Genomic DNA, 70,943 nt, shown 5'->3' with positions numbered 1-70,943 from the left:
ATAAATTATTCTATTATATTTTTATAAATAATTTACTTCGTAACTGGTAACACTACTTGAATTAAGACCTTGTTTTAATTTCTATTATAGTTTATTTTTTTTAGATATCTGTCCAGAGTACATGCCGGTTACTGTTATTTTAATTTATCATTAACATAGAGTAATTATGTTTATGTTTATTGGTAATCCGGAGGCTATAACATCTACCTATAACGATGCTTAAACCATACTTGGGAAATAGCCAAGTAAACTCTGATTAAACGAATTTGTGCTTGTCTAATTAGTTAGGAATAATTATTTATAGGAACTTAAGGGTAAAGGTTTTCATTAGATAAAATTTTACGCCGGCAATAATACAGAAACGAAACGAAACAAACCAATCGATTTACATTCAGATATTCCCAACAATATACTACTACGACAATATACTTCCAGAAAACCTAAGTAATTCTTATACAAAAAGTATTTTTAAATTTAGACAAAGCCTATGTGAACAACACTACTTTTTGAAGTAAATTTAGCCCAGGTACATTGTAATTTGGCAAATATCACGTTCAGCAATAGGCTCACCCACCTAAGCCGGAAATGCACAACATAATATGTTGTTCTTAAGAATTACTTTCAAAAATGGTATGCGTTGCTTCTAAATAGTACGAACGTCCGGTAGTATATTGAGTCATTCAATATCCTAACTCAACCACGAGAGAAAATTCCAGGCGTTTCCGCAGGGCAAAGGGTGAATCACGGGTAGAGAGAGGATCAAGACAAATTATGTACAATCATGCATGTTACAAGCAAAAGTCGTCATGCCTTCAATTATACAAACTGTACCTGCAAAACAAAATACTGTACATTATTTAATAACTCTGAAACGCAGAGAGGATGTTTACCTGTCTCACATAATATAATATGATTTTAATCATAATAAAATAATGAAAATTTAGTTCCGTACTATTTAGTGATAAATATTTAATTTGTATTAATCTACACTTAGAAAAATATGCAGTTTGTCTGTATTTAAAATGGGCTGATTAACGTCGGACAAAAACAAATTGTTTTTAAGATAACTTTTTCGAATACTTAATACAGTATCTTGCATTGTATCTGTTAAAAGTTAAAATATTTATAGTTTCAAAACCACTCCTTTCATTTTCACTTTTATGTGGTGTATTCAGTGAGGAGTAATTTACTCGTAGGGTCGACCTAGCCATTGTCTCTTTTAATCCGTAGGGGATTAGTTCCTTGCACGGGTAGGACCGAGGAGCGCAAGGTACCTCTGCGCTCCTCGGTCCTACCCCTACGGTTTTTATTTATGACCTCCCATTAGAGGAGGTATTGTGCGCTCCTTGGTCCGCGAATCCATTTGGGTAGCTCTAGCTCTTGGAGGCCCATCTAGGGTGCTTGAGGCAGTGGAGTGGACAGAATATAGACAAGGTGTTAATGCTATTTTAGATAAAAGTATTAGAACAATACTCATACAGGGTGTCTTGTCATCAGTGTTACAAAAGTTTTTTTTTTTTTTTGTGTAAGTACAAACTAATTGAAGTGTGATGATGCAAGAGGTTCCAAGTAAAAAAATTGGCTTCCCAAAGAATTATTTTTAAGTTTTTCAAAAATAACCATGTTTTTAAACAAAACACAGCGATTTTTCAACCACCTGTAAATGGATTTGAGTAGATGATGTCATTTTCGTATTCTACATTAATTTTTTTATAAGAATAATAGAAAATGATGGAGGATCAATAGTAAAAACTCAATTGTAAATAGTTCCAAAGATAACAATTAATGTCTACGATAAAAATTAAAAAAAAAAAAACATAAAAAACACCTTGTATAGCAAAAGGTAGGAAAATGTGTTAAACACTGCGCTATTTTATAAGCTTTCCAACCATATGCTACACTATTGAGGTTTAGATCTGCTTATGTTAGTACTTATGTTTGTATTTACTTTGTACTTACACCAAAAAAATTCGTAGCACTGATGACCAGACACCCTGTATACAGTTTGTTTGTTTTAACGCTCAACCCAAATTTAAAGTACAGTGTAACACATTAATGACAAAACAACCTTATATTTTGGCATCCCTGTTTTCTTTACTTAGTTGTATATCTGCTGATATGCGTTGTTGCATAGTTGTCTATGGCGTTCAGTGTTATTGGGAATTTATTGTAAATAATACACAACACAGCGTTTCCCCAATCTCGAAAAGTTAGAATAATACGTTTAAAGTAAATCATTGGTTTTATGCCAAGAAAGGATTGAAATTAGGTTTCCAGGTGTTTACCCAGTATCTTATAAATTAACTTTTATTGACATATACAAATTTAAGGAGACCAAATCTGAATTTAAGGAAAACTTAAATCTCTAGTTTTAAGTGAAAATCAGATCAAGCAAATGGAAATTTACTTAATCTGCATGTTTGCTGCAACGGGTTATAATATTTTGTCTACTACGGATTCGGCTTCCTTACATTTGTAATATTATTGACATGTACAAATTTAATCAATCCGAATTTCAAACATTTCTTGGCATTAAACCAATGATTTACTTTAAACGTATTATTTTAACTTTTCGAGAAAGGCAAACGCCATGTTGTGTCTTAATTGCAATAAATTCCCAATAACACTAAACCTCTTAGATAACTATGCAACAACCCAGATCAGCTGATCGACAATGAAGTAAAGAAAACAGGGTTGACAAAATATAAGGTTGTTTTGTTATTTAAATGTGTCTTACAGTACTTTTAATTTGGGTTGCGCTTTAAAAACACCCTTACAGCTTACAAATAAGTAACTTTAACGTTAGAGGTGCTATAAGACGTTTAGTTCCAAATACCTTTTTATAATAATAGTTTGTTTTATAGTTAAATTGTACAGGATTTATAAAAAAATTCCGATGGCATGTGCATATCATTGTTGTCAGGAACTTGTATAGTAAGCAGCGACTATAGTATCCTCCACAACTTCTCCAAGAACACATGGCACAGTTTACAGCAACTAAACTTCTTAAAATATCGCGGTGTATATTAGCATTTAATTTGTCTTATTCATTCAAATTTAAAGTAGTTCTAGTACTGCTGCGCGCCACTACGTCAGAAAGTAGACTTTCAAAACCGGTTTCTGCAATCGTCGAGCGCCTCTTCAACCCTTGGCAACAATACAATATATTGTTTAGGTTTAGACAGTCTGTTCTCAAACTCCGCCGGGTTAGCATCGTCCTTTATTTAATAATCAGGTGACGGTGACGTAAGTGTGTTGTTTTTTAAATGTTAATTGTTACGTGTTTTAAATTTGACGATATTCGTGCGAACATATGAATCCAGTGGCGTATGAACTGAAACTTTTTGCTTCTGCAATCGTATGGATTCCAAAATAGCAGGTATTTAAACATTCTTAACATTATTCGTAAATCCGCAGGGGTTATTGTAACAATAAAGTTACTGTATTTACCCTTCTTGGTTTCGACAAAAAACGCCAAGATCCTGGTCAGTTTTCGGGTTTGCAAAAATATAGCAAGATAAACACGATGTATTGAGACACTTTGTTTGTTACTAAGAATTGGATACAGATGATTTCAACAACAGCTGTTTCAAAACTTCTGGTGCGCAACTAAACGTATTTTATATTAATCTTGATTGACACAACTAAATGGCTAACAAAGCAAGAACATGTGTTTTGTTGATGGAAGATTTCTGTAACTTGTGTGTGGCTTCTTTAGGGAGATTGTAGAGCTCTATATTTACCCCATAAAATCCCACCCTCATATAATGCTGGTTCACAAAATCGTTTCAATATACGTAGATTTATACGTAAGTACCAAATTTCATAGAATCGGAAATGTTTACTACAGTTGTGCTAACGAACACATAATATATTATGTGAATTTGAATCAATTATTGTGTTTTGCGTGGTTTTGTCCTCTGGGAACCTCAAAACAGAAACGTAAATCGGTACTGGGTCTTGGTCTTATGTCCATATAGGAAATTCCTAATGACAGAAAAATGTTGACACGATTGTCTCGAAATCTAAACTTTTCAAAATTTTCGAATTAGAGTTTCGCTTTTCTCACATCACTACAAGTTACCCATCATTTTTGATAAGCCTTAAGTTATCTTCGTTAATTTCAACCAATGTTCATTAAGCCTTATTTCTCAGATTAATGATGTTATTTATCTTGAAAATTTGGCGGGACAAGAATACGTCAGCAACTCTTTAGCAAGTGAAGCCCACTTTGATATGATATCACGTATGTGTAGGTTTGCGTCTCCAAGACGACAACAATGTTTGTAAATAATCTGTGTGTAGAATAAGCAATGATAAGCCCAGACTACAAGGCATTTAGTCTGTTCCATTCATCAAATGTCTTGCACATCATCACAGCACGTGCTAAACAGCTGGTGCAGGATGATAACATTTACAATATTTTTTCAATGTACATGCGTGGTTTCCGTTATTACCAGTTGAAGGAGTATATTTTTGTACATAATCGACTGAATTTTGAGGGTTTATTGATATTGTGTTTGAGTTTATGGTGATTTTTCTTTATTGGCTGAGAAGTCAAGTCAAAAATACTTCATTGTCACAATTGATACATGACATAAAACAATCACACAAAGGGAAACAGGTGACATTGTCAATTTTGTACGAATATTTGTTTTTATTTAAACTATTAATTATACGTTTATAAAGCTAAATACAATATAAAATCAAACTCTATTAGATATATCTATGCTTTGTAATAAGCATTGCTTTTCAAAAGATTTTCCAGCTTGGTCTTCAAATTTATTGTTTGAGTGCATTTTAAAACACTTGGTAATTTATTGTACAATATTTGCTTAGGTAAAAATTCAGTTAAATTTAGCGTATGAATATTTAGTTAAATAGAAGTTAAATTTAGTAAAATATCACTGTTTCTAGGGTTAAAACGATTGGAATGTTGTTGGCACAATGAGAACCATTTTTTTAACGTAGGCAATTCAAAATGTAAACTGAAGACAAGGTTAACTTTTTTTTACATGTTGCGACATGCCCTTGGTATAGAAAAGATCATAAATCTAATGCATAGTTTTTTTTTTATTTTAAAAATCATTTCTGCTCTTAAACTGCTATCCAATATTTTAACACCATACTGCATTAAAGATACGAAAAGTCCGTGATAAACAACCAAGTTGGTTTAGAAATCAGTCACAGATTGTAAATTGACATCTGGAAACATGCAGTACTTAATTTCTTTGCACATTTTAGTAAATCTAACCATTTCACATTTGTTTAGTTAGACCTAAAACATAATTTACCCTGTTATTGTAAATGCACTTACATTTATTTATATCAAATCCGTAATTAATTTTGTTTTCTGGTCATTGGATAGTTCAGAAAGTATAGATAGTATACATGGATAGTATAGATAGTTCAGTGAGCGATTTTTTTTTGTAACTGATCTAAAGTTTCAGCTTTCTGCCATCTGCAAAAGTGTCAATTTAAATATAACATGTTTTTGGAAAATCGATTATGTAAATCAAGAATAGCAATGAACTGAAAATGGAACCTTGTGGAACACCACTTATAATCCAATGTGATGAAAATTTAATTTTCTCTTTAACTGTTTTTGTTCTATGATATTTATGTTTAGGAAATTAATAAAACCATTTTCTCCATGAAAAAAAAATCTCTATGAATTGTATGTTATTTCAAAAAAAAAAACTTACAAGGCCGAAATGCTTGAAACTATTTAAAAATGACATTTCCCTTTATTAGTTGAAGAATTCAATCTTTTGTGTTTTGACTGATTCATTGACAAACCATTTGCAGCAAACCAGTTCATAAAACTCAGAAACTGGTCATATAGTGAGACAGTGGTTAGTGAAAAGTAGAATACATAGTCATAAGAAGAATATCATATTTTATTTACGGTATTCAAATTCAAGTAGTTTATTACCAAGTACACTTCAAACAACAGGCAAGTCAAAATTTATTAAATGCAAATTAAAATGTTTAAAAATGTTAAAACTCTAAAAAAATTACAATACACGTTATTACATTTAAGCACTGACAATACAACATAAATAACTCTTCTGAAATGTTTAAGGGAAAATAGGAACTTGAAAATTAACGTAAAAATGTCTTAAAACTAACTTAATTGCTAAGATACGAATTTATTTAAAATTGTTTAAAACATTTAAAATCCTCCTGCTACTGCCAGACAAAATCCTTAATAAGCGAAGTGACAATGAAAGAAAACATAAAAGTTTTGTTCTAACATAGTGTTTGTTAAACAAGTTCAAACGTAGAAGAAATACAGTTTTTCTTAACATCTTTACAATTATTTTGATGACACAAAAACTATTGCATTCTAGTCGGCACATTTGTCAATAGAAAATTTAGAATTTCTAATGTTTAAAACTGCACTAGAACTACACAAAAACAGACAATAATTAAAATTACACAGGGTGACCCACAAGTAAGTACAAAATATTAAGAGTAGGTTTAATATGGTGAAATGAAACAAAAAATGTAAGAACTGTTAAAACTCATGAACATGTACAATATGTGTTATTACATTTGTACCCTGACAATACAACATAAAAGATGTTTCTAAAATGTTTAAGGGAAAATAGGAACGTTGAAAATTAATGTAAAAATGTCTTAAAACTAACTTAATTGCTAAGATATGAATTTATTTAAAATTGTTTACAACATTTAAAATTCTCCTGCTACTGCCAGGCAAAATCCTTAATAAGTGAAGTGACAATGAAAGAAAACACAAAAGTTTTGTTCTAACATAGTGTTTGCTAAACAAATTCAAACGTAGAAGAAATACAGTTTTTCTTAACCTTTTAACAATTATTTTGATGACACAAAAACTATTGCATTCTAGTCCGCACATTTGACAATCGAAAATTTAGAATTTCTAATGTTTTAAACTGGGCCAGAACTACACAAAAAAAGACAATAATTAAAATTATACAGGGTGTCCCACAAGTAAGTAAAAAAATTAAAAATAAGTTTAATAGGGCGATATGAAACAAAAATTAGGAATACAAATATTTTCAAAAACACCTTGTGTTTATATTCAAACAAGATATCCTCAATTTTTTTTGTTTCGTTTTAAATTTATATTTTTAAAACTATTAGATGTATTTATAAATTTGAAAAAGGTGATGACTAAACAATATTTTTTTAGGTTTCATATAGAGATCGTTTGAGGTTGTATAACTCGATTTTTTATAAATGGTTGATTTGATGAAAAAATAACAATAACTTACTTTTATTTAGCAATACAAATTTTGATGATTTTTGAATGATTAACAATTGGGAAATATCAATTTTTAGGTGCAAACTGAAGCCAGCCCTGACTGCTTTGCCTTATTTTACCTGGCAAATAAAAATCTTCATGTACTTACTTACGGGACAGCCTGTATATAATAAGGTTAAATAACAAGGTTAAAACATTATATAAATAGGATACACATTACCACAGTTAAAGCTACAATTCACATATTACAATTATATTATATACAATTATTATATTCTTCACAGGCAAGACGACTAGATTTTGGTTGAGGAAGTCTGGTTCGCTGGTTACAAAAACCCTACAAACAATCATACATTTTCTGTAAAACTTGTCACAGTGTTTAGATACACAACATATCAGAAACAGTAAAATAAAACTATCGTAATTGGTGATTTTAACGTTGACAATCGTTTGTTGTCAAGTTTACTTTAGTGAACCCTTGCTTTGAGCGAAGCGACCAAGTTTAACCAAAGAAGTCTAGGGGTCACGTACCCTAGTTGGTCAAGTTTTCACAACTGTAAGAAGATAATTAAAGAGGATAATCTTTTGCGATATTTTTTGGCGTTTAAGTCTGTCAGACCTCCACGCGCACAACTTCATTAAAACCACACTAAAAGACCTTGCAAACTCGTCAGCCTTAGGATCAAGTAGAAAATTTCCACTCTCGGCAAAACCATACTTTAAAAAATTAATGAGCAAGGAACACTGGGACTTCACGTTCTAACGATGTGAGAAAAATCTGAAAACACAATCAATCACATGGACATATCATATCCAAAGATTGAGAATATTAAAAAGTGAGGGATAAAGGTCTATTCACACACATCGGTTCTGGTTTTGGCCAAAACAGTTCAGTTTAGCTACGTCATGATTAAAAGATTCATTCTTTATATTATATTTATGCTTGGGCGCTATCTACACCCAACCGGTGCACTTCCGACGCACGTCCGACAGTCAATTTTAGATTTCTTCCCTCGGATATTTTTCGATTGTTCGGACACCTGACGGACGTGTTATTTATGTGTTTGACATTAAAACAATAGTATTTTTGTTATTTAAATAACCACGTTCTAAGTAATGTTTGTAACAATCATCAAATCAAGATGGACGATAACACATTTAAAGAATATTGTGTTTTCATTTTTAAACCCCTTGATTGTAACCACTGTCAATAAAATGACGGAAAACTGACTGAAACCAACTGACGGGCAGTTGACTGAGGAATTGCGGATGCAACTGAGACTGAACTGTGACTGGACTGTGTGTGAGTAGACCTAAAGGGATGAAATAACTCTTTCTATCGGTATAAGAGGGCTGGAATTGCTCTCCTCATTTATTCAAAAGACAAAATAATACATAGAAATAAGAGCATAGACATATACATAGATTTCATAGATACAATTATACATAGATCTGTGGCTTGTGGAGCTCCCCAGGGTTTCATCCTCGGGCCTGTGATATTTGTTTTGTTGGGTATGTTATCATCTTCTGTATCTGAGTTGGTAACTTTTTAAGCAATATTATGAAAAATGTGGGTGGGAGCTTCATACTGATTGTGGCAATGGATGCAATGCATCTAGCTTATTGTTATTACTGGATCCTCTTCCAGGTTGTTGGGGTTTTTATCTCCCATTATCACCAAAGTTGGCTTGGTGAAGAGGGTGTCTAATAATGTGTCTGATATATCTCTTGCGTGGTCAAGATTTTAGCTTCGGGCCTATAACTCCCGGAATTTGTTTTGAGTAGTTTTCAATTCGGATTCTTCACTATTTGTACTTTTCTTTCTTTTTGTACTCAGTACAGACATACACAATATATTTAACACTTAGCTGCATAAACCTTACGTCTTGTCCACGGTATTCTTTTTTAATTCACGTCTTCCCACTCTTTCGAGCCAGCCATAAATTAGTTGTCCTATTTCCCGACAGTAACAAAATCAACCACTGCACGCAAACTAACTTGAAAATATTTAAAATTTATTATGCCATATTATAAAACCATAGCAACTAAAAAACAAAGATTTCTACATATATGAACTCTTACTTATAACTATTTAACACGAGTAAGGAATTTAAACTGATAACAACTCGAAAAATAACGCAGAACAAAAATAACGCGAACAATTACAAAAACAACACAACAACATACCAACAACAAACAACACACAACAAACAACAACATACTAACTGTACTATACTACCTATACTAGTTTCATATGTTTTATTTGGATTGTTTCGGCAAATCCTGCAACTCCTTTTTGAAGTTTTTCCTTGCAAAGCCACCTATCACAGAGTAAAAGTAAGTATCCTTTCATGCATGTGTTTTCTACGTTTTGCTGTACGAGTCCATCTTCTGTTATTATAATAAGATAGGCTGGGAGTCACTTAAAAGTTGGCTAGTCCGTTGGTCTTTAATGGTAGCCTCTTTTTTATATTTTTGTGCTCGAGTGTGAGTTTGGATGCTATTCTTGGGGTATAACGTTTTAATCTCTCTTTTGACATCAAAATTCAAGATATTTTTATATCAGACGTTATGTGAAATACATGCATTGGATTAAAAAATTAATATAGTAGTAATAAGTTAATAAATGGGAGACAAATGCAGGCTAAAAACGGGTGAAGTAGGTGAATAGACAATGGTGCAGTGGTTAAATACGTGCATTGTTTCAAAGGCATTAAACAAGTTAAAACAATGGTGCAGTGGTTAAATACGTGCATTGTTTCAAAGGCATTAAACAAGTTAAAACAAGCAACAACTGTAGTAAACATCTAACAGGCGAACTGTGCAATGCAATGGATTAGAGCAAAACATAAATTAATGCAATGATAAATTATTTCAATCCATGCTAAATTGTTGAATACTCAGCAGCATTGCAGATTTTGTTGAAGCTTCCTTCGGCAAATAGAGTATTGCCAGGTACATCTTCGTGGACACCCTATATATACAAATTAACTGATGTAGGTTTTAACCACTAATTTTTACAAATCCCTTACATGGTTCTGAGTAGTTTAGTTAGAAGGGTATTGTACGATTTGATAGTCACACTTTATTCCCCTAAAGGAATTTTCAACCTTAAACATTTTCTGATCGATTCCCACAATTTTGCTTCTATTGTAAAGAGAAAAATATACTTACAAAAAAAGTACTTGAGATCAAGACAATTATAAATTAAATTTGTCTACAAAAGTGAATCAAATCATTGACTTAGATATTGAAGAAGACGTAGAATCTATAAAGACCAGCTGTTTTATCTAATTCTAAATACAAAATAGAAAATTGTTGAATGAACCGCTGTTAGGGTGTTTTACTGTCAAATTTCTATTTTCTACCTTAGTTTTTGATTTAAGAACAATGAATGTGACATAAAATAAGCTTGGGTTACAGTTGATTAAGTTTGACATAAAAAGTTGCAGCATTGGAAAAAAAATAATATTAGCATACTGACCATTATCCAGTACATTACCATACTAGGCAACTGTTGGTGGCTAATGATAACTGTGTAAAGTTTTATCCTAAACTAGTTTCAGCCTTAATATGGGGAAAAGCTACATTAAAATAATGTATGCTCATTTTAAGCTTTATGATTTAAAATACCATTACACCGAATCTCCCCCAAATAAAAAAAAAACTTAAATGGGTCACACTAACAGAAAAAATCCCCTAACCAACCCCCCCCCCCCTCCAAACCCGACAAGTACTTGCAGGAATTTTATACCAAAAATGATTATCATTCATAGAGAGAAACATTTTCACTGTCTCTTCCTGTACGTACTATGTATTTTGTTGTCGTAAACAAATTGGAGTTTGAATTTTGGGTGGAAATAATTATTTTGGATTCCCCCTTAACCCAAAAAAGTGGGTTTTGAAGTGGTGTATGTCCTTGTGTTGTGATTGAAAAAATATGTTACAGCACATATCTAAATACATTAAATATGTATTAAACATTATAGTAGGTATAGTAGTCCTGTTTGGCTCAGCTCCAAATATAGTCTTCAGAAATATATTGGCTGGATATATAAATCTATATATCTATAAATCTATATATTGGCTGGAAATATATAGATCTTGGGAGGGTGGCAAAGTCGTCACATTTAACATATTTGAGAATTCTAGGAAGAGTTTCGGGGGAGGTTCGGTGCTCCCAGGTTGTCAAGTCTACTTTCAGTATCTAATAATACAATATCCAATGATAAAACCTTGCAATACCTTTCAGTTTGAAAGGGGTCATAGAATCAACCAGCTCATTTTTCTCTTTATGCGGCAAGTAGACCTTTACTACCCGCCTTACGTCCAAGTTATCGGGGATTTGTAGCTTGGCTCGTTCAGACGGGCCCATCTCCACCCAAACATCGCAGCAAACCAGCCCTAGAACAATGAAGACGTCATGATTTAATTGTAATAGCTAACGTTTTTTAGATCCCTGTTTCGTAATATTGACAGATATACAGGTTGTCTTGCAACCATATGAACAAAGTTTGTCACGTTATTCACCATGTTAAAAGAAAAAAAAAACTTAACATAACAGGTGTCCTCTATCCTATCTCATTCCGTTTTTCGTCTGTCTGTGTGTGACTTTTACAAAAACATCCATTTTTCCTTAACTTATGAATATATATAATATAGAAGGGCTGCAAACGTAGCGTTTGAAGTAAAAACTACAAGCGTCACGTTTTGCGACGTTGGTTCAAATTTTAGCAAACTAGTTTTATAATTTTTAGAACACAAGCAATGTTTCTAACCTGAAAGTTGACCTTTAACTACAGCTGATATTGAAACCAACTGTAATTACAAGTAACAATTATAATTCAATAAGAGGTTGAAGGTGAATTAGTTTCAATATCATAAATATTGATGGTATAAATAATTTCCAATTTTTATATGAACTTCATCATAGGTATTTTTTTAAATAGTTTTCAGCTAATTATTGATTTATTTTGAAGTATGTATTTTTTTACATCTTAATGTATTACTCAATGAAAAGGACTTAAGTCACTAATTCACTTTCATTTCCCAATTAGTTTAGTAAATAGTTCAAATAATGGAATAAAAAAATATTTTTATAACCTAATATAGCATGTGTATGTTATAGGTTGTCTTGTAGTGTTTGATGACAAATTAATGGAAATTAATACAACTACAATATTTTTCAGAAAAGCGAACAAAAGAGACTATGATATTCATAAGAATGTATCCAAGAAGTAAATTCATTTTCTCTTTTGACAAACTTTGAGTTCAAAAATACCTTAGTGTTGTTTCTTTAGGTTAAAATAATATACTAATTTTTATAAGAATTCGCTACCACTTATAAACATTTAAAGAAGTATCTAGTCATTTTCACAATTTATAATTTTGGTTTATGATAACATGTTTTAAATTTGTATTTACTTACCATCGTTCCTCGAGGCTCCCTGGACATGAAACAGATATAATACTTTTGTTAGATACATAATCAATCATATCACGCTTGGGTAATACAATAAAAATAACTCTCTGTAACCTAGTTGATGTTGATACAACCTGATTTGAACTGGGTGGTGTCGTGCCCCAATGCACAAGAGGTATCCCATTGGTTACACTATTTGCATTTGGAAAACATTTCATCGCAATTCCAATGTAGCAAATTGCAAAATTTCAAGGATTCTTGAATACTAAGTAACAAAATTAAGTATCTGAATAATTTAATTCAACGTTAGTGTGTCACAAGCTAATTTAACAATTATACAAGAAATAACCCCACTCCAGCAAAACTCTAAGCAATTTTAAATTTTTCAATTTGGATTTTTATTGATTTTAAAGTTTTATTTATTCCTTATTTATTATTATTTACCAGGAGACTCAGTGCGTTTTCGCTCGAAAGGTTTATATCGATTGTATACTCAATTCGTGCAAGGATGAGTCCAAGTTAGCAAAATAATCTGTTTAAGGTATGAATACAAATTTTTATAATTATGCTGAAATACACTGCTTTACAGATTATCTTCTGAAACAACGTTGGTTGGATGACCTTGACACTGCCCTTATCAACGTTTGCATTGAATGATATTTACATTATTATACATTCTTTCCACTTTAATTCCAGTTTAATTGGTTATGCCTTTACTTATTTTGCGTTAGCATTACGAAGTCGTCAAGTGTAAGACCTATCCACAGGATATTTCTAAGCACCTTTTAGGAAACTCATCAGGGAACTGCAATTGTTAATAACAATCGTCACTAAAAGCTGAATCTATACATCGATCCCTTTCTTCGCCTAGCATCTAGTGCAGTTCGTTGTCAGCCTCTTTTTCAAGTTCCGTACTGTCGAAACGGTATTTGTTTAGTGGACTCTGAATAATGCCTTTGCCTTTATAACTGTTATTATTGTTTAAGATTTCATTAGAATGTATATAACATCAACTAATGTTACCCATCAACAGGTCTTACTGAAAATGCTAATGCTGATGGGCTTTCTGAATTTTAACTTATAAATGTAAACAAACAAACGTAAACAAATTGTTTTTGCTTTAATTTGACGCTGTATACCTTTGGATCAAAAATCTAAATCTGCACACCCATACGCGTGTTTTGACGTATCATACCCTTATAAACCCCCTGTTTGAGGGAGTAAGTCTTACAAAAAAGCCTATCGGGAACAAACTTTCCATGTAGCTAATTAAATACATGGTTACAGTTACACATAGTGTTGTAACACCAAGATGACTAAGCTTACCTGTGAGCCACCTTGGTTGGTACTAGGCCCTCGTTTTTAAGCGTGAAACAAATTATACAAATATATAATTGTGACATAATCTTTTTATTTCAGTTAAATATAATGTTTAAGCAATATTAACACCACAAAACACCACCATGAACCCTTGTCACAAGCTTATTCAACGATTAAAATTCAAATTACCCCTGCGCAGCAAACCTGTAAACTAGTCACATTTCAGTTTTTCAAAAAGGATTTTAACTTAAGTATTTCCATTTACAAGTCTTGTATGCATATCTTTTTTATTATTATTATGAAGTCACAAACATTTTTGTAACACCAAAATGTTATTAAGCTTACCTGAGAGCAACTTCGGCTAGCTGTTTGGCTGCTACTTGGGCCAGGGTTTTCATACTGAAACAAATGATACTAATATATAATTGGAACATAATCTATATTATTTCAGTTAAATTTAATTTCCATTCAAAAGTCTGATTTATTCCTTATTTATTATAATTTATCTATCCACACATTTTGTAATACCAAGATGTTATTAAGTTTACCTGTGCTTGGCTGGTAGATGTAGATGGTAGAATCTTGGGCATCTTAGGGCCTGTTACAGCAATCGTGGGCATCTTAGGGCCTGTTACAGCAATCTTGGGCATCTTAGGGCCTGTTACAGCAATCGTGGGCATCTTAGGGCCTGTTACAGCAATATTGGGCATCTCAGGGCCTGTTACAGCAATCGTGGGCATCTTAGGGCCTGTTACAGCAATATTGGGCATCTCACGGCCTGTTAGAGCAATCTTGGGCGTATCACGGCCTGTTAGAGCAATCTTGGGCGTCATAGTTAACGGTCGTGGGACCTGAAACAAATTATACGCATTATAATTGTGACGTCTGTTTTATTTGAGTAAATTGGAATTTTATAGTAGTTTTTGCAACGATTGCGTACAGATATTGTTAGACAAAGGCGAGTGCCTTAAAAATGTCTACGAGTGTCGTTAACACTATTAACGTGAGTTGCGTGCACTACTACCTACGGCAGTGTTAATTACTAAAATCACTACTCATAACATCTAGCCAACTAAGAGAGGTTATGTTTTCATTTATAACCTCGCATTGCCGCTGACAGTGATGCAAAGAAACATTGTACCATTTTTAAATTTATTTGACATTAAAAGCTGATTAGTTGAAGTTCGAATCATTACAATTTATTTATTCCCTCTCAATCCTTGAACCTCGTTGGTCCGTTACCCGTGTTGTTAAGAATAAAAAAACGATGTTATACAAGTAAACAATGTTGTTATGAGACAATTTTCAATTCTTAGAACTGAAATGAAACGGCTAAAAAACATGAGTAGGTAAAAGTTTGTCATCACTCCCTACCGAAAGTAGCTATTTTCGATGACAGCTGATATAAAAGAAAGTAGTTATTTCACAAGCTCTAATTTAGAGCGAGGGAAACAATCAGCTGATTTTCCCTAGCTCTCGATTTAGTATCCATTTACCAACAACGCACGCTAGTGTTTTGATAGGTTAATTTTAATTATTTAAATCAGCTATTTTTATTGTTGTACAATCTAAATGTACACAGAAACAGCCATTGCCTTATTACCTCCTCCTTGGCATGATAACAGAATAAGCTGGATAGGCTACGAATATTTACAATACAAATATTATTTACAATATATATAAACTTCCGTTAACTTTTGGACTTAACTTAAAAGTAGGATTCAGTACTTTAAGACTTAAAAAACTTGAAGGTCGTTGGATTATAAACATTTGTGAGGTCGTCCTCAAAGAACTCATTAAGTGTATAATATACCATAGCTTTCGATCCGGCTTGAAATTATCTGAGATTCAAATCCTTCCCTGTATCCGGCAACTTAAGTTTGAGTGCCACGACTAGGAACAGATCTTTTCTCTTGCTGAGTACAATAGGGGACATCAATGTGATTTTTGCGCCTAAAGAAAGTCCACGCATATTGTTGGAAAGATAATTGAAAAGTGTGCAGATTTGAGCATTAGCTTGCTTTGCTGTGTTTTTGGCATGATGGGCAACTTCAAACACACATTTAGTGTGTTTGAAGTTGCCCATCATACCTAGCATTTCTGACAATTGATGAAAAAGCTTCATAGATTACGAAAAGTCTCTTCAAAAGAAAATGCAGGAAGTTTGCTGACTAGTGCGATGTACACAATGATCAACTAAATAAAAGTAAGTGACGAATATTTATTAGTACATATTATTTTTTAGTTATTCTGCATGTATTTTTCGTGATGAAAAGTATCGTTCATAACTCGCAGAAAGTGATCTGCCTTCACTTATTACATCACAATGGAACCTTTAAAATACCTCGTGGAATCATTACAGACATTTTTGTAGCACAAAGAGGTTTATTAAGTTTACCTGGGGTCTGTTTTTGTAACGCCTGAAACAAACATAACAAATTGAAAACCGATCCCGACTGACGTGGAGCTGTGAAAATATGTAACATTGGGGAACATCATTACAGAGGGCTAAAGTGGGACACTAGGGATTACTGCTAGTAATAATTACATTGTTGTAACACAAAGAGGTTTATTAAGTTTACCTGTGCTTTGTTTAGATGCGGTGTCAAAAGAGGTGTCACTCTACTGACCTGCCGTTTTCTCACCTGAAACGAATAAAACAAATTATATTAGAATTTTCATATTAATATTTGACAATTTAAAACACATCCCAAATATTTCTAAATGAAATTCATAATATTTATTACTCTTTTGAATAACACGATGATTTACTATCCCGCCGCAGCAAACCATTTATAGGCTATATATGAATTTAAACGGATGGTGGTTTTGGCCTTTAGGGACCTCAAAACAATAAAGTAAATCCGTCCTGGGTCCAGGTCTTATGAGTACTACACAGGGTGTCCACAAAAATTGGTCATTAATTTCCATGACTTTCCATGACCATTCACCATTGATTTCCATGACTCACGAAATTTACTAGAAAATTATAATATAACATACACACCCGAATAATACTGCCTGGACATGTTATTTTGCAGAAAATACGGAAATATGTAATAACAGATAACAATGGAGTACAATAGGTACAACAATGAACGAAAACAAACTCAAAACTCATAAAATAATACAAGTGTAATAAATAGAATTGTCGAACATTTGTGAAAAATCCTAAAAAAAGTGCTACAACAGTCGGGGTTATGGCTGACTAGAGCATTGAATAGTCCCCTTCAAATCCATCCATAATTGGAAATTTCCATGCCTTCTGGGAACCGGAGTTTTGCCAACGGGTGTCAGGTAGATGGGGGGGATGCCTTCGGCCACCTCTTGGTGCGGAGATTTGCCAACGGTGGTGGTGGGAGAAAGAGTGTGACGGAGGGAAGGAGAGCGATTGTCAGGGTTGTCTATGATTGGCAGTTATGCGCTTGTCGCAGTGGGTTAGGTTAGGTTAGGTTAGGTTAGGTTAGGTTAGGTTAGGTTAGGTTAGGTTAGGTTAGGTTAGGTTAGGTTAGGTTAGGTTAGGTTAAAAATTCAATACATATCCTTTCACAGTCAGAAGTGCATAACTCCATTACTTTGAACACAGTCAGCATCCTGCCTGGTTTGTCCACCCCTAGCGGAAGCCACCCTCACGGTCACGTGTAATCTCTCTCTCTCCTCCTCCCCCTCTCGCGCAACCCACAACCGTTGGCAAAACTCCGCAGTATGTGGAATTCATGGATGGGGACACTTTCTACCTGATACCCGTTGGCAAAACTCCTACACTCATGACTTCTTGCCTCTTTCCATGACTTCTTGCCTATTTCCATTATTTTTAATGACCAAAATTTTTTCCCCATGACTTTCCATGACTATCCCTGACTTTCCAGAATGCGGACACCCTGCTACAGTAATGGCTTATTCCTTATGGGAAATTCGCTAAAACGATCCCTACTGACGGTTTTGCTAAATAAGAATTACATTTTTGTAGCACAAAGAGGTTTATTAAGTTTACCTGCGGTCTGTTTTTATAACGAAGCACCGCCTTCGGTACGGTCGCCGAGTTAAGGGCCTGAAACAAACATAACAAATTGAAAACCGATCCCGACTGACGTGGAGCTGTGAAAATATGTAACATTGGGGAACATCATTGGGGTTTGTTTTTTTTCGATTTCAACACCGAATTCAGTGTGTACTGCTGTTTTCCAGCCTGAAGCAAATAAAACAAATTCAATAGAATTTTCTCATTAATATTTGACAATTTTAAAACACATCCCAAATACTTCTAAATGAAATTTATCATTTTTTTATATAACACGATGATTTATTGGAGGGAGTCTATGACTATGTTAGGGAAAAGGAAAACGTTTATGTCATTTAATAATGTTGTTGTATTACAAACGTTATTGTCTTTTGTTAATTTTTGGGTTATTATTTGTTTAAGGTTAACTGCAAGAAAGGACCACGGTCCTCAGTTTGCCTAGAGAATGTTTTCCATTTTATTTCATAGAAGATTGCATGTTCGGACAGAATGTAAACTCCGCTGGACTTATAATTTGTAAGTTGTGTGTAATAATTTGCAATAACGTGTTCTTATAATGTGTAATAATTTGGCATGAAATATATTTGTACGAATTAGGCCTACTGGCTAAATAAATCCCATTCTCTTACCTTCTTTTCCTCTTTTGGTAGGCCTATAGAGGATCTCATTTGTAGCTTCTGTTCGACCTGTTAAAAAAAGCATCATATTGTAATTCAATAAGAAGAAGGGAGAAAAGTAAGAATAAAATATTTGTCACCTTATGCGAATGAGCCTTAATTATAATGGCGAGTTTTATGTCAGCTGACTATCACTGATAAAACACCTTCTGTAGTCTCTATGAAAGGGTGATTGAGTTGCTCTTCGTTCTCAGAATTCAAGAACAAAACTAACTGGTTGGAGTGTAGGACTTTCGGCCTGGGGTGATTATGAGAAACTTACCCTCCGCAACAAACAATAGGGAACGTGGGTAGCTCTGAGTCTGCTGTCCCCAAAAGATTCCCTATAGGTAAATTGGAAAGATTTTGTGGGTAAGAGGGAAGTAGGGAAGGGGTGATATGGGGTGTTTGACACAGCAAGCTGGCCAAAAACTATGAATACTTGATACTTACTTGATACTTGATACTTGAGCACTGCATCGGTGACCGACAATGTCGGAATAGATTGCGTCAAACTTTTAACTAAAAAAAGAATAATAAAAACTAATGATGGCGGCGGGTTGTTGAATAGGATTAGGTACGGTACTTCCAAGAAGGACCTGAGCCCCAGAGCACTCCAGAGCAAGAGCAGGTATTAGATGGATTTAAATCTAAGTTTGGGCTAGTTTAGTTACAAACACCGTGCTAAAAGTTGTATATTGAAACAGTTTTTAACCAATTTTTACGACGATTTGACGACATATGTCGTCACCTCAGTTCAAGATACAAAAACAGTGGATATGTATAAATTGACCATCATAATATTAGTTATAGATATTATAGTTTTGTATATACATTATAGCTTTTATAGATAGGCTACTGCAGAAGGTGGGGCCACCATCCGCCTATTGTCACTATAGCTTTCATAAATCACAAACGTTGACGAATTAGTCTCACTTAATATGATTTCAAGGCTTGTTTACATAAGAATCCATCCACTCAATAGTACAAAAATATTATCCATACAACAGTATATTATATTATTACAGTGATACAATCAAATTTTATGTAAACGGTTAAGGCCATTTACCAAATAAAAAAATAGGCATATGGCATATCAAAATGAAGCTTAGAGTGTGTAGATTTTGCCGAAAAGTATTGATATGGACGAACTCCCTAAGGGCTCTGCCCCACAGGCTGATTTTCAAAAGGCTACGCCTTGCATGTTTTGGAAGTTATTATTTGATTAATTTAGTGAACAACAGCTCGCCAATGCAATCGACAATATAGTTTGTTTGTTTACATTTTTGTTTACTTATTTTATTATTTACTTTTACGTTCTTAAAAGAGTCGCGGTGAATGGACAGTGAAGCTATTTATAGCTATTTAGCTGTTTGTTACAAGTGAGTAACTAAAGGTGTTCGAACCATGATGACTATGAGATTAACAAACCATGTATGTTGTTCGTTCCAAGAGGTTGTCACCGATCTTTAACAGATCGCAATTTCATTGAAAAGTATTAAAGATGTCGTGAAAGAGAGCTGCGTGTTCAGGTACAACCTCGGCCAACCTTAGGACGTAAGGTATGAAGGTTCTACTGCCTTTAACATCCTTTCACATGAAAATTTCTCGAACTTGGGCCCTTTAAATGAAATATAAAGTCAAAGTTGATTAAATTAATTTAATGGTGGTTTCTGTTCACCCGTGAATTCACTGGTAGAACCTCTTGTTTCAGTTTAAAGTGTGAATTGTAGTTTAACAGCTGAATGTACATTCGTAGTACATTCATTCAGATAATTTAAACAAGAGACGTAGTATAAAAATAATGATAGGCCTACTTTAATTAAATTACAGTCTGGTGTAAGGTAAACAAAAAACTGCAGTGTTTAAAATAATGTTTACCTAAAAAAACTTCTGGTAGTGTCCTATTTACAAGCAAATACAAAGTGAAAGTAAATAACAATTTGTTATGTAAAAACCAGATAAACACTAAGTATAAAATACGAAATTAAAAACTAAACCAATGTAACAAGAGACAAGTATGTTATAAAAATGCGTTTAAAATATAATCCTATATATTAATTAACAGTCTGGTGTATTGGTACAACAAAATATTAAAATTAAACTTGTAACTGCAGTGTTTAAATGATCAATTACTACAAAAAGGCTTCTAGTGATGTAGATATTTACAATCAATAAAAGAAATTTACAGTTTGTTATATACAAAATCAGAAAATTCAGTTGGATGGAATTAAATGCCCCTATGCATTTCATTCAACAATTAATTAATGTAATTTGCAATTTAATAATTGGAACACACAATTCAACATTGTGCATTTCCAACAAAAATTATGTTGGATGGAATTAAATGTACTGTTGTTATTAGGTGAAATAACACAGAACAAGTAAGTATCAAAATTAAACTTTTACGGCCAAAATTTAGCGTACGCAGCCAACGAAATAAAGAATTCAAGTTAAAATTACTACAAGTATTTTGCATTTAAAGGTTTCGTAATACAGTTAAGTTAAATAGACACCTTCTAGTGATGAAATGCACTATTTTCTATTGTTTTACTACCTTACACAAACATCTGTTACTTTTATATTTAGTGTTCGCGGCCAACGAAATAAAGAATTCAAGTTCAAATTACTACAAGTATTTTACATATAAATGTTTCGTAATACAGTACTGTTAAATAGGTACCCTCTAGCGATAAAATGCACTATTTTTTATTGTTTAACTACTGTACACGAACATCTGTTACATATTTAGCGTTCGCGGCCTAAGAAATAATGAATTCAAGTTCAAATGACTGCAAGTATTTTACATTTAAATTTGTCATAATACAGTACTAAAAACCACTATCATATACAGTATTAAAAGAAGCATAAAAGATTTATTATATGTAGTAAGAATTTGCGTATTTTTGAATCTAAAATTTTGAAACAAAAATAGGTTTATTTGGGGCGGATATCCACCACCCGTAGACACCATCACTTCCTGAGTCGTTAATGCCAAAGATTACAGCAGTATTCTAATACAATAGTAATGTATTTCCTAGAAGGTTGGCTCCAATGCTATTTGCCCTGTTTCCTGTGTCGACGACCCTGTCCACCACCCCACAGGTATTTCCGGGAGATTCCTGGGATTTAGTGGGTAAAGCGCAAGCTCAGGTCAGGTACCTACTCCCGAGAAACCTACCCTTTACACCACATAATAGGGGCAGCCCAGCCCGAGTCAGGGGCAGCGCAGGCCGAAAGTCCGTTTCCCAACTGGTTGAGTAGCACATCTGATTTCTTCAAGGGTAGTGTTGAATTGTGCAGTTTACAAATCGTATCGTTCCGGGAATGTAGAGATCAATGTTGGCTAAGATTTTTACAACAAATTAATTTTTGTTATTTGAAAAATCAGTAAGTTCAAAATAGCTTTTACCCCACACTACACTGTTTTGACGAACTTCCCACGCAAGGATATAGAGTAGTCAAGAAAACAGCTGTTTGCCGTCAGCTTAATGAAATGGGGTTTCATTGCGTACTACTGTACTGTAAAAAATTTTACGCCTCACTACATTATATTGACAAATTTCCCACGCAAGGATTTAGTCCAGAAAACAGCTGTTTGCCGCCAGCTTATTCAAATGGGGTTTCTTTGCGTACTACTGTACTGTAATGAGTTTTACCGGACACCAATCAGCTGATTATACTGTATTTAGGTGGCAATGAGTGGTTGGTTATAAACAAAAACACAACCTTTACTTAGTTGGTCGATTTTTAGTCCTTTAGTTGGTGGAAATATATAAGGATTTGAACAGATTTAGTAGTATGGCGTAAACTATCGTACGTAACTCGTCCAAAATGTGTGTACCGGACTCGTATGGTAATCCCTTACTCGACTTCGTCTCGCACGGGAACAACCACACTCATCCGGTAAACACTTATTTTCAGGACTAGTAACGTAATATACTATTACCGGACACCGACCAGCTGGTTGTATACTGTATTTGGCTTTGGCAATGAGTGATATTTGTTAGTAGGCGGTGGTAATGTATAAGGATTTGTACGGATTTAGTAGTATGACGTAAAATATCGTACGTCACTCGTCCGGCAAACACCTATTTTCAGGACTAGTAACGTAATATATTATTACGTGCTGTACTTGCAATGTGCTAGTCTAGATGTCTTGTCTCGTGGCAACTTTTTGTGCTAACCTTACACCTAATCATAAACTAGAATGTGCAATTCATAACTTACTACTTCAATCCCTAGCTCCTTCATGATTTCTCCCATTTCTTTGTCTGCCATGGTGACGTGACGTTATCTAAAACACATAATTTCCAAATAAAATAAAATCTAGTGACAAGTAATAAAGAAGCATTACAATGTAAATAGAAAACTTATCACATGGGCTTCAACCTGTGCGTGATAAACGTATTCAACTGGCTGTATGATCATGTTTGTACTATCAAACACATTGTTCACACTCCAGTCTGCTGTATGTGAATTCAACTTTTAAGCAGGGTAGGGAGGCTATGGATTTGGTTGGTTATCTAGTAGACCCAGTTATATTTACTATAAAATCTAAAAACGTTATTTTTCAGGAGTAGAGGTCCCGCCAATTTTGTAAGTAACTCTCTAAAACCCTTCCCTTGCCCCGTCAGGGTTGGGGATGTTTTATGAGGGTAAAATGCGGTGTTTGAACGAAACCAACGCAGCAAGGACGCATACAGTGGCCGTCAGTACTTTTATATAAAATTAACTCATTTATACAGTCCGCTAATATCGTAATTGGTACGAGTTTCTTAATTCAATTTAATACATTGTGTATTCAGAACTATTAACATAATTTCTGTATTTTTACTGTGGTTGTAATATCAAATTCAGTATAGCCAGTAAACTCAGTGAATTTATTTTCAATTATCCACCGCTTTAAACTCATTAAATTAATTCCATAACTAACATGCCATCAGTGCACTAACATGGAGTATAACACAGTTTTAAAAAATCCAATTAATGTACGCGTAGGTACAGGTTAGTTGATTGATGAGAACTTATAAATATTCATTAAAAAATTATCGAATTAAAAGATACACGTTATCTGTGTGATATATTCCCAAAGTGAGACAATTAATTATGGAATATAATTTATGGAAATAGATTAATTTACACGTTCAAATTACTCCATTTCATAATAATTAACCAAACACAACTTTAGGTACGTGTGTTGATTAAAAAAAAATATGTAAAAATTAAAACAGTAACAATAAGAAGAGTAAATATCATCTGTTTTTAGGTCATGCAAAAAAATAACGTATGATAAAACATTTTTTGTTACATCAGCTGTTTGCAACAAACAATTAAGCCTAGTCTATTCAGCACCAAATCTGAACACCGCTATAAAGTGAATCATGTTATACTAATTCCATAACTTGACCCGACAACGGGCAGTTAAAAGGTAGGCGAGCTGAACCCCCCCCCCCCCCCCACCAACAACAACACCCATCATTCTCTTTTTTCCCTCCCAAGCCGAACCCTAGGCGTCTCATCCCCTAGTGCTAAGTGGATGCTATTCAAAACATTGAGGAATAAAAAAATTAATATCACAGCAAACCTATTTATAAAATAAATTTTAGATAATTATTCTCGTAATAAAAGCTGCCACAACTTTTATTTTTGTCCATCCCATCTTCTAGTGAAGCTCGTTGCCTAATTTCTTAATGTTGTTCAAATATAAATTTATTGCATCATTCATATGCAAATGTATATGTATTGTTTATTTAAGTATATTTTGTTAATTTAGACTTAAGAGGGTATTTTAGAATTATGTTGTATGTTTTTATGTATTTATTTGTGCTGAAGTGTTTTTTTTTTTTTTTTATAAGAATGTTAATTTTATATTTTAGTAGGAAAATATTAAGATGCCATTGTCATTTAGTAGGTATAGTGTGTGTGTGCGAATGTTGTATGATTGTGTGTGCTGCTTCCCGGCTGCTATTGTTGTGTACCGCCTGTAGCCTGCTCAACAATGCTTATCAGTCCAGTAACTGATAACGCTGCCCCAACCCTGCGCGGTCCTTCACTCTCTCCCTCTCCCCCCCTCTCTCTCTCTCTCTCTCTCTCTCCCCCTCTCTCTCTCCCTCTCAAATGTATTTTCAAAACTAAATACAAACAAATGTAAAACAATGATTTTAGGTACTAGTAGGCTATTGAACACAATAGATTTGGAAGTGGTCCCTAAAGTAATGATAGATAACAATGATTTAGAGTATCAAACAACTTTTAAAAATTTAGGTTTAAGGATGATGAACAACTTATCATGGTCCGAACAAGCTAGTCACATAAACAGAAAGGTATATCAGTGTTTATACCAGTTAAAGCGCATGTGCTTTCCCTCTGAAAAGTTAAGAAAAATTTTTAACATTGGTTTTTCCTATTTTTGATTATGCTACTGTGGCTTTTTGTGATATCAGTAATGCTCTGTTAACTAAACTTCAGAGAGCACAAAACGCTTGTATTAGATTTATTTTTAGATTACAATTACATGAAAGTGACGGAATATTATAAAAGATTAAATGTCCTGAAGGTTAAAGAGCGATTAGAATATAATACTCTCGTTTTGGCTCATAAAACAATTATAAGACACGAACCAATGTATTTATTTGAGAATTATAGATTTATGAGGAATGTTCATCTTTGACAGACACGTTTTGGTGATAATACTTAACTATTTCCTAGACACAAGACAGTCATATATACTAATTCTTTCCATGTTCAATCAATACGTTTGTTAAATTCCCTCAATGATGAAGTTAAAGATAGTATTAGTGACAAGATTTTCGCAAAAAGACTCAAAGCTAAACTCTTAGAAAGATATAATTTTTAAGATGTTCGATATAAATATGTTTATAATAAGAATTGTGACAATTTGTTTTCCTTTTCTTTTGTATATAGTATACTAAACATTGTTGGTTTTCTTTTTCTTTCACTGTCCAATTGTATAACATTTTGTTTGTGTAGTATAGCTACAATATTTCACTAAACAACTTGTGAATTGATATAAAATTCGGCATTGTATTAAATATGTTATTGAATGTAACCACAACAATGTATTGTAATGTGTTTTTTGTGCCTGTTGTGATGGAAGATTGGACTATCGAGGTCTAAATCACAGCAGGTGAAATAAAGAAATGTCAAATCTCTCTCTCTCACCACCGTTATCTCAACTTCTTTGCCAAACTCTATCTCCAATTACCCAACTTCAGGCAGCTCATGTAAATGCACACAGGGGCGTCACTTAGGGGGGAGCCAACCCCCAATCACCTTTGAAAAGTGTAAATGTTGGGAATTTTTGGGTATTTGAAGGTATGAGTTGGGAATTTGAGAAGTTTGAAACTGTCGTTAAACTGTCAACTTAAAATTGTATTATCAAACTAAGCAGACGTATCCCTACCCTTGTATAAACTAATAATTAAAGTAAAAAGTGTTGGCAATTTCATACGATAAGTATGGTACCGGTACGTAAGGTATCTGTAGTACGCAGTATATAATTGAAGGCTTTAGGGGAAATTTCTTTCTGAGCTGCAAGTGGCCAGAGCCGTATCCACTGAGTGTTTATTAAAGATTGATTGTAAGAGGCTGAAACTTGTATTTTAAAAATGTATTTTTAATCAGTGACCTACAGTGTGAACATTTGTTGAGATACTTCAGAAACAATAAAAAATAATGAAGATTGACAGTCAAACCTATAATGTGTGAGAAATCTTAATTTTTTGTTTTTTGTGTGTGTGTCAGCTATAAAGAGGATTTAAAGGTAAAATATCATTCTTACTGTTAAGACTTAATATTAATTCGTTTTGAAATCTGAGTAATATACAATTTTTGTTGTTTACATTATTTAATTTACAATCTGTTCAAAAGTTGAACAATAAGCAAATGCAATAACAATACAACATTGAAAGTTAACTTGAATAACATGAGCTAGTATTGACCACTGCCAACACTAGCTAATAAAGAAAATTTTGAACACTTAGCCAATATCGCATGTCGCTTCAGTCTGTAAATGGTGTTGTGATTGTCCAATAAATTAAGTGCAAGATGATTTGAATGATTTACCAATTTGATAATGTATTTTTCCCTAGATTTTGTAATTTCTTCTTTGACTGTCCGAATTTTAAGATCATTATGAAGTGTTCTGTTGGTAACAAACCAAGGAGCGTTGACAATTTTACGTAGCAATTTTGATTGGTAACGTTGAATAATTTCAATGTTTGAGGTACTTGCTGATCCCCAAAGCAGAATCCCATAAGTCCAAATTGGTTTTAGAACTGTTTTGTACAGTAACAATTTATTTTGTGTACTAAGTTTTGATTTAGATCCAAAAAGCCAATTAAGCTTTGAATCTAAGTGCATGCCCTAGTATTTTATTTCTGTTACTCGAGAGAGATGAATATTTTTCATGGATACTGGAGGACATGTAATTAACTTAGTCTGCAGGTTTGCTGCGGTTTGGGTATTTATCTTATCATTGACTATTTCCTAAGATTTATCTTTTGTATGTTTGACATTTGTTTATATTTTTTATACAATCAAGCTTATATGTGATTTATATAACTTTTATTGACCTCAAGACTGTTTGGAATAAAGACTTATATTTTGTGGTACGTTTTATATTCAAGCACTTTATATTCAATTTAGGTATACTATGTTTGTATTGGCTGTACCTGATGATGGTTTGTACATTTATGTAATGTTTTCTGTAATAAAAATGTTTGATTTCTTATGTTCGTGCTTGCTTAAACTTAGTACACTGTCATTTATTCTATTTTACTTGCTTAGTAAATTAGTCTGATCATTTATACCTTTACTTAACACTTTTGTACCGGACACTGTTATTACTGTTCTGTTTCATGAATTGATTCTTGAATAAAGGCTAGTCTCTATTTAGTTATCTGGAGCTTTCAACCTGGACTTGAATGGATGTTTTGTGTTGTATTTTATTGCATGTTTCATTAGATCTATTGCAAGATCTATTGCACTATAGTTTGATGATCAATAAAGAATCTGAGTCCAACCAGTAGGCCCAAGTTAACCAAGTTAATAGTTTTATCATCAAATGTAGGTAATTCATTTGCTTAAAATCTGTTGTTGCTCAAACATTTTTAATGTCAGCAGTCTCCAAATCTGCTTACTCTGTCAAACTTGTAGGCTTACTTACTATAGGCATTGCTATATTTAGTCCTACTGCATAAATTTATCATGTAAAGCAACGGTAAAATACTACCATAAACGTTGAAACTCTCTTAAACAATCAAATTAAACTGATTATAAAAAGCTATATTGTTTAAATTTTACAGTTATAGATTGCAAAGGCTATAACTAATAATCTAGAGTGTGGAGATTGAAAGGGATTGTTACAACAATGCTACAAAAGGTGTCATTGACCAATTGGTTGGAGTGAACAACAATTATCAGGGTTTTGTATAGAACATAGTTGTTAGGCCTATCCAAAAACATTTTACTTTCCATAAATTGTGTTGCTTTTGGATCATTCTAGTCTGATTGATAAGTTAAAAACTTGCATGGATGACATACAAACTTGATTCATATTAATACTGGGGTTTGGTATAGCTGATTCATCTTGTACAACTTCAGTATAATTCTAATATCACTTCCTTTATAGCCTACTTTTCAATTTTATCGAAGCTGTAGGGTATTTTTTGTTCAACTATAGAATGCTATGCCAAATGAATGCTAATAGTTTAAACATATTTCTTAGAATAGATTATTAAGCCACAGTTAAAAGACTAGCCTACATTTCAAGTACCTATGGATTCAGAATTAATTTTAGGCAAAATTTTATTCATGCGTTAATTCATTACTGAACATTGTTAATAGCCTACAGAAGAGCATTTTTGTATTTTATTGAGAAACCTTCACCTATACTACCATAAAAATATGAAATATGTATTAATTTTGTACCGAGTCTTGGTTTTCTACTGAGAAAGATTTCTAGAGAAAATGTTGCATAATGTTACAGGTTCAATAGAACCATTAATAGAACGTTGAAACCTGCAAAAACCATGTTTTTTTTAATAGCTTACTGTGAAGAAAACATGTAGGCCTACCACAAGAATTAAAAAAAACGTATTAAACCTTTATAATAACCTTTATAACGTATTAAACCTTTATAATGCTGTACACAGTTTATAACACTGAAAAGTCGGGTTTGGTAGCTTTGGCACAAACATTTAAATATGTTCCACATAAAATTCGTCTGTAGGCTATTCAAGAGTTTGCACCAAATTCACAGTGCTGTAGGCAATTCACTAGAATAACATTGCTGGTAGTAGCATTTCGTTTTTACATTAATCACGGCATAATTGCACCCTTATCCATACTGAAAGCTCATAGACGTTTCGGATTAATAATGGACAATATTTAATTAACTGGTACGGAATAGTGCTTTGAGGGCTGTGGCGAGTACAGGGCCGATTGTCAGTTGCCTAAAAACTTTGACAAGGAGCTGTAACATAGCCTGAGGGTTAGTGGTGTGATTGCCAATCAGCGTCCGGTTCCATGGTGCGGTGGATATGGGGGTGGAAAGGTCGACCCCGGGGGGGGGCAGTATGAACAAACCTTGTTTGAGGGAAACTTTTGTAACCTAACCTAACAAAACTTAGTGACAAAGAAAAATTCTAATGAAGGTTTACTAATCTAATCAATATTTAAATCTATATTAGGGTAGCCTAGTTAAGAAACTGCCCGGTCTCAGTTAGATCATGGTCACTACACCCCCTCCCCTGAATCTTTCTTACGTTTTGGGGAGTCAACTGGCACTCGGGCCTACCTAACGATTTTTACAGTTTATGACCTCTACGGCAAAAAAGGCTGGCACTTTCTCCGCTTCCCGGTTGGGGTTAGGCTACGAGGATTAGATCCCCGTCCCTCCCTGACGACTCGCGGATCAAATTGGGTGTTTCATGCGACCCCTTTCGACTTGCTAGACTTCGGATAAGGTTGGATGTTCCAGAACAACCCTCTGGTCGCGGTTCAGTTTGGATGTTAGCCAGCGGGAGTGAGCCACTTGCTATAATTTGGCCGAGGACCACAAGTAGCCTAAATCCAGTACTGTTTGTAGGCTATTATATTTATCTTGATTTTATGTCTAATTTCAAACTCGTGTTTCGAGGTTGCCAAAACTCTAACTTAGTGGAACTGCAGAAAACGCGAGTATTTTGTTTATTTGCATATGTCATGTGAGCATTTTTAATCTTATGAAGTGTTATTTAAGGTCTAGCAATATCCAACCCAAACCATTGCGGATAAGTAGGCCTTAGGCCTAATTGGAGTTTTGTTAAGTCAGTACATTTGGCACTAACCTAACTTAGACCTACAAATAGCCTACTTAATTTATGTGTGTTTGTGTTTTTTGTTGGGCTGGGTTAGGTTAAGACAGGTAATTTAGTATTACAGTAGTTAAGTTTATCACCCGATTACCATTCTACGAACCAGTTTCTATAAGTCAATAACCTAACCTAATTAGCCTCATCTAATAGCTAATCCATTTCACTCACAACAAAAGTAGACCTACAAATGTCTTAAAGCCAATACATTTTAGGGTAAAAATGTAGCCTACGCGTACGTTGAGTGAGGCTATAATTGAGTAACTTATACCTGATAAGCAGTGAACTAGGCCTAATATCTTTCAGCAAGGTAGTTTGGCTGCTAGGCCCAAATAGCCTAGAACTAGGTAGGCCTATGCAGAAATTCTAATAAACTTGCCTATCGTTAAAGTTTATTAAAACTATACGAAATACGCTAATATAGTTGTTTCATAATTATTAGGCACTTAATACGAAAATAAAAACCACATTTAAAGAAGGCAAACATGCTTAATCTATGCAGCCGCAGCGTTAACTTAAGTTAATAGGCCTAATAATCGTGAACATAAAAATTTCCAAAATGGCGGGTAACGGCTATACGAGGGTTTACTAGACTATGCTAATGAGTAAGATAGGGTCTAGGTCTACAAACACAACGATGAACTCCTCATTCTAGTTTGGCTACATTTATTAATACCCCTATTCATCTATAAATCACCATTTTCAGTACGGTAATCAAAATAACTAATTACCTAGGTAAATTATTACACCTACGCTACCTTACAGTAAGAATACGCCCACGTAAGAACTAGGTAATATCAACTTACTCAATTAGAAGACCTACCTTTAGTTTGCAGATCAAGCACTATTATCACAACTAAGTTTATAACGCGTAATTATCACTGAATATTCAGTTAATTAAGTATGTTATAATCTTATAAAATGAAATAAACTTTAACTAGCAAACACGACTTAACGGTCTCAAAATCCAAATATGGCGGAATTACCGAATGCCGAAATCAAATAATAACGGTTTTCATTTTTTGTTCTAATCCAATTAGAGGAAAGAACAATGAATGCATAGAGATAATAGACCTAGTTCTCGCACCTTTGATCGTAAAAATGATTAGCATAATCTCGGAGCAGTCTTTAGTCAATGGCATTTATCCAAATCTTCTTGTGTAACATATCTGCAATCTGTTAAAAAGTAGGGACTGTATTAATTAACTTTATTTACTAAGCAGGTAAGACTCTTGTGTAATGTTTACATTGCATTCTTACTTTCATAACCATATTGATCTAAATATTTTTACAGGATTTAAAAATGTTATACATTTGTAGCTCTTTATAACGTTATGAACCCTTTTTTGAAGAAAATACAAGGTTTTTGCAAATCTGATGTTATTAATGAGTGATTTTGATATCCTGTTCATTTTTACACCAAATTTTTGGGAGAGTCGGTGAACTTTGAGTGTAAATTCTTAAAGCCGCATCCCCGCTATGCCGAATGGCACAGATCGGCATTGCCAAGCGGCAAGTGTGTACGCGTGCCGTTTGGCAATGTCGCGTGCCGATTCCGGTTGTCGTCCGGATCAAAGGGAACCAGGTGGCATGCTGGGGGTGGGAAAGGGGAAGTGCCGGGAGGGCAGACACCAACAAACACCACGCCCCTTGCCCTATTTTTGGTCCAATCGGGTCGCCGGAATTTTATCCCCCTGGAATTTCACCCCCTGGGCACAGCTGACGTCACTATGACGTAGTAACCTGAGCGCTCAAAGTTTGTTCGCGGGCGGAATTTTACCCCCGCGGATTTAGAAGTCTGATGAAAATAGACAGAGCATGATTAATTAAATTAGCAATAAAAACCGAAATTTTACCCCCTGTCCATATAACTGGCGTTTAGACAACTGAATATGTACGGGCCGGATTTTTACCCCCGGAATTTTACCCCGGTTTTTTACCCCCCGGAATTTTACCCCTGGCCGGATATAGAAATGATTAAGAATGATTGATTTACCTATTTCTGTTTTTATTTAATTGTAAACATTTCATTTTTTTAGTCGCCTATCTTTATTTATTTATTTTGTAATCTCAACTAAGTAAAAATAATCCACTGATTAATTTTTATGTTCGGGATTTGCGTTTGGGGCCGTTAGTAATAAGTATATAAAATAAACTGAGTAGCTCATTTAAATGATAATTGAGTGAACATTTCTTAAACGATTTCGTTGTACCACCGTGAAACATGAGTTTCGTTTACGTAGTACAGTACAATAACACAAAACAAAAACATTTTTTTACCACGGTTGTTTAATAAATCGTTAATTTTTACCCCCCGGATTTTTACCCCCCGGTATTTTACCCCTGGCCGGATATAGAAATGATTAAGAATGATTGATTTACCTATTTCTGTTTTTATTTAATTGTAAACATTTCATTTTTTTAGTCGCCTATCTTTATTTATTTATTTTGTAATCTCAACTAAGTAAAAATAATCCACTGATTAATTTTTATGTTCGGGATTTGCGTTTGGGGCCGTTAGTAATAAGTATATAAAATAAACTGAGTAGCTCATTTAAATGATAATTGAGTGAACATTTCTTAAACGATTTCGTTGTACCACCGTGAAACATGTGTTTCGTTTACGTAGTACAGTACAATAACACAAAACAAAAACATTTTTTTACCACGGTTGTTTAATAAATCGTTAATTTTTACCCCCCGGATTTTTACCCCCCGGTATTTTATCCCCGGATTTTTACCCCCCGGAATTTTACCCCCTGGTCGGTTTTAGAAATTGAATGATAGATTTTCTTATTTCTGTTTTTAATTAATTGTAAACATGTCATTCTTTAGTAGCTTATCTTTATTCATTTATTTTGTAATCTCAACTAAGTAAACAAAATTCGCTGTTTTATTTTGATCATATTAACCAACAGTTGGTTCAAAGATCGAATCCTGATACTCGAATCTCAAAATTAAAATTAAAAACCTGTTCGATTAGTCGATGTTACAAATAACTAAAGATAGGCTACTTTATAATAAAATGTTTACTATTAAATTAAAACTGAATGAAGATAATTAACCATTCTCACTTATTTATATATCTGGCCAGGGGTTAAATTTCCGGGGGGTAAAAATCCGGGGGTAAAAATCCGGAGGGTGAAATTCCGGGCGGTACATTTTGTGCTGACCTCATAAAGGGGGTAAAGGTCCGGGGCTAAAATTCCGGCCCGTACACTCTAGGGTTTTATAATTTGATTTGTTCTGATTAAATTCACAACCATGGAAATATACGTTTAATTCCGTCCGCGTTTAATCCATCGAACTGATGTCGCAAAACTCGTGCGATGTTCGCGGCCGGAATTTTACCCCCTCGTTTGTGACGTCACGTTTGCTCAGGGGGTGAAATTCCAGGGGGATAAAAATCCACTACACCGTCCAATCTTTCAATTTATTTCTGAAATTTTTGTTAAGCCGCATTGCATGATGCCGTTTGCACAACTGACGTGACGACAACTATGCCAATCAGCAAAACCGACTGGCTATGCCGATGGCAGTCCTTAAATCCTGACCGACCACCTGTTGGTTTGAAATCAGCGGTGTGGGTCCTTACTTGCCGCTTGGCAATGCCAATCTATGTCATTAGGCATAGTGGGGATGCGGCTTGAATTTAATGTTGATAAAGATATTTGGATTTACTGTACTTTAAATTTGACCAAATGACTAGGGGGTAAGCGGATTTTTATCCCCCTGGAATTTTACCCCCTGGGCAAACGTGACGTCACAATCCAGGTGGTAAAATTCCGGCCGCGAACTTTTGAGTTTCGCGACATCAGCTCGATGGATTAAACGCGGAATTAAACATATAGTTTCACGGTTGTGAATTTAATCAGAACACATCAAATTATAAAAACCTAGAATGTACGGCCCGGATTTTTACCCCCGGATTTTTACCCCCGGAATTTCACCCCCGGAATTTTACCCCCTGGCCAGATATATAAATTAGTGAGAATGATTAATCTTCTTCATTCAGTTTTAAATTTTTAAATTTTAACATTTTATTATTAAGTAGCCTATCTTAATTTATTTGCAAAATTAACTAATCGAACAGGTTTTTAATTTTAATTTTGAGATTCGAGTATCAGGATTCGATCTTTGTAGCCAACTGTTGGTTAATATGATCAAAATAAAACAGCGAATTCTGTTTACTTAGTAGAGGTTACAAAATTAATTAATAAAGATAGGCTACTAAAAAATTAAATGTTTACAATTATTAAAAACAGAAATAAGAAAATCAATCATTCAATTTTTAAAATCGGCCGGGGGGTAAAATTCCGGGGGGTAAAAATCCGGGGGTAAAATTCCGGGTTAAACGCTTAGTTAACTTCAGTTGTCTAAACGCTAGTTATATGGACAGGGGGTAAAATTCCGGTTTTTATTGCTAATCTAATTAATCACGCTCTGTGTATTTTCATTAGACTTCCAAATCCGCGGGGGTAAAATTCCGGCCGCGAACAAACTTTTGGCCACTCAGGTTACTACGTCATAGTGACGTCAGCTTTGCCCAGGGGGTAAAATTCCAGGGGGATAAAATTCCGGCGACCTATGACAAGTAGTTTATGGTTTTTTGCCTGAACTGAAGTGTAAGTGGCGGGTGTAGAGATAGTTGCGGAGAAGTTAAGTCACCGTTTATTTTTTTATTTAGCTAGAAAGCTGTGAAGCGAAGAGCAACCCTTTTTCCTGGAACCCCCAGTCACGCGTCACCCCTTTGGGCTTTGTCTAACTTTCTGAAAGAATCTACACAGTTCCATTAAGATTATAAGCTCGTTATTTGTCCTTCTATGTCACTATCTTCAATAGGCTAAGCCAGATTAGTTATTGTGAGTTAGTAGTAATGTTTGTGCGTCATATTTTGATGCATTTTTTCGAAAATGCCATTTCCATGAGCTCTATGCCCTGTTTTGTTTAGTTAAGTAATTTTACAGTAATAAATTGTTTACTGACATATTTTGTTATTTAACCCTTCTCTTTATTAAATTAGGCATACGATACTATATTGTAGTTTTTGTTATAGAATTATTTAAAAACGGTTCATACTATATAAAGAATTTGTAATGATCAATTGTTTAGTTATATATACAACCCCTGGTTCGAATTTGTAGATTATATAACCTACAAGTTCAATTACATTTTATATTTATATTATACCTTCACCTAGTTATTTAAGATTTTTCTGGTAGGCAAAACCCTATGCATTTAACCTATTATGGGTATGGTTCATGATTCGGTTTTTATAGTCAGCGGTTATCGATTATTGTGGAATACCGTAACCAACGGTACAAATTACTGTAATACTTACTCACCTCAAGCTAAAGTATTTAGTAAGTATTCAGGAAGGGGGGGGGGCATGGCTCTCTGCAACGAACAATAGAGTTGCACACACAATATGCATATTTTAATGAATAATGAATAATGAATTTATTTCCTCAAAAACAAACAATCATAAAATCATAAAAAAATTCGGAAATTAAAGAATTAATTAAAGAAGTTTTACAATTTCAAACAGATTTTTGTTAAATTTATTTTCAAATACATTGTGACTGTGCAATTTTAAATGTATTATTTGTATTTTAAATTAATTCAAATATATTTTATTTATAAATATACAAGAGTATACAATGGTGTTCAGGGAGATATCATACATAAAATGATAACAAGAAATAACACCAGTATTTATTTTAAAATAATTAATTACTTTCTATTTTTATTTCTTCCTTTTCATTTCTTTTATTTATTATTCAAAATCGCAAAGCGCTTAAGTCACAAGAAATCTGTTTACTTTCAAAACATTTCAAAGTCCTGTCGGTTTTTTTTTCGGGAAGGTAGTTGTAATATGTAATCCCTGAAAGAGTTTTTTTTTATTTAAAACAGTTTTTTTTTAATTATTATTTTTAAAATGTTATTAGTTTTGTATGTGAGAATACTTAGTTGTCTTGGGGCCAATTCTTGAGTCTCTGTATTCTTTTTGGCAAGTAAAACTGTTGTATATAAATATAAAGAGAGTGCTATTTTTAAAATGTGCATCATTAAGATTTTAAAGCATTTGCAGGTTTTCAAAATGTAGGATTGTTTGTAGATTTATAATTAATGTTGCACCATAGAGCTCTATACAATAAAGGATATGTGAGTGAGTTAGGAATAATAAACTGATTTGATTGTGTCAAAATTAAAAAAATACCTGTCTCTTCACTGCAAAATAACCTGAACTAAATATAGAAACATTTTATCAACATATTCTTTTTACTTTTCACACCTAGAATATTTTACGTTTTATGGTTTTAGGTTTAATTTTCGTCAGTTAATTATTAAAAACATTTCATCGATTTCAGTGTATTGCTCGCTCTTCTAAGTGTGACTTAAATCAACAGATCTATTTGCCAATAATGCCTAAATCTTTTAATTTACCAATTAGTTAAAAATGACTTCTAAATGGGGGTTTAATATGTTATGTTGGCTGCAGTTGCGCGCGGTCATTGAACCCGACGAAGCTGCACGCTGCGTGGAGTAATGTTGTGCTGAATCGGCGTGACTCTGCCGTCAGCCGCGAGTATCAACTCCCTAGATCAGCCGTGTGTGATGACGATGACAGTCAGCTGTTGTGTCGTCATATTACTCCAGCTATGACGTATTCATCTGCTGTTAGATTCGTATGTAAGAAATTCAGCAGTTTATTGAGGACGTGAGGGCAGGCCTCCCTCTGAGTTGGGTAGATAGTGACGATCTGGTTGTTATCAAGGATAAATATCAGATCGTCAAACAAAAACTCCTCTATTCTAGGCTGCAGTATGCTCGTAAACAAAACGATGTCGTTAACTAGCCTTGTTAATGGCTTCAACTATAATGTGAGATTCGTGATTATCTAAAATGATGAGTACTTTACAATATCGTCTGACTTGACGTGTTAAAAGATGATGACGTGAAGTTCAAAAATCACCCGTACTGACCAACCTGTTTGGCTGCAAGTCCTTTCTTCCCATGCTTCCAGGAGGAGCTCCATTTAGCATGGGGCTTTTAAAGTGGACTCGAAGAGTAATCTCAGTGGAATCAAACCCTCTTCCCTTGATTCCTCCAATCTGTTTTATTAGTTTCTTTGTTGACTCTAGGCAGGAAATGAGCTAGGAAGAAAAAAATATGACGATTACCTAGTCTCTACGACCACGGTGAATAGAACCAAGGTAAAAGGTATGTGTGGTGTGAACCGATTAAACATCTGGCTCATTAACATTGAACATTCTTTCTGCTGATAGCTTATTTCCAATACATTTTCATACTTGTTAAAAAAAACAGGTATATACAACAGGTTTTATTATGCAGGTGCACGCCCGATATTGATATTAGCTGGTCATCGTGGAATTTTTAACGGTAACTCTGGATGAGATTACGGAATTCAACAAGCAATTGCTCCCTAGATTGTCTGTACTTAATTAAGGCACATGTGGTAGTGGTGGGTTTTCGTGGTTGCACCTAGACGGGTAGGAGCCTAAGAGGATTAAAAGAGCACGTCAACCTGCCACCACAGATAAGCGGCAGGTTGTCGGAATGGAACATAGTCGCCAGCGTGCAGGTTGTAGGGTGGCGAGTTGTCAGTTGTCACCGTCACCTCTGACCGCAACGCCGTGATGGCTGGTTGTCGTTGTGGCATCTAGCGCGGCCAAACCTTGTCTTGTCACCAGTGTGCAGGGTGGCGAATAGTCGCCTCTCGCCTCTGACTACAACGCTTAGGTGGCACATTAACGGTGACCCAATATTGTTATAGATCAATCCGCAGATCTTATAATTTTAAGTGTACAATTTATACATCATTATTTAGTTGGGTTAGATGGTTTGAGTCGCAAATGTTTACCATTATTTATAACCCTTTTATGATCAACGCTAATATAATAGGTCAAAACAAGCTAATACATATGCTACTCGTCTGTTATTTAAAAAAAGCATGTCAAAAATACAGTTTAATTCCTAAATTCCTTCTGCCATTAAATTGGAAATTGGACGAACATGGAACGGAACAGCAAAACTGAACTGAACTGAAACTGAAACCGAAACTAAAAGTTTTTGAAGAAATGGTCGTTTCGTCGTTTCGGTTGTGCATGCTTATTTACTGTTCAACATAAAGTTGTAGTTTTCCACACAGAACAGAAATAACAGTTTACAGACCACGTAAGTTCTTAACACATTTCTAATGAACAATTATTATTTAGGTTTTTGATCTCCTAACGTAACTTTTTTGGTTAAATCCAAGGTTAATAACCTCAAACCGCATGCTTGCCATGTTTGATGCATTCTAAGTTTTCAGACCATATCCCTTAACCTTTCGAAATTCATTGACATTTTAATTGGAAAACAATACTAACTGTCGATAACTCTGAAGAAGAAAATGCGTTCTTTCTAGTTTAGTCCAAACAACACCTCATGTTGGCATGCTCCAAAGTTTGGTATTTTTTAAGGAAAGAATTTTAATTTGCTGCTAGGGTCTATTGCAATTCGTATGGTTGCTGTGGCAGGATTAATGAGCTACAGGAACCAATTTGCCTAGTTTGTGAATTCACAATAACTTTTTTTAAATTCATTTAAAATTGCTGTTTTGTAACAACATAGGCCTATAGCACAGTAACCTCATGGCACCTCATGCCTCATGGCTCATGGGAAGCCTAGCCTTGGCTTCTGCGATTAGGCAACAGTCACTGTCAGGTTCTTGGCACTGAAGGTTTAGATAAATTACCACCACAGTTTACACCTGCCTCTATCTGCTCAACAATACTTGTTTACGTTAAAGCCTAATGTAGGCTAGGCCTCTAGGCCTATGGAGGAATACCTACTCACAAGCTACGCAGTAGCCTATAGTACGTAATGCAGTGGTACTTTCCTCGCTGCTGCTTGTTGGTAGGTCTTAACTTAAATGGAACATGATTAATCTGGTTGGTTATAAGGTAGAAGTGAGAAATAACCAGAGTAGGCCTAGTAAACATTCAGCTCTTAGAAAAACGGTTTCTTACACTAGGCCTACACCCAAGTTATGATACATATTTTTTAAATTTTACTCCTAAAGTGTTTAAAATAAATTATTCTTATTTGATCCTTCTAAGGTTTCCAAAGTAGCTAACTTAGGCCTAGCCTAATAATCATGCATTGCAATTTACCAAACTTTGAGGGTAGGCTACAGTACTTCCTCCTTAATGCCAAACCCCAACGTTGGTCCTGGATAGGGTTCCAAATCAAGCCTGGGGCATGGGTGGAAAATAGTTATTGGGCCTATTTATGAAGTTACAGCTTCTTGTCAAGGGTTATTGCTCAAATTGTTAAATGTGAATATATGCTTCAATCGATATCTATACATTTAAATCTATCTATCAAATAGGTTTCTTCTTTCAATTAACCAGGTAAATAAATATAGGCTAAGGTAAACATCCCAAATGCCAGCAGGGGCCCAAACGCTACCAGCGGCGACTTCTACGTCATTTAGGCCTAACAACATTTAAACATTTGAAATAGCTATCTTATTTTTATTGGTTGTTACATTAACTATTCGTCTGTAGGAAAAACAATTTTAACACCTGATTGGCCTAGGCTATATCACAGATTTAGTGACAGTTAGAATGTTAGTTGGTCAAGAATTTGTGAATTTGTCTCACCTAGTTTTCTTCTTGATTACTCTAAGAATACAGGTGATTGAAATAGGCTTTTAGGCTACTTAAATAAATTACAATTCTGCACTAAAAAATGAATGTTTAATTGATCATAAACCTAACCTAGCTAACTGATCACCCTTAAAGCACAGAAAACATACTACTATAACCCAGACCCAGAATGCCAACCGCATGGTAAAAAGCATTAAGTGTTTTGAGAGAGCTTTGCCTGTCAATCGCAGGCAGCGCCACCAGCGTTGCCATGCACTCAGCATAGCAACGCTGGTGGCGCTGCCATCGCAAAGCTCTCTCAAAACACTTAATGCTTTTTACCATGCGGTTGGCATTCTGGGTTATAGTAGTATGTTTTCTGTGCTTAAAGTTAACAAAATAAATTTATAAAACGTCTGCCGGCGTTGCCGGCAATAGGGAGGTCATAAATTTTAGCTGTCCTAATTCTGGCGTACCAGAATTGGAATCAGCGCTATTAAGACAGTCCTAATGCCATTTTTGTTAATTTTTTCAGAAATAATGACTATCCACTTAAAAAATGGTCTTCAAATACTTAAATGATCACAGTTTTAATAATGTAAATATAAGTAAGTTTAGGCCTAGCTTAAGTAAATGCCGAAACTAAATGCAAACCTAACAGGCTGTAGGCCTATAAGAATGAAAAAAACCCGCCATTAGCTAACTTATATCATAAACTTAAGATAAATAATATATGTAGTAAAAGCTAAGTTTATTTTCTGATCAATTTTAAGTTGATTTAGTGTTGGATTACCATTTTATGATAGAAACCACCTTTACAGGAATGAGTAGTAAGAACACTTTACACAAACTTAAGTATAAAGGCATTAAAAAAAGATTTTCTCCTAGACTAACTTTGGCTGAAAAGTGAGCTTTTAGCTTTGCATCACCATTCCTTCTGATTACGTTTTGTATTACTATTAATCGATTTTACATATTTTAATGGTTTAAATGAAATATTGTTATTGTAATTATTAGTCGTTCAGTCAGTTAAAGATAGGCCTATAGGCAACCCAATTTATTATATGATAAGCACAATGATTACAACCTTGTTTATTTACATCACATGAACACTTAAATTATCAAGGTTTTAATTAGAAAAAAAAACACAAGCTAGTAGTCATTAAAGGCATATACGCTTACATGTATTTTTACGATTATCACTTATTCAATATATAATACATGTTTGCAGCACTATGGGATCGGAGCAAAGCAGTCAAGCAAACTCTTCTCAGGCGTCAAGAATCGGCCAGTTGCGGAGGGGGAAATCCGTTCCGGAGTCGAAACGGACTCAAGAACAAGAGAACATGGAAAGTTCTCGTCCTGGGAGCATTTCTCCGGGACCCAGCGTCTGTTCTGATTCAGATCTTCCTTACATATCGTACACTGTTAATCGACCAATTGGAGGTAACCTATTTGTACACTCACTGTTGTTCCATGTAAACTAGAGGAAGGCAAGCTTGTCTAGTATAATCTAAACCTTTATCCCTAAGGTCCCAGTCTCCACAATCACTAGTGACTTTAAATAGATATACATGATAATGCTTCGACTCTCTAGGCCTAGCCTGAAGTAATGTGTAAAACGGCCTTGGACTAGACCCTAGCGCCCTAGAATGTTGTAGGACATTTGTTCACTAATTTTTAAAAGATAGCCTACCGTACTCTTATGTTCAATGTGGCTGGTTTAGTGGTAGGAGGACTTGACTTCCGTTGTAGAGGCTTTGGTTAAAGTCCTGCCATTCACCAATATGTTCACCTGGTGGTTTTGAACCTAAATAATTTGTAGGTCCACTGTCCAGGGGTAAGTAGTCTTCAACCATAGGCGTGTCCAGGGTTGTCGTGGTCTTGGTAATGGGGTTGTCAGACCTTCTGGGGATCAGGTAGGATACCCTCCTACAATTCTTGGGAGGATTTTATAGTGTTTAACTATTTGTAAGACTTTTTACATATTAACATGTTCAGTGCTAAGGGCGGGAATTCTCGTCCTGCCATACCGACACCACTGGTGTGGGGCGGGAAATGTCCTCCTTGCATAACAACAATCTTGCTTCAGTGTGAACTCAGCCTTGCACGGGGAACGTTGTTTCCGATGGCCGCTTGTCGTGCTAGTTTTATACTTCAATCCAGTATAATTTGTTTTTTAGACGTATGATTATTTTATCGGTGGACGCGATTGTTCCAAATTCAGTGTAGTGTGGGGATTTAGTGAAATGGAATGGAATAATGATGATAATTACTTATGATGATAATTACTTTACATTTGGCAATAACGGTACTGAGAGCCTGTTTAGTGCTGCTATCTGTTGGGTTCTTGTAAAACTATGTCCACAACGACTGAAACGCAGTATGTGTTATAATCAACGATATAAACAACTCATGGATCGCTGGCTCAGTGTTGGCCGCGCGGTCGAGCTTCCCCCACCACCTACTGGCAGAAGCCGACGCAGCCCATACATTCACCATTATAAAACACACTTTTTATTTGCTGCTCTGTTGAAATTTATAGGGATAAAATATTGCTAACGCTTGTCAAACTCTTTTTACTAGTTAAACCTTTTATGTCTGTTTTGTTTCTTGCAGAAAATAGCCCATCTGAATTCTTTAAAACTGCAAATTCACTAAACCCATTTTGTAGATGTTTTTGACAACTGATATTGCTAGTTCCAAATTGTACATGGTAAAATAATAAGTGATTACAAAAGAGAAATAGAAAGTACAATATTTGTAATTGAAATTCTATTTTATTAATCGAAAAAATAGTACATAAACATTTTGAATAATTTTGCTAAGTCTTTGCCGCAGTGGTAACGTTATGTTTGACGTAAAAGCGATATTTTTTTTCTTTCAATGTTTAATGACAATGTATCTTACAAAATAGGTCATAAAAAAGTGTGCTTATCACGTTAATGTCAAGCGTAGATTTGCGGTAAAAACTAGACAAATGTAGTAGGGTTTTAAGAGTTCAAATGTGTTATTTTCTGCAAGAAAAGAAGAAGACATAAAGTTTAGAATAGTAAAAATCGTTTGGCATGCATTAGCAATATTTTACATCTATATATTTAAACAGAGCAGCAACTTAAAAAGGTGCGATTTACAATGGTGAGCGTATGGGCTGCGTCGGCTACTGCCAGTAGATGGTGGGGGTAGCTAGACCGAAAACAGCGCCCACAGTGCTACTGAGAGCGCAATCCAGTAGTTTTTACATCGTTGGTTATAATATGCCTCTACTATCGGGTGAAACTAAATTTAAACATTTTTGCCCACTCATCCACGCAGCGCATTGGCTGCTTCCGCCACCGGAACAACCTCAGCGAACGTGATAAAACATTAAATTAACTATTATTTTACACTGATTGCTGTTTGCGATTCAGACATACTGTACCCTTCATTATCTTGCTTTAAAAATGTTATAACTTGCGGTACTATTGGAACAAGTTTTCTTATAAGTGTCTGCCCGGCAGAGCCTCACTTCACTAGGCCTACTTCACAATCCCAAGGCAAGTTGGCCTACTTCATGTAGTCAATCCCATTAGCTCACAAGCCTGTGTCTGGTTAAAAAATTGATTTCCAAGTATTACAATTGTACGTTGTAACGTTGTATATCATCACATGCATGTGTGTGCATTGATCTCGGAATCATAACACATTTTCTAAAGACTAACTTATCTTCTAACATAGGCCTAACTTACAATAAAGTAGGTGGATACCAGTAGTCCTACTTATTGTGTTAAAAAAAGCCTAGCTCACAAAAAAAGCCCTGTGGACACGCCTATGTCTCTAACAATAAGTAGGCCTAGACTGTTTTTACTGGATATAATTCAGTAAACGCTACCGGTACATCCTAATTCAATTTCCACGTCTAGTGGTGACATTTTGATCAAGTACTAATTGGTGTAGTGATTGTAGGCCTAATCACATTCCTTCTAACACTGCTTCTGCTACGGTAGTTAAGTGTTTTCCTAAAATTGTGTCAAACCATCTTTCGTTTTGCCCTTTGGTGTCCGACATAAGTGCTTGCCATGATTCATAATTTATTCATCCAAATAGAATTGTAAAACACCTTAGTAGTCCAACAACGATAATTTTAGGTCCATACTTACAACTAAATGGTTGCTCAATCTTTTACAGCTGTTCCCGATCGTAGTGTGTGACAGAGACAGACGTATTGCTAAAAAAATGCAAACTGTAAAAGATTGGTACCGGTACTACATATGGTTATGAACCCTTAAAAAAACCATTTAGTTGTGACCATTTAGTATGGACCTAAAATTCTAGTTGTTGGAATCCTAGGTATTTTTGGATTCTATTTTGATAATAAAATCATGGCAAGCACTAGCGCTGAACACCAAAGGGCAAAACAGAGAATGATTTGACACAATTTGGGGAAAACTACCAAAGCTGGTTCGGTTAGAACAAACATCTTGTGTTTAAGGTTAACAAACAGATCTTCTAAATTTTTGACCTTAGAAATTCAGTTATAATTTTTATTTGTTTGCTTTACAGATTCTCCCAAACTCCCAGTCAAACAGCAGGGTCAGCTAAGTCGAGGCAAGAGTCTGGGAGCTACTGGAGGACTTCTGTCCTCGCCCGGGCGCCGAGTTGGTCTGCGCAAAGCAACCACTCCCCGCACTGCTGTTACTGTTCCTGCGCACAACATAGTCGTCGTCAAACCTGCTCTTGCGCAGGAAACAACAGACAAAGATGTTGACATTTTACGCCTTCAGGTACTATAACTGTGTCAGTCTTTATAATTGATTAAATTATTACAAAAAAACAATAGCTATAACAGCAATACAGCAGAGCCTCTGATAACCGGTTCTAATTCTATTTCACCACTTCTCGGAAATTAATATCAAAACATATTTGCGACGGTTTTGATACAGTCATAGTTACATACACTAGGTTCTGTTACTCAACCATTTTTATGATGTATTTTATTATGTTCAGTAGGCCTACTCAGTTGAGCTAGCACGCTTAACCTTTAAACTGTTTGATTATTTTCTTTTTGATTGTTAATTGATTATTTTCAGTAGAATTGGTAGGCTACACTACAGTAATTGTTTTGTTTTGTATGCAAATTAGGACGGAAAATATGTTCAGTAGATAATTGTAGCTATTTTACTATTATGGCCTAATAATCTCTAAGGTCTACATCTATTTTTATTAAATAACCCTATTAGTAATTGGAATTAATAATTATTTTATGTTAACTACTTAATTACAGTTTCATATGAATACATTTGTATTGGTTTTACAAATCTGTGTTTTTCTTCAATATAATCCGTTCGACACTGCTTGTAACTACATTTATTGATTATTACCAGGTATAAATTATTTTTATTATCATAGGTTGATTCAGCTAAATTATTATCCTGGCGGGGCTCGGTCCCATGGTTGTCAGATAGGAAGCGGTTTTTTAAGAGGTTGGCGTCTTTTTTAACCTTGCATTTACCTATAGGAATGGGACTCTAGCCTGTGCATAAAACATTTTAAGAAAAGTAAGGTGTGAGCTGGTACGGTACAAGAAAGAACTGACGTGATCAATTCAATTGTTACAGCTGGGGACAGTTTTCATCCCTCAAATAGTTACACTTTTATCAGTATCAAACTTAGCAACCTCTTAATAACTTGGTGACCACTCTAACCGCTCAGCTCTCTACCAAAGACCATCCACTCAAGTTTGTTGTATGTTCTAGAGTATTCCGATGTTCCTCCCGATCATGAGAGGTACTCTTAACTTACCTGCAGCTCGAGACCCGGAAGTTCTAGAGCGTCTAGATCCTAGCGCACTCTACCGTCTCTGTCTTCATTATCAAGACTACCTTCGTCAATCCGCCTCCTTGGTAGCAGACGAACAGACTTCTATCTCCATCAAAATAAAGGAGGTAAATTTTACAATTACCCAGAAATTTTAGTATTACCCAGACTAGTATCTCCCAGTTTATATCTCCCAATGGGAATTACCATGGGAGATAATGTTACGATATAACTTCAGAAATGTAAGAGGAATTGTTTATTGAGTAAGACTCATACAAGAGTTTAAAGACAATAGTTCAGACATACAGTATAAGTAAAACATGACCACAACACTATTACCATTGACCACGAAACATAATACACAGTACACTATTTTAACAGAATTATCAACTGTTTTGAAAAGGTAAATCTTTTACCATTTCCAATATCTATTGTGTAGCATTGTAGAGAGCCTTTGCCTTTTTGAAAAAGTGTAATGTTTACTTGAGAATGGTCAATACATTTGCAGGACTCTAGCTGATTATACTGGTTCCTTTCTGTAAACAACTACTTTCTAGTCTACAAAGAGTACAGAAACCAGCTGCTTATTGTGCAGAATGATGAAAAATAACAATAGGCAATGTATCATAGCCTCCACGAACGCAAGGCCACACCCACCAATGTTGTAAAGCGGCAATCCCCTCCACTCGTCAGCTTCCTTGCTTCAATCGCAGCATTGACTATGCATATACATTGTAAGAAAGGATACCAACCCAGTACCCACGGTGCTCATCTGCACCGACACTCTGTTCACATTACACTTAGTCGACCAGTTGGTGTGAACAGAGTTGAGCTGTAGCATAAGCATCAATTTCAAAATTCTTTTCCCAGCTTAAGTGAGCCAGACGATGGCCGGTTAAGCTGACTTCCGAGAAATGCGGATAGACTTTAAGCAACACAAACAGGCAATGAGAAGGGACTTTAAAAAAGGGGTGAGGGAACTTGGAATCCAAGGCTCCGAAGAAGAAGATAGGATAGAAGACCACCGTGCTTTTCAGTTACTCAATTTGTAGCAGGCCATTGTAATATCATATTTAAGTTGTATTATCTCTGACACACTGAACTAACTATAAAAGGTATAAAATTACCTGAGTACTGCCAGAGTCCTTGTGCACTTAGCCTGTATGATCCTTGTAGATTATGCGTTTCAAGGACTTTAGTCTTCAGATTTTGTACAAGAACATTGTAGACACTGTCAATTCGAAAAGGTCATCAAAAGTTAAAATAAGACACACGAACACATACTATATACAGACAGAGACATTTACACGATACAGACAAAATATCCGACCATGTGTGCACAGTAACAGGGTCATGACTGCCAAAAACTAAAATGTTCAATGTTTTACCATGTTCTTGTACAAGATCCTAAGGCCTTAAGTCCTCGAAACGTGTAATCCACAAGGATCATACAGGATCACTCTGGCAGTACTTAGGTAATTTTATAGGCTACCTTTATACATTGGTCCTTTTATATGTGGCCCTTCACATCAGTTGTTAGCTGCGATCTAGCTCTCAGGGATGCATATAGCTTATTTTGTCGTCTAACTGACTTCCCTGTACACCCGTCTGTCACTGATGTTTACTTGTACACTGGTTTAAAGCTGCACACACACACACACACACACACACACATACATACACACACACCTGTGATAGTGATACTTTCTTGGTTTGCGGCTGTTTGTTTTGAGTTATAGTGTTACTTATATTTAACTTATAGGCTTACCTCCGTCAGTAGTCCAAAATTGTGTCTTATTTCAACTAATGTTGTTCAAAGCTCACATGTTTCGCTGCACTGCAACATCGTCGGAGCTTTATGTCAAAAACATCAAATAATTTAAACATAGAACGAAACACAGAACACGAAACATTTAAACACGAAATAACACGATAGCGCTATCATGACACGGCACGGCAGCGGTTGTAGGTAGACTGCTAGCTAGTAGTCCAAGGGTTATCAGAATGAATAATATTACTTATATTGCTTTATTTGATTTACATTTAATTGCTTGTTGGCGATCTGGATGATTAGGACAATACATATTTGAATAACAGTCATAGTGTGTCATTAGAAGCAGATAGGCCTACGGAATCTGTTGGTAAACCAAAAAAGAAAGGAAAAGTCTCCGAGGGAAAAAGCATGAAATATGACTCCATCTCCAACTAAGACACTGATAGTTGTTATCTACATGGTAGATTAAAAGTACATAGTCGGCGTAATCTACTATGTCATGACTCCGCTGGCGCTTTGGAGTCTAGCCCGCACAGTAATTATTAGAAGTACCTGTTTTTGTCTTTTTTTTGTTATCAAACCTTCTCAATTCTTTCTAATCAAACATCATACGACTCACTCCCACGGACGGGGTATCCCATGTGGGATTAATTTTGTTTTATTTTTAGTTATACATTTTAAAACCTATTTCTATTGCATATATTACATTTTGTAAATATTGTCTATTTTAGGCCAGGCGCACACAGGCGATTTTGAGTTGCGCAACAGTTGCCCGACTAATCGGGGGACTGTTGCGCAACTCTCTCGGAGACTCTGAAGTCTAGCGACAGTTGAGCTGGAGTGCGCACACAGGCAACTTTTTAGTCGCGGATCTAGTCTTGAGACGTGTTGGAAATACATTCGTTACAGCGTTCCGAATGGATTTCAATGATACAGCCGTAGTATGTGCTTTGTTGCTGAAGTTTCGCGCGCGAAAGAAAAAGAGAAGATACTGGGTTCATCCCATATATATAGTGAGCGACTTGTGAAAGGACAGAGTCAATGACTTTAAATATAGTCGGCCTCTTCTCAACTTCATCAACTAATTGTTCGACATCCTCACCACGCACACTCATACTTGCAATTTTCTAAAATCTTCACACAACAAGAGAGCAAACACTAGTGACAGTTCTGGCCACGAGTAGTTGAACTCCTGGGGTGAGACTGAGCGACACAGCAACTATTTAGTTGCATGTGTGCGCATCTACACTTGTTTCAATGGATACCAAACCTGGAGCGACAGTCCCGCAACAATTCAGTCGCAGAGCAGTCGCTGGCAAATTGGGTCCGGGAACATCGGTTGCAACAGTTGCGCGACTGTCCCCAGACTGTTTCCTTCGTGTGCGCACTCCAATTTAAAACAATGTTGAACATTTTAGTCGGGCAACTGTTGCGCGACTCAAAATCGCCTGTGTGCGCCTGGCCTTATACGAAATAAAGGAATTTGATTTGAATCTTGACGAACGAATCATCGGACACTAGACCGAGTACTTTTTTAACTAAAGCATAGTGAGAATGCGGCCTTAGGAGTAGACAATGCTATGTAGTTTTTTGTTATTTTTTTGTCTTAGATAAAATCCATTGGTGATTTGGCAGGATTTGAACCCGGGACCTCAGGCACCGAAGTCCCGCGCTCTAACCACTAGGCCAGCTCGCTCCCAAATACAATGCTATCTAGAAGTTCTAAATTATTTGATGTGTAGGATTACATTTTAATTGTGTCTTTACTTTGATTTTTAACGACAATAATTTTGCTTTCCTGTTATCTCTTGGTTGTTGCTTCACAAATTTTTACTATCCTAAAATGTTTTGTTCACTAGATTGACAATGAAGTAACGAGGTTCCTGCAGTTGATGACTGAGCGACAAAAGACGTTTGCCAAGTACGCTGAACGTCTAGCCAAGGTGAGCGACGTGTCTCATCAACTCAACCGATGCCACTTACTACTCAACCAAACCCTGGATACTCTCGAGTCGCTCAACAATTCTCTTCCTTCAGATGAACGACTCGAACCATTTGTCTGGACTACTGGTTAGCATATGGTGTAAATTAGGAGTGTATATTTTTTATATAAAATTACTGCTGGTTTCAAATGTGATCCTAGGTTTTAAAATATTAAATTTAAGCTCTAATGGCATCGATTTGTTTTTATAGTATAAGTTATCACATGGCATTGTGTATGTTAAGTTACATATCATTCCTTTTGCACCATTCGCTAATACTACTGAGATTAAGCTGTAGATCTGTCGTGATACTTTGATTATACTGGGTAATTTTTTGTTATGTCCTACCTTAACATCCTAGGACGCTAGGTTTTAGCCCGGAACTGTTTACACATTACTAAGGGCTAGACAGAGAGGGTCGCGAGGTTATCTCATAGTTAAACCCAATAGGTGATTGGCGGGATTTGAACCAGGGACCTCAGCAAAGCCCAAAGCCAGAGGCTCTACCTCTAGAACAGCTCGCTTCCCAATGGGGTAATTGGGGAAGACAACGTGTAACTATAAGCACATTTAATCCATCAGGGTTTAAATTTGGTACCGGTACAAACATTTAAACCTACGTTTATTCAAACGAGATAGCAGACGTAAATTTTAATTAGGGTTACAGTTTGCTTGTTTGTGGATATATCTTGATCAAACTTGATAAATTTATATAATTTATACTAAGCTGTTAACATTTTACTAAAAAGCACACTTTATTACCTAAAAATTAAATTATCAGCTTTGCTGCAAAGAACTGTTCAAGATTTAGTTAGTTGCACTAGTATGTAGTTTGATTAGTATGTAGTTGCATTAGTAAGTAGTTTGATTAGTATGTAGTTGCATTAGTAAGTAGTTTGATTAGTATGTAGTTGCATTAGTTTGTAGTTGCATTAGTAAGTAGTTTTATTAGTATGTAGTTGCATTAGTATGCAGTATGTAGTTTGATTTGTGCATGTTTTTTAGAGATAGTTTTGTTTTTTCCTACAGTCAATTTTTTTTTTTTTTGGTAATGGTAGGAAAAATAGAATGTGCAACGCGAGTGCAAATTGCAATTGTTCACTAGTTGCAGAAATTACTATTGTCCAACCTTTAAGTAATAGACGCTAGGTTCTAGCCTGGAAATGTTTTCCACATTAGTTCAGGCTAGTAAATAACATCTATTGGAGATTAGGTGGATCTAAACCCAGGACCTCAGGCTCGGGCTGTCTCTCTGGACCTCTCTCTCGCAAGGGTGACTCGTTATCGACGATCCTCTTATCAAGGTTTTACTGTAGTTCATCAGTGTAGAATGATAAATGAAATGAAGATTTCAAAAAGTAAAATTGTCAGCTTTGCTGCAAAGAACTTTTCAAGTGCTAGCCGGGATAGTGGAAGTCACTGTACTTTGTCAGTCATGGACCTAGTGCAGGAAAGGTGGATTTACTAAGACTCTCTCTATCCAACCACCACGCTAGGGCTTTGATGGTGAAGGCCTGTATCAACCAAGCACTGAACATAACATGGGATTTGATTTAACATCGTCAGTCCTGAGTTTTATTACAATCCTGTACTCAATTGAGACGATTTGTACACTATAGTGTACTTAAGTTTTAAGTGAAATTTCCAGGGCAAAAAAGATGTCATGACTTTGGGATTTTCTTGTTACACCAAGTTGAGAAATTGCTCAGATGTCGAAAGAAATATCACAGCCAGCAAAACAAAGTGTTATCACTGATGTAGTCAATGTAGTGATCTAGTAAAAACTACAACTACAAGTGATAGTGACACCGGTCAGTACATGGTGCCTGCGGTGGTGGGGATGCATTATCTTCATACATTTTGTGACCAAATAACGGTGTAAATACCTGCGTTTATGAATTGGTACTTAACACTGCTGTTTTCTTGTTTTGATTTTTTTTGCCTTGCATGGTGTGTTGCTTTGTAGATGTTGTTTGCTTTTAACTGTTTTTTGTGTGTGCTTGCATTAGTATTTAGTTTCATTAGTATGTAGTTGCATTAGTTTGTAGTATGTAGTTTGATTTGTGCATGTTTTTTTAGAGATAGTTTTGTTTCACTGTCAGTGGCAATGAAAGGTCATGAACGAAACCTTAACCTCTCTTAAAAGGTTAAAAGTTATGAGCACTGTAGTGATTTTTAGTATTTAAAACGCTAGAGAGCCGGGCTGGGGCTCTCCCTCAGGACCTCTCTCTCGTTGACGTCGCTGCTCCCTGTGGCCAGGTGATGGACGTTAGTGTCACAGCCCAACAGCAGGTGACTCCTTTCCCTGACTCCGTATTCTACCACCATCGTCATTTCTCTGGTCAATGGTGGTTCCCGGGAGTCCTTTGCATATTATGTTATTGTAAAAAGGTGATATCCGTTGGAATCAATAAATAAATGACATCGGGAGCGATAGTCCCACAGTAGTGGTACTATGACTACTAGTGGTATATGAATTTGGTACTTAGCACTGCTGTTTTCCTGTTTTGATTTTTTTTGCCTTGCATGGTGTGTTGCTTTGTAGATGTTTGCTTTTAACTGTTTTTTGTGTGTGCATGCATTAGTATGTAGTTGCATTAGTATGTAGTTTCATTAGTATGTAGTTGCATTAGTTTGTAGTTTGATTTGTGCATGTTTTTTTAGAGATAGTTTTGTTTCACTGTCAGTGGCAAAGAAAAGGTTATGAATGAACAAAACCTTAACCTCTCTTAAAAGGTTAAAAGTTATGAGTACAGTAGTGATTTTTAGTATTTAAAACACTAGAGAGCCGGGCTGGGGCTCTCTCTCGGGACCTCTCTCTCGTTGACGTCGCTGCTCCCTGTGGCCAGGTGATGGACGTTAGTGTCACAGCCCAACAGCAGGTGACTCCTTTCCCTGACTCCGTATTCTACCACCATCGTCATTTCTCTGGTCAATGGTGGTTCCCGGGAGTCCTTTGCATATTATGTTATTGTAAAAAGGTGATATCCGTTGGAATCAATAAATAAATGACATCGGGAGCGATAGTCCCACAGTAGTGGTACTATGACTACTAGTGGTATATGAATTTGGTACTTAGCACTGCTGTTTTCCTGTTTTGATTTTTTTTGCCTTGCATGGTGTGTTGCTTTGTAGATGTTTGCTTTTAACTGTTTTTTGTGTGTGCATGCATTAGTATGTAGTTGCATTAGTATGTAGTTTCATTAGTATGTAGTTGCATTAGTTTGTAGTATGTAGTTTGATTTGTGCATGTTTTTTTAGAGATAGTTTTGTTTCACTGTCAGTGACAATGAAGACCATGAACGAACCCTTAACCTCTCTTAAAAGGTTAAAAGTTATGAGTACTGTAGTGATTTTTAGTATTTAAAACGCTAGAGAGCCGGGCTGGGGCTCTCCCTCAGGACCTCTCTCTCGTTGACGTCGTTGCTCCCTGTGGCCAGGTGATGGACGTTAGTGTCACAGCCCAACAGCAGGTGACTCCTTTCCCTGACTCCGTATTCTACCACCATCGTCATTTCTCTGGTCAATGGTGGTTCCCAGGAGTGTCCTTTGCATATTATGTTATTGTAAAAAGGTGATATCCGTTGGAATCAATAAATAAAGGACATCAGGAGCGATAGTACCACAGTTGTGGTACTATGACTACTAGATGTTGTTTGCTTTTAACTGTTTTTTATGTGTGCATGCATTAGTATTTAGTTTCATTAGTATGTAGTTGCATTAGTATGTAGTTGCATTAGTATGTAGTTGCATTAGTATGTAGTTTCATTAGTATGTAGTTGCATTAGTTTGTAGTATGTAGTTTGATTTGTGCATGTTTTTTTAGAGATAGTTTTGTTTCACTGTCAGTGGCAATGAAAGGTTATGAACGAAACCCTAAAAGGTATGAGTTGTGATTATTAGTATTTAAAACGCTAGAGAGCCGGGCTGGGGCTCTCTCTCAGGACCTCTCTCTCGTTGACGTCGCTGCTCCCTGTGGCCAGGTAATGGACGTTAGTGTCAGGCGCTGAGGTCGTGGGGGAGCTGAGGTCCTGGGGGCGCTGAGGTCCAGGGAGAGCTGAGGTCCTGGGGGCGCTGAGGTCCTGGTGGCGCTGAGGTCCAGGGGGAGCTGAGGTCCTGGGGGAGCTGAGGTCCTGGGGGAGCTGAGGTCCTGGGGGAGCTGAGGTCCTAGGGGAGCTGAGGTCCTGGGGACGCTGAGGTCCAGGGGGAGCTGAGGTCCTGGGGGAGCTGAGGTCCTAGGGGAGCTGAGGTCCTGGGGGAGCTGAGGTCCTGGGGGAGCTGAGGTCCTGGGGGAGCTGAGGTCCTGGGGGAGCTGAGGTCCTAGGGGAGCTGAGGTCCTGGGGACGCTGAGGTCCAGGGGGAGCTGAGGTCCAGGGGGAGCTGAGGTCCTGGGGGCGCTGAGGTGTTGCTTTGTAGATGTTGTTTGCTTTTAACTGTTTTTTGTGTGTGCTTGCATTAGTATTTAGTTTCATTAGTATGTAGTTGCATTAGTATGTAGTTGCATTAGTATGTAGTTTCATTAGTATGTAGTTGCATTAGTTTGTAGTATGTAGTTTGATTTGTGCATGTTTTTTAGAGATAGTTTTGTTTCACTGTCAGTGGCAATGAAAGGTTATGAATGAACAAAACCTTAACCTCTCTTAAAAGGTTAAAAGTTATGAGTAGTGATTTTTAGTATTTAAAACGCTACAGAGCCGGGCTGGGGCTCTCTCTCAGGACCTCTCTCTTGTTGACGTCGCTGCTCCCTGTGGCCAGGTGATGGACGTTAGTGTCACAGCCCAACAGCAGGTGACTCCTTTACCTGACTCCGTATTCTACCACCATCGTCATTTCTCTGGTCAATGGTGGTTCCCGGGAGTCCTTTGCATATTAGGTTATTGTAAAAAGGTGATATCCATTGGAATCAATAAATAAATGACATCAGGAGCGATAGTACCACAGTAGTGGTACTATGACTACTAGATGTTGTTTGCTTTTAACTGTTTTTTGTGTGTGCTTGCATTAGTATGTAGTTGCATACTAATGCACTACATTTTACGAAATCCCCGCAACCCGACTCGTGCGTTTTTTTGGGACTTGATCGTACCGGTGGCATACCGGTGGCGTAACTTCCCACGCCCTCAGTAAAATTACGTCACACTTTAGTATGAAGTTGCATTAGTATGTAGTTGGATTAGTATGTAGTTGCATTAGTATGTAGTTGGATTAGTATGTAGTTGCATTAGTATGTAGTTGCATTAGTTTGTAGTTTCATTAGTATGTAGTTGTATTAGTTAGTTATGAGTAGTGATTTTTAGTATTGAAAACACTGTCGTAGGTAAAGTAGTGAACGACGACACTCGTAGAAGTTAGTGTCAGTAAAATAATTGTATTTGGTACTGAACACTGCTGTTTTCCGGTTTGGGTTTGTTTTGTTTGCCTTGCATGGTGTGCGGTTTTTCAGATATTGTTTGTTTTGATTTTCTTTGTGTGCTTGCATGTTTGCTGTTTATTGTTTTGTAGTTAGTTTATTATTATTATGTTGTTTAATTTGTGCATGTTTTATTAGAAATAGTTTGCTAGTGTTGGAAAATTAGGTCGTAGTCTTAGCTAGTAGGAGTCCTACTAATTTGTGTTTCATAGACGTTGTTGTACCGCTAGTATTAACTAGTGTATTTTCAGTGGTGTAAATAACACCCCTGCAATCTCTGCAGTGCGGGGGGCGCTGAGGTCCTGGGGGCGCTGAGGTCCAGGGGGCGCTGAGGTCCTGGGGGAGCTGAGGTCCTGGGGGCGCTGAGGTCCAGGGGGAGCTGAGGTCCTGGGGGCGCTGAGGTCCAAGGGGAGCTGAGGTCTTGGGGGAGCTGAGGTCCTAGGGGAGCTGAGGTCCTGGGGGAGCTGAGGTCCAGGGGGAGCTGAGGTCCTGGGGGCGCTGAGGTCCAGGGGGAGCTGAGGTCTTGGGGGAGCTGAGGTCCTAGGGGAGCTGAGGTCCTGGGGGAGCTGAGATCCTGGGGGCGCTGAGGTCCAGGGGGAGCTGAGGTCCTGGGGGCGCTGAGGTCCAGAGGGGCTGAGGTCCAGGGGGCGCTGAGGTCCAGGGGGTACTGAGGTCCAGAGGGGCTGAGGTCCAGGGGGCGCTGAGGTCCAGGGGGTACTGAGGTCCTGGGGGCGCTGAGGTCCTGGGGGGGCTGAGGTCCAGGGGGTGCAGCGATATTAATTTGTATTTATTTTCTTTGTTTACATATTTAAATTTAATAACATTGTGAAAGACTGTGACCATGACCTTAGTGTTGAAATGCATCAGTCATTGAGGTCCTGGGGGCGCTGAGGTCCTGGGGGCGCTGAGGTCCTGGGGGCGCTGAGGTCCAGGGGGCACTGAGGTCCTGGGGGCGCTGAGGTCCTGGGGGTGCTGAGGTCCTGGGGGCGCTGAGGTCCTGGGGGTGCTGAGGTCCTGGGGGCGCTGAGGTCCTTGGGGTGCTGAGGTCCTGGGGGTGCTGAGGTCCTGGGGGCGCTGAGGTCCTTGGGGTGCTGAGGTCCTGGGGGTGCTGAGGTCCTGGGGGCGCTGAGGTCCTTGGGGTGCTGAGGTCCTGGGGGTGCTGAGGTCCTGGGGGCGCTGAGGTCCTGGGGGCGCTGAGGTCCTTGGGGTGCTGAGGTCCTGGGGGTACTGAGGTCCTGGGGGCGCTGAGGTCCTGGGGGGCTGAGGTCCAGGGGGTGCAGCGATATTAATTTGTATTTATTTTCTTTGTTTACATATTTAAATTTAATAACATTGTGAAAGACTGTGACCATGACCTTAGTGTTGAAATGCATCAGTCATTGAGGTCCTGGGGGCACTGAGGTCCTGGGGGTGCTGAGGTCCTGGGGGTGCTGAGGTCCTGGGGGCGCTGAGGTCCTTGGGGTGCTGAGGTCCTGGGGGTGCTGAGGTCCTGGGGGCGCTGAGGTCCAGGGGGTGCTGAGGTCCGTTTGCAACCGCTCACCGCAATCACGGAAAAAAGATGATGTTGTTTCCGTGACCAAGAGAGAGGGAACATCATGTCTTCAAGACTGAAGAATATATTCATGGTTAATTTGTCCCTGGTGTAGTGCAAACAGCAGTCAAGTTTAAAAACACGCTGCAAAACTGTAAAACTAAATAATTTTCATTTACGTGATCGGATTTCTACTTAGATATCCCCTTAAACATTTTGGATTCATACTCCATTTGAATAACATTAGGTTTAGTGAGTAGCTGCTACAAGGAATGTCATAAAGTGTGTTTGATTTAGTAGTTGTTATGCTTGGTATGAAGTAGATTAATTTACCAAACTTAATAAAATTATACCTATAAACAAGCAAACTACATCAGTTTACATATTATCCATACAATTAACCGGGTAATTTTAAATTTGTAGTTTTTTTTCTGTTACTACACCTACGGTGATGCTGTTAATTATTTGTTTTTTGAGCTCTACAATGGTTTAGAAATAAACTGCCAAATTTTAATTTTGTGGGGCTAAAAAAGAAAAACACAAATTTTTACCCAATAAAACTCCATTCCCATAGTCCGAACATGCTGGGTCAGTACTAGTTAAAATTAACATTGGTTTACACGTTTTGTAAGGAATTTAATAAAGATTTGATGAAAATCTAAACATAAATTTATATGAATTTGACCGGATGGTGTTTATAGTCTCTGGGGACATTAAAACAAAAAAACAAAAACAAAAAACAATGTGGTCCTGGGTCTAGGCATTACCATGAGACCTACGGTAATGACTTGTTCCTTTTATAAGAAATTTACTTAAAGAGTATAAAGATTGTGTCATTCTTTCTCTTTGTTCTTCTATTCCTTTTTTGGGTTCTCTTGACGCATTCAAGTTTCCATTTGTACTTATTACCCAATCACAGGCTACTAAGTGTTGTGTTATCAACAGTCCCGAGGTAATGAAATCTGTTCTGTAATACCATAGAGCAGACAGATAAGTACTCTATTATTACCAAGTGTAAGAATGATTGAGGTCATCTTTTATCTCTCCATCGATATTTATTTGTTCTGCTTTTATTATATTTTCCCATGGGAAGCGATAGTATAGCGGCTAGAGCGCGGTACTTCGGTTCCTGAGGTCCCGGGGTCAAATCCCGCCAAATCACCAATGGAATTTATCTAAGTGATAATGCTGCAACCCCTAGGTCTAGCCTGAGGTAGTGAGAAAAACAATTCCCGGCTCATGCCTAGCGGCCTAGGACAAAAAAATTTTCGCCAAATGAACTGCAATGTCTTGAAAACGAATATGTTGGAGCCGTAGGCATTTTAAACAACATTTTACAACATTTTTACCTATGCTTATCAATAATGGGCCGTAATAGTTGAAAATACAATACATTTTAAAAATTTTAACACACTGGTAAATAGTGGATGAGTGTTATTTAAGTATTCTGGATAGCCTGCATCACTTAAGTTATTAGTTTAATAAGTTGATATAAATTGTAGTGTGCATTTTGCATCATCAAGATTACAATTTTACAATATTTATTTAAAAAATAAACAAAAGCAAAAGACATTTGTAGTGTGATATGCAAGAAGGCTGTGGCTTTAATTATTGTCCAACATTTCCAGCCTACTCACATAACATTGTAAACACTTCCTCTTCACAATTTGACCCCTTAATAGCTGCCGCATATATAAACATATCTATCTGTATGCCTACTGTGTATATTGAACTGTACATAAATGTTAATAGCCTCTGTATTCATTGTATCATAGATCTTGTGTTTTGTATCATTCATTGTATTATACTAGATGACAAATGTATTTACTACATCTATCTTTGATCTTGAGCAGAATCAATTTCAAAACTCCAGGCCTAAAATATTCATATGTATCATAAGTTAGTTTTTCGGGCAAGTCGGCAAATTCCCATTTTCTGACAACAAATTCTGACCAGGTCTATATTTGAAGGTAAAGCTGTGTTAAGTTTAGGTTAAAATGATCTCAGTAAATTTTAAGCAATATAGGTTTAAATTTTAACCTTGTGTTGGACGAATTAATTTTGGAAAAAACATTCCAGAACCCCAAGTAAAAACAACCTCAAAATCTCGAGTGCAGTTATACATATTTTCATCTGGTCTCCGCTTTCGTACACATTTAAAAACTATTACTCAAGTTTTACGGCAGTCACACGCCTGTTGGATACTCACAATGATGGAATATCTGTCCCCCTGTTTAACAGTTCTAACCATGAACTGTTATTATTTTGCAATCACGTATTTATTTTACCATGTAATCTTGCCCAGAAATACTTCATAGAAGTAACATGCTGTAAATAATATCCTCCTTCCAGTCATACAGATGCATCTGAAATTAATTTTTGATTTACTTCAGAAACAAACTCCTTAACGTCCTTAAGTACGTACTCTCAAACAGTCTCATAACTTGTTACAAGCTGTGGAGATAGGAAGAACTTAAACTCAAGATATGTAAACAAATAAGTTATTTCAAATATAAAATCTTATGTATTACCCTTGTATAAAACTGTAGCAAAGTAAAAACAGTTTTAAACAACTCTGACAGAGTGACAAATCTCAAATATTTATCTATTTTGGGTAGTAGGTAGTGAAGTGAAGTTGACATACAAACAAAAGCTCTGTTCTCTTCTGAAATCACAAGTTCACCAAACATAAAGGTTCCATAAGTTAATGGTTTCATTTAACAAAAAAAAAGTTAACAAGGGTATGTTATATTTTTGACTCTCCTGAAAAGTTGCCACATGGCAGTTTCTGTGACGGGAAGGGGACAATATATTATAGACTGTTAATATACTGTATAGACTGTAAATATGGTATAATTTATTTAGTGACATTGTAATACTAACCAAACAGATAATTTATTTCTTGATTATACCTCCTGACTTACAACCGATGAAGGAGGTTAATTGTTGTTTTACTATTTGTATGTCTTTAGCTGAAGAAAAAAGTAAAGAAACCGTATAAATTGGTTAAGATATACAAAAAACTTTCTGAATAGGCCTATGTAGTTACCCTTAATCTAGTTTTAACTTTAATAACTAAGGTGATTCTCATGTTAGTCCAACGTTAATCACAGATGTGAAGCCAAAGTAAAATTTGTTTCTTGTAATAAATATCATTTTTATATAGAATTGTGTGGTGATTTATCCTTAGCATTAGTACAATGCCATAACAATAGTATTAAGTGTGACCAACCTAAAATAAAAAAATCTTATGCCAAGTATCCTGTGAATTATAAATCTGATAAACCAATTAAAAGAAATTTGAAACAATCCTCTTATTAGAAAACAGGAGCTACCTCTTTAATTGAATATCTCTTGCAAAGTTGCAAATGTCACATATTTTGATTTGTGAAATAGATATTTTTAACAATGATGCAAATGGCATTCTCTACTTTGAGGGGTATTTTGTGATACAAGTATTTTGGGGTACGAGTGATTGAATGCAAGGGAAGCTGGCTGTGTCAGTATTGGCTCGGACAGAACATTTTTTTGTTTTATTAAAATATTCACTTTTGTCACCTTAAACATTGTTTGGCGAAGATATTCAATTTAAGTCAGTCCTGTCAGGGCTATAAAGTCAACTCAACCCAGGGCTGGATTTAGATAATACTGGTTCCTAGGCTACAACTGTGGTGTGGACCTGGGCTCGGGGTTTGGGGAGTATTTTTTACCCTAACCCTCAAATAACAGGAGAATTCCCTCCTGTGGGAAAACATAAAAATATGTACACAATGATGATTGTAAGGGAATTTGGGTTGAATATTTTGTATTTTCTGACCTTGATAAAATGCCTAGTCAGATATAATGTTTTTACTTTTTACCGATATGGGTGAAAATTGTTAAGGCATTTCTGGACAATTTTAATATTTTGGATTTATAACTCTGGTATTTCAGACCAAGATAAGGGTAAGCGTGGTGTAGTGGAGTAAGAGAACGGTGAGTTTCCTCTTTGCTTTTTCAAAGAATCTTATAAATTATTTTGAGAACCCCCATTGTTTTTTTTATTGAATTATAACTTAACAATGGCTGCATAGGTTTTAACGATCGTAATTAGCATTCAAATCAGTTATACATCTCCTGAGAGGGTGGGAAAATTGTAAACGTCTCCTGTGATTGCTGCAAGTTGTGAACATCTTCCACAGTCGTGAACACACTATCGTCTTCTGCGGTTGCAGTAAAGTCATGAACCTCTCCCGCAATTGGGCTGTGATATAGTTGAAATTGTGAATTTCTTCAACGTTAGTTCTCTGATGAAGCTAAGGATTCCAAACTGGAATATGTACAACTACACCACTGAAGTACTCTACGATAATGTAACATAACCAGAGGGATTATTTTTCAATTGTGGTACTTGCACCTTTGTGTTCTAGGCCTATGCTAAAATATTACCCTTAGCTAAACCATATGGTAACGCTTGTAAAGGGTAGTTATTTACAGCCTCAGCTTTCAGATGTATAACTGCAGACCCCCCCGCACTTGAATTTCCAGAAATTAAAAAATTTGGACACACCAACAGTCTTGAAGATTGCTGTTACTCATATTTCCTTTTTAGCCCCAGGATTGCATTTTATGACAAATAATTACTAACTAGTGTCCCTGTTGCTCGAATTCGAGCAATTGCTAAGTATTACAGGCGTTATTTTAAAACGAATAACAGTCATAATTTCTGACTTTAAAAGACCCAACTCAAAGATTATGGAAATACTCATGATGCACATTAACAGATCGATATAATCAACATTTTTTGTAAATATCTTAACTTACCATTTTTCAAAAGCTGGTGTAGTTTTTCAGTGTTTTCTACAAATAGCCTTACTCATAGCTCTATTAGGTTGCCCATAATAACGATTATAAATTCCAAAAAAAAAAAAAATATTTCTATTTCTTCTCCTTGGTGGTGTTCTACGATTTTCCTATGTTTCCATAGTTTGCAAACCGGCTCTTTCAATGATTAGGCTACTAAGAAATGTAGCACAGTGTTAATTCAGTTTTCTTTTTAAGATATCAATTTATCCAGGCTCTCTCGCTTTTTCCATTGTAATATTTACGCCAACCCAAATTCAAAAATACTAAATATTTCATTTCAACCAAGTCAGTAAATGTTAGTAGTAATGTAATTAGTAGCAGTAAATGTAGCTTATTAAATATAAAACTTATCGACTGTTTACAATTAACATATGTTCTTCTTCTCACCTTTAATTTCTGACAACAGCTGGAGTTTCAAACAATTTTTGTTTCCCATGTTAATCTTATGGAGAAATACGAAACTTTAAAGGGCCCCAGGGCCTCATTCTCTAATTATTTCCCTATAAAGAAAGTTTCCAGCACAACTTCACGCTACGCTCTTTCCAATGAGACCAAAAACATGTCAATCGGTTCAGTAGTTTTGGAGGAGTAATTGTCACAAAAATCCTGCTTGCGTATTAAACAAGTATAGATGATATCTCGTCACACAATCCTTAACATATAGTATTGCTTGAAAATGTCTATATGTTTCAGTGATTTTTAATAACCCCGTCATTGTAAGGCAGAAAGAATCCAATAATTGGTGTCGTCAGAATTAGTCAAACAAAGCACATATCACAAAAACTATTAATAATAGGCCTATCAATTACACGTGTGTACACTCTACATTGCCACAGGCAGGATTGGAAGAAGACATGTAGCAAGTTTCAATCGATACTACATTTTAAGAATTGTCTGACAAGGTATGTTTAGCCATTATCTGCTGTTGCTTTTTGTACATAAAAAAATTACAATAGTAAACTGGTGTATTGAAGGTAGTGGTGGACTATAGCATAGATAAAACATCTATAGCCAACAGCTAATTTTTCTTAGTAGCTGGACTATCCCACTCAGTTTCCACAAACAAACTCATTGACAATAAAATTCATACAGTACGAGGGTTGGCAACAGGAATCATGAGGAATTAAGTAAAGAAACGGAATCGAACTAGCTGACTTATAGCTATGAGGGAAGCTTGATGGAGACTTAAGTTTAAGGACAATCCTTGTACATTGTGGAATAAGTTTCTAACTCAAGCAAAAGTCGTACCATTCATTAATGTTTGAGATTAGAAAAAAAACTGTTATTTCGTTATCAAAATATTTAGGACTTTTCAAACTTTTTTAAATGCCATTTTAAAATTGAATACTCTCGATGGAGAGACTAAATAAAGTATTTTGAATCTGATCGGAGAATGCTAGGCTTCTCTGTTGGATATTTTATCCTATTGTTAGTGTAGTTCCTATCATAATATAAACACTAAGTAAAAGATGCAATGTATCAAGAGAAATATATTTATGAAGATAGATCTGTTTGGAGCAAACTTACCAATTGTTACTGAATTAACATGTTTTATAACAATTTTACAAACTTGTCAATAGTATAGAAGGTAAGTCTTTATTTTTTATAAACTCCCATTTGAATATTTTGAGCTACCCCCTACTTCCACTACCCAAGAGTTGAGTTTTTTTTCATTATTGTAGCCTCTTATATCTAAGAGGGTTGCAGCAAATTGATTTTAAATGGTTAAAAAGTTTAGGGGGATACAAGAGTTACTTTTCAGCCACCCTGTATGTTTATATTGTATACAGATATATAAACCGTTTAGTAGTTACTATATGAGAGGTATAGTTTTGAGCTCCTTTTTTATTTAATCAGTTAACAACTATTTACTACAATTACAGTATTTGATATTGTTAATCATCAAGGCCTGTTTAGCTAGGCCTGAACATTTGAATTTTATTGATTATTGTCGTCATAGGAACCAGCCCAAACAAACAATGGTAAGTGTCCACTGCTTTTGTTTAACAATTTAAAACTAATTTCACTACATTTTCTGAATCAGTGAACATGTTCACAAATATGTTGTTAGTTTTCTTATTGATAAAAACAGTAATTTATCTTACGTAAATAAAAATTTATGTAATGATAGCTATAAATAAGAAAAGGTTATTGTTTGAGGATTAGTTATTGTTATACAAGCACTATTTCCAGTTTTCAGTTTTGATTTTTAATTGCATTTGAATTATTTTTGTATGTTTTATAAATTTTATTTTCTGAAATAGTAAATTTATGATTCTACCCTTAAATATTGTACACATTTAACTTTAAGCTAACCATAGTCACCTCTAACCTCAATACATAAAGGTTCTGTCTATGTCAACCTGATCTTTGAATAGCAACATGTTAACTATATTTTTTTTAGTTTGTTTGAATCTTGTTGTTATACTTGAAACTGATACCTTTTCATATTACACAATCCAATAGTTTTACGAATAACTTCATTACTTCATAGATACTATTTTTTTTATAATTCATACTCTACTCATTCATGAATTTCATCAAAACCAGACTAAAATTGCTTGAGTTATGTTCTTGGACATTAATTTAAATAGCGTTTTTGGCCTCAAGGCACATTAAAATGTGAAAGTAAATTGGTTTAGAGTTTTCCATTGCACGTACGGTAATAGCTACAACCCTATATGGAAATTCACTAACATGGATCTATATCAGATTGGATTGATACAACATTCGTAACTTTGGTTTATTTCAGGCTGAACTTGGCTTAGATGATCATCATCAGGGAATTGTCAAGAGCTACATTCAGTTTGCTCGATACTTGCGAACCCAGAACCTCAAAGCTATTGATATGTGCATTCAAGACATAGCTGATACAAGGTGAGGATTACATGGTTTTGTTTTCCAAGTATAAAAACAATAAAATTTCTAAACAACATGGTTTTTTAGGTGAGGTCAATGATTCAGTTTAAAAAATATTTGTGCGCATCACTCACCTTATTGAAATCAGGAGAACACAGTCTTTGTCACCACAGTTCATCGCACACACAGAAACACACATTAATGAACAAACAAAAATAAGTTGTGGTTAGGCGCTCACAACGGTATTTTATTTTTTATTAGTGTGTGTTTGTGTGTGTACAATAAACTGGTGACAAGGACTGTGTTCTCCTGATTTCAGTAAGTTGAGTAATGCCCAAAAACATTTATCTAACTATATTCCGCATTTAAAATATGCGCAGGCCCACTTTTATAAACGGGCAGACTGGGCATACGCCCAGGGGCGGCGAAGGTTTGGGGGCGCCCACCGGGTGTCCCTCAACCATCACCTGCCCGCAATAGGAAAAAATGGGGGCACTGCTGGGTTTGCCCAGGGCTCCACTGACCCTTAACGCGGCCCTGAATATGCATTTTAGTCTTGAAGCCTGTAGAAAGAACAGGGGAGCTGAGTAACTATTTTGATCAGTTTGATTACTGGTATGATAAGTCAGCAGGTTTTTGATGGCTCAAAAATGGACCTTAATTATAAATAAAAATAAAAGTTTATATTAAAAAAAGTTATATCCAAAAATTGTCTGATCAACCTGACTATCATACTAATGACCTATTTTTATAAATATAGACTATAGTGTTAGTGAGAAGAAGATGAAATCAAAAGAAGACCCCTGAAATTGACACACAAGGTGGTGTAATGTGTAGGGTGTGTGAAATAATACATCTAGAGGTTGAAATTCTCATGTTACTGTACATCTTTTCCAGGTTATTGGATGCAACGTACACTCAAGGAGAAGTGACGGAGATCCTACGAGAGCTTCAAGTACTGATACACTCAGATGTGGAGACGGAGCTGATAAGTCTGGCGCACACGTCGGCGCTGTTACTCGCGCAGGTTCTGGCGCAAGCAGACAAATGGCACCTGCGTGTCCTCGTCAACCTCTCCGAGATACAGAACAGGTCAATTTAGCTATAACCACTGGAATATATACATTAATTTGTAATTGGCTGACATGAAATTTGTTTTTGGGAAGGTTTGCCTCTTAACCTTGAGTTTGGCAGTCAACAGGCTTTTGGCCTGTGGAAGAAAAACCAGGAATGAGCTCGGCTGATACATTCTAACTGTTGGCACTAGGCCAAACCTTTTATCTTAAATCTAATCAAATTTTAAGAGTTTACATTCAAAGTAATTTTTGAAATTACTGTTTCACTTCAAATTTATCTATGTAATACAGAGAAATGTTGGAACATGTCAAAGCAATGGAAGCTTCAGATCTGGGCAGCAAACTGAAGTTGGAACCATTGAATAATGAGGATGGATCATCACAACTTCTCCGCATTGAAATAGAAAGACTCCAAGCCGAAAATCAACAGCTTGAAGAGAAGTTCAAACATTTTGAAAATCAGGTGAGCTCTTTTAAACATGTATAACATTTTATTTTGCCAAAGTTATTTTGTACAAATACATAGCACGTTACTATGAGCTTTAGTTCACTTAACATTATCAGGTGTCTATCTTATGTTTATATATTGAATAAGTTTGGACACATAAAAGGATGGACGATGGACTCTTCTATCATCATTAAATTCAATAGGTAAATGTAGTGATAGTGAATATATAGTTCAAAATTATTAGACATATTTTGATTTACTTTCTGTAAATTTAATAACACATACAATTCTCATCACAAAGTTATTTTGAGTTTTACCTTACATGAACACAAATAAAATAATGCACTTGATATGGCAAAAAGGAAAGGGCGATTGGTAATTGAAGTATTATTTTCTTAATAATATGGAAAGCCGAAGATATTTAATGTAATTATTTTGTTACTGCCTTTACAAATGCAATTACAGTACAGTTTTGTCTAAATTTACTTGTGTCATGGGGTTTAAGTTGAAAGTGAAGTCAAGAAAGTCACTGCATTGCCATGATAGACACGCTATTTCTCACATACGCATGTACGTCCGTCCACTGCTCCATCACTTCTAAACAATAAATTAGTGACCCCTCTCCCTGTCACAACAATTACAGTCGCATGTATACTATCCGCGTAAAAACATCCAGTTATCAGTTATTATGTACAAATATGTTTTGTAATTTCAAATCAGCTTATGTTAGTTATAAATGCTCAGAGTTGTGTTAATGTCTATTTTCTATGTTAAATAAAATCTTAGGAAAGTTAAATCATTCAATATGATTTACTATGTGTCTACATCATTCGTCAATAGAGTTTTTTATGAGCAGCATTACCTATTGGTTATTATTAATCATCAGAGTGCCTATATTTGGATTATTTAGAAAGGGTGGAAATAACTTTCCCAACTGTAAAAGTGTTTGAAAATTTCAGATCATCCAACTGAAAGAGGATAGAAACAAGCTGATAGGGTTGGTTGAGAAGAAAGACGAAAGAATCACCCATCTCACTCATGAGCTTCAACAACTGACAACGATGACGAACAACGATCAGACAACAGCGACCCCACAGATTGAAGTAATTATGAACTCGCTTAAAACATTTAATAGCTAGTAGCATTGACTTTTGTTACTGAAGTGGGCATCCCATCAATTTGGACCAGCTGCAGCCATTTTTATGAATGTTGATATACAGGTTGTCCCAAAAAGAATGGATCAAATCTACAGCTTATACGTATAACCAAGGGTCATTGAAAAGTCAACTTTGGCTGTTTTAAAGCTTGTGTCTTTAAGTTTTTTTAAGTACCCTTCAACAGTAGTCAGCTGTTCCATTGTTGTTAGCATGTTTGAATTTTCACAAAACATAAAGTTGCAATATAAAGGTGCACTTGAAAGTGTATTGAATGGTTTATAGAGACAAAATCTGAAATGTAATTCTTTTGTTTTGGGGTTTGTGAAAGATCAAGTGTATCTATCGCTCGCCGATCTCGAACATAGATGAATCTAAATCAAAGATAAGGGAAGCCTTTCCAAAATATCTAATTAAATGAGCCACAATGTGTGGTCAGAGCTGAAAAACCGACTTGACTTTCTTCAAGCAAATAACGGAGAATATGTTGAGGTTAGGCGATGGATCCATGATAGGAAAACTTAGGAAGCTAAGGAAAGAATTGTATATAAAGTTAACTTTTTATCTTAAACTAGCTGTAACCCGCGGGCTTTGCCCCGTTTAACTTCTTAATTTTCAAGATGATCTCGTTCGCATGGCTCAACCATGTCCTGACGTCCTGGTTGAAGTTCGTTCGTTCTACGCTCACTCACTTTTAGGTTAGAGCTCGTTCGCTGCGCTCACTTGCCTTCAGGTTAGCTCGTTCGCTACGCTAACTCGTCTCCAGGTTGAAGTTCGTTCGCTACGCTCACTCACCTTTTGGTTGCAAATTAGCTGTTGTCATAAATGTAAAAGAAATAATAGTGCTGCACCCTGTTGTTAATCCTTGTAACTAGGGATGGACAGGTCCCGAAATTTCGGGAATTTTTCGGGAAAAAAATATTCCCGATTATCGGGACGGGATTACATTTGACTCGGGAATTTTTCGGGACGGGATTTGGTCCGATCGTCGGCGATTTTTCCGCTTCGCGAGTGCCGATAACGCCGTTATTGCGAGCGATAGGTCCGCGAACGCAGGAGACGAAGTCATTTCGACGATTACGCCGTGACCGCGGAGTCATAACGACGATCGCGCCGTGGCCGCGATTATTGGACCGACGATCACACCGTGACCGCGAGTCATAACGACGATCGGGCTGTGACCGCGGAGTCATACCGACAGTCACGCCGTGACCGCGGAGTCCTACCGACGATCGCGCTGTGACCACGAGTCATACCGACAATCGCGCCGTGACCGCGGAGTCCTACCGACGATCGCGCCGTTACCGCGGAGTCATACTGACGATCATACCGTGATGGTGAGTCATACCGACGATCACGACGTGACCGCGGAGTCCTACCGACGATAACCCCGTGACCGCGGAGTCATACCGACGATCGCGCCGTGACCGCAAGTCATACCGACGATCGCGCCGTGACCGCGAGTCATACCGACGATTGCCCCGTGACCGCGAGTCATGACGACGATCGCGCCGTGACCACGAGTCATACCGACGATCGCGCCGTGACCGTGGAGTCATACCGACGATATCCCCGTGACCGCGGAGTCATACCGACGATCGCGCCGTGACCGTGAGTCATACAGACGATCACCCCGTGACCCGCGAGTCACAAGTTTCTATAGGTACCTGTAAATTGTTACCCATTTTTTTGTTTTTATAGATCAGTGCCACAAATGGTAAAAATTGATTTCGTATGTCTTTTTTGGTAACTGCAATACAGTACTTTCTTTTTATGCACAGAAAAAAATCCCGTCTCGTCCCGTCCCGAAAATCGGGAAGGAAATAAAAATCCCGTCCCGTCCCGTCCCGAACTAAAAATTCAATCCCGTCCATCCCTACTTGTAACTTTAATGCTATTGAACATCATAGAACAGAACCAACTTGTTTAATTGAAATAGCTGTTAAGATTCATTAATTCCATTTAAATATGAGTACTCATAAGGTTAACATGGGAAACTGATTTACTTTCAGGTACTACCTTATAGTTACGCTTTTCTGTTGATTTTCCAGAAACAAGATCCTGAGCATTTGCTGAGTCAGTATGAGAAAGTGCTGAGTGAACAGTTAAGCTCAGAAATGCAGACAGTACAGTCTCAACTAGCACTGGCACAACAGGTGTGTAGAAAATGTCTAAATAGTGATATATACAAGGGTTGTGTGTAAATTAAGGTCCCCCATTGCAATCAAGTGAGTAAGTTCAAATCTGACCCTAGCCAGGGCCGCTTTAATAAATGGGCCCCATGGGCCCGAGCCCAGGGGTGCAAAAGGTTTGTTAGGGGCACAAGGAAGAGAAAAGTTCCTCCATAAGGTAGGTGGAGAAGAGCGCAATTATCTTTTGGGCCCATAGCACTTCACATACAAACTATAGGCCTGACGCTAGCGCCCATGCTTTTTCTTTTAATACATTTTACTTTTATTCTAGCCGATCCCCACGTCAAAGGAACGATTAGTATCTTCCTAATTCAATTCAATTCTTTAAATAGCGGAGTACACTTATGTGTGTACTGGCTGAATATGAATGAAGGGTGAGTGTAGAACGGAGTCAGATGATCTGTGTAGCTTTGTTACTGACTGTGATCAGCTGCTTTTTAGCCAGGACCTATTAAAACCTTAATAATCAAAGACAGCTAATTAAGTTCAAAGGTTACAGGGTTTAAAATGTCTGCAAGTGGCTTAGATGCGCATGAGATTGGCAGTAGGTGCTCTACAATTTCTATTGAGACAATGATTAAACCCAAGAAACTTTGCTTGAAAATAGACATGTTTGAGACTACCAGGGTAAACAATTAATTGTCCTTGGTGATCTTAAGGACTTCTTAGAGATATCTATCCATCTTAGAGACTCATTAGTTAAAAAACTGCTTTTTCAGTCAATTGACAATCAACATTCTAAATTTTAAACTTGTCCAGTCACACCACGATCCGCATGCAGGACCTTTCTAACTTTGTCACTACCTTATAAAACTGATAAATAACTGCAGCTGTGCGAAACTTTGTGAAAAAAAATTACTGAAGTTCCTCTACCATCTACGCACATTTCTAAATCAACCTCCGAACTGGCAAGACTTAAATATGGGTTGACCCTTTTGGACGCTATGCACGAGCCCGGGATTGTTTTTCACATTACTTCCTGCTAGACCTAGGGGTTGCGTCATTATCATTTAGATGAAATCCATTGGTGATTTGACGGGATTTGAACCCGGGACCTTAGGTACCGAAGTCCTGCGTTCTAACTACTAGACCAGCTCACTCCCCCGGGTTGACCCTTTAAACCACATGAATCTAACAACAAATCGTGATACTTGGTGGGAGCAACAGTTTTTTCTCATGGCCATTGTTATTGGTTGCTGTGACAAAACTAATAGTTGCACTAGGATGGGGATTGGTTAGAATGATAGCCGGGGAAGTAAAACACTGTATTGTTGTCCAAATGAACCAGCTTGCTTCATTGCTTCATTAAGACACTCTCATAGTAAGATTATGAACTTGTTTCTGGGCTTCTATTATTATCATGTTTTAAAAATGCCACTTGAATAGCATGAATTATCACAAACAGTCTTTGTTTTGTTGTTCAATCTACTCTGGTGTAGAAGCTTAATAACAGCAAAGTAAATAACCTACTACTTACTGTCTTTTGGTTGTCTAATAATATTTTCACCTGTTGTGTAAAGATTTGTTTTAATTTCTTACCGTCAACTTTTTTTACTGATACAATTATTTTCCAGGAGCTAGAAAAGAAATTCAACCAAACAGCTGCGTATATGAACATGAAGAAAATGATCGGGAGAAAGAACGACCAAGTCAGAGAATTAAGGAAGAAACTGTTAAAGTACGAGCCTCAAGAAACAGGAGACAGTGATTAAGTTGTGCAAAACTACAAAGATTTGTCTTGCAAGAAGAAAATTTAGAACGTGGTTCCGTAAGCGATGGCATTATGCTGGTTTACGTGTCAACAGCTAACAAGCCCATGACTACAAGTATACATAGAACCTCGATAACAAATCCCTCATGGGGATTATGAAATAAGACTTGTTATCAAGTTGACGTCTTATCGAGACTGCAATTACATGTAGTTAAGGGCAATATAAAACCAAGGGCGTTTGACACTCGTTATCGAAGGTCTTCTATTGAGGTTCCACTGTACAAAGCCGATAGTTTATCTAAAAATTAAAACCATACAAATATAAAGTTGTTTGATTTATTCAATTTTATTATGAATCTCAAAGATTTAATTTCTGTTTACCATTAGCGAAACCTTGTCATACTATGCATTTAGTCGTTTAAGTCAATTACATACCTGTTAGAACAAAATAGTAATGTTA

At 36.1% G+C, this 70,943-nt stretch overlaps 3 protein-coding genes across 4 annotated transcripts; 2 read left to right on the top strand and 1 right to left on the bottom strand.

The window, feature by feature from the left end:
- The first annotated feature begins 38,162 nt into the window (after positions 1-38,162).
- On the top strand, positions 38,163-53,379 carry LOC128998566 (BLOC-1-related complex subunit 5). 2 transcript variants are annotated; one of them, XR_008491220.1, is made up of 6 exons: positions 38,163-38,248; positions 40,937-41,151; positions 44,248-44,468; positions 45,441-45,629; positions 49,135-51,371; positions 51,958-53,379. XR_008491220.1 is itself a non-coding variant. In XM_054424761.1 (5 exons), exons 2-5 carry the CDS (start codon positions 40,941-40,943, stop codon positions 49,348-49,350), a joined length of 837 nt encoding a protein of 278 aa, XP_054280736.1. In that variant the 5' UTR covers positions 38,163-38,248; positions 40,937-40,940; the 3' UTR covers positions 49,351-51,866. The 2 variants fall into 2 exon arrangements, 1 of the variants encoding a protein (XP_054280736.1); XM_054424761.1 differs by lacking the exon at positions 51,958-53,379 and having other exon boundaries at positions 49,135-51,866.
- Positions 53,198-55,531, bottom strand: LOC128998180 (uncharacterized). The gene is made up of 4 exons (XM_054424196.1): positions 55,514-55,531; positions 54,934-55,418; positions 53,948-54,002; positions 53,198-53,665 (listed from the first exon to the last, which is right to left on the bottom strand). The coding sequence occupies exons 1-4, from the start codon at positions 55,529-55,531 to the stop codon at positions 53,198-53,200; spliced, it is 1,026 nt and encodes a 341-aa protein (XP_054280171.1).
- Positions 55,532-56,966: 1,435 nt separating this feature from the next.
- Positions 56,967-70,720, top strand: LOC128998179 (leucine zipper transcription factor-like protein 1). Its single transcript, XM_054424195.1, has 7 exons — positions 56,967-56,978; positions 63,796-63,920; positions 64,800-64,994; positions 65,270-65,441; positions 66,386-66,529; positions 68,632-68,736; positions 70,347-70,720. Exons 1-7 carry the CDS (start codon positions 56,967-56,969, stop codon positions 70,482-70,484), a joined length of 891 nt encoding a protein of 296 aa, XP_054280170.1. The 3' UTR covers positions 70,485-70,720.
- The last annotated feature ends 223 nt before the right edge of the window (positions 70,721-70,943 follow it).

The sequence above is a fragment of the Macrosteles quadrilineatus genome, unplaced genomic scaffold (assembly GCF_028750875.1).
Source record: "Macrosteles quadrilineatus isolate MER2022 unplaced genomic scaffold, UCM_ALF_1.0 Scaffold_7__1_contigs__length_78375512, whole genome shotgun sequence".
Taxonomy (NCBI): Eukaryota; Metazoa; Arthropoda; class Insecta; order Hemiptera; family Cicadellidae; genus Macrosteles; species Macrosteles quadrilineatus.
This window is presented reverse-complemented; position numbering and strand designations above follow the sequence as displayed.

Coding starts and splice junctions, on each gene's coding strand:
- LOC128998566 (XM_054424761.1), top strand. CDS start 40,941: ATGGGATCGGAGCAAAGCAGTCAAGCAAACTCTTCTCAGGCGTCAAGA. Junction 41,152..44,247: donor TGTTAATCGACCAATTGGAG/GTAACCTATTTG, acceptor TTTGCTTTACAG/ATTCTCCCAAACTCCCAGTC. Junction 45,630..49,134: donor TCTCCATCAAAATAAAGGAG/GTAAATTTTACA, acceptor TTTGTTCACTAG/ATTGACAATGAAGTAACGAG.
- LOC128998180 (XM_054424196.1), bottom strand. Junction 54,003..54,933: donor GCACTGCAGAGATTGCAGGG/GTGTTATTTACA, acceptor ACCTGGCCACAG/GGAGCAGCGACGTCAACAAG. Junction 53,666..53,947: donor GAGAGCCCCAGCCCGGCTCT/GTAGCGTTTTAA, acceptor ACATCTACAAAG/CAACACCTCAGCGCCCCCAG.
- LOC128998179 (XM_054424195.1), top strand. Junction 63,921..64,799: donor CAAGACATAGCTGATACAAG/GTGAGGATTACA, acceptor CATCTTTTCCAG/GTTATTGGATGCAACGTACA. Junction 65,442..66,385: donor TCAAACATTTTGAAAATCAG/GTGAGCTCTTTT, acceptor TGAAAATTTCAG/ATCATCCAACTGAAAGAGGA.